Below are 58,848 nucleotides of genomic sequence, written 5' to 3' on the forward strand. Positions count from 1 at the left end.
ATTTGACGAGGAATTCGATCCTTACTGTAGTGACCCTGCATGGAATCACCTACTAACTGGCAACTAATAGCATGCATTAAACTTAATACAGCAAAATACTTAACAGAGTAAAACGTGCGAAAACATAATCCATAATTTACATATCAGCTTAGTAATATAATCCAGACTTAAATCTGTAGTGATACAACCAAATTGAAATCTTAAACAGTAAACATTATACAGTTATATCGAATCCTGCTGTATAATAAAATCCTCAAGGCTCCTGCTCCCTAGTCCTGCCTTGAACTACCAGCTCCGTCCATCCTGTGACCTGCTCCATGGAATAGGGTGTCCAAGATAACAACTAGGACGTGAGCGCTACGCCCAGTACATAGACATGAGTAAACATATGTATATAATGCATGCTACATGATGACTGGTAAAAGATCATCTGAAAAATCATGCTCAGAACCGGCGCCATATGAGTGCTGCCACCGCACGGATCAACCTCTGGGTGCAACCACACTCGTCTAGTACACCAGAGTAGACAGACATAAATGCCCCCGCCGTCGCGGTACTCTCAGTGACAGACTATCGAGTATAGAGCTGAGCGGCTCTATAATCAGGTATAACAAGGTATAGGCTCAACGTGTATATGCACATGACATATGAGTATAGAAAACGGTAAATCATACATCATGCCATATAATAATGCCAAATAAATGCAACATATAAACATGTATACTCGCTGGCAATCTCAGTCAATGTGTACGTACCTCTAGGCTAGTTCAAGTAAAGTAGATCCTAGGTTCCAAGCCTATATTCAAAAGTTCACCATATCACTACATAAATTCTATAAGCCTTAACTAAGCTAATAAGTACTCCCAAAACTTAAATAGATTCCCGGACCATACCTTCGTCCGTCGATAGCCCTTTGAAGTCGCTAGTCCCAGATGACTATAACCACACCTTGGTTATTTCAGAACCTCTATTATAACCGATAGGGCCCTCAAGTGTATAACTCACACTATATAACTGAAGAAGGAAACGCGGGAATTCGTATTTCAAAACTGAAGCAAATGAGCCCTATTTATAGCCAAAATCTCGGCAACGATCGGAACCACCGATCTCGGGATCGGAGCTTCCGATTCCAGCTCATTCTGTGCATGTCCGACACGTCGGGATCGGAACCACCGTTCCGGGATCGGAACTTCCGATCGAACCCCCGATCAACACTTGTCAAAACTCACGGCTGAGTCATCGAGCATTGCTGGCTGGCTGAGATCGGAACCTCCGTTCCTGATCGGAACGTCCGATCTCCGTGCATCCGATCTGCTTTCGAAGTGGTCAGGATCGGAGCTTCCGAACTGGGATCGGAGCTTCCGATCTGGCCCAAAGTCAAAAGCCCAAATTCCTCTTCCAAAGTCCAATAACACTTCGAAATAGATCAATTACCAACCCTTAATCATGTTTAACATATTATTATCTTAAAATGGGTTCCGGGTTACTACATTCTCCCCACCTTTAGATATTTCGTCCGCGAAATAACATCTAAAGATAAATCAAGATAACAATATGAAACAACAAACCATGTCTTATTACAACAACGGTAATTACATCTTATATGGTAATCAAAAATACAAAGCAAACAACTCAGGATATTCTGCTCGCATACGACTCTCAGTTTCCCAAGTTGCTTCTTCAACGCCTCGGCGCTGCCACTGTACCATCACAAGTGGTATAGTCTTGTTCCGAAGAACTTTCTCCTTCCTGTCTAGGATACAGATTGGTCGTTCAACAAAAGACAGATCTGGCTCTAGCCGAATATCAGTAGACTGAATCACATGAGATTCATCAGCTATGTACTGTCGAAGCAACGACACATGAAAAACATTGTGTATACTGGAAAGAGATGGCGGTAAAGCCAAACGATAAGCAACATCTCCGATCTTCTCCAGTATCTGGAAAGGCCCAACGTAACGAGGAGACAACTTGCCTTTCACACCAAATCTCATCACCTTCCTAAAAGGTGATACTCACAGAAAAACATATTCACCAGGCTCAAACTGAAGTGGCCTGCGGCGAATATTCGCATAACTGGCTTGTCTATCTTGAGCAACTTTGATCCTATGCTTGATCAAATCTACCTTGTCTACAATCTGCTGCACCAATTCAGGACCCTCGACTTGCCGTTCCCCGACTTCATTCCAGAATAACGGAGTACGACACCGTCGACCATACAATGCCTCGAAAGGTGCCATATCAATACTACGATGATAACTGTTATTGTAGGCAAATTCAATCAAAGGTAACTGATCCTGCCAAGATAAGCCAAAATCCATGACAGAAGAACGTAGCATATCCTCCAGCGTACGAATAGTGCGCTCTGACTGCCCGTCAGTCTCCGGATGATACGCCGTGCTCAAACTCAGATTGGTACCCAACGCTTGCTGAAAACTACCCCAAAAACGTGAAGTAAATCGCGGATCTCTATCACTGACAATACTCACTGGAATCCCATGTAATCGCACAATCTCCTGGATATATAAGTGTGCCATGCGATCATAAGAATACTCCCGGTTATAAGGAATAAAGTGTGCTGATTTTGTCAAACGGTCAACGACAACCCAGATAGCATCACACTGACGTGACGTCATAGGTAAGTGGGTGACAAAATCCATAGTCACGTGTTCCCACTTCCATTCGGGAATCTCAAGATTCTGCAGTAATCCACCTGGTCGTCGATGTTCAGCTTTGACCTGTTGACAAACCAAACATCTCGAAACAAATTGATACACACTTCGCTTCATTCCCTTCCACCAGAATCTAGTTCGCAAGTCCTTATACATTTTCATACTTCCAGGATGAACTGATAATCGACTCCTGTGAGCTTGAGATAGAATATCATTCCTGAGCTCCGCAACATTAGGTACAACCACTCTATTGGTTAGGCACAATAAACCATCTGCCTGAAAATGGAATCCAGATGTATTAACTCCATTGGCTAGACGTGCCAATCGCTGAGTCTTAACATCAGATATCTGAGCATCTCTGATTCGAGAATACAATGCTGGCTCAGATAGAATAGTATACAAACGAACCCCATTCCTCCCTTTCTTGTGCTTGAGCGTAAAACTCAATGAACAACACTCTTGAATCATATGAGATATTTCATTAGTCTGAAGTGCAGACAGTCTCACCTGCCGACTCAAGGCATCAGCAGTAAGATTAGCAGAACCTGGATGATATTTGATTTCACAATCATAATCCTTCAGGAGATCCATCCAGCGTCTCTGTCGCATATTCAACTCTGCCTGAGTGAATAAATACTTCAAACTCTTGTGATCCGTAAATATCTCAAATTTCTCGCCATAAAGATAATGTCTCCAAATCTTGAGCGCAAATACAATGGCGGCTAACTCGAGATCATGCACTGGATAATTACTCTCATGCAACTTCAATTGTCGAGAAGCATAGGCAATAACATGTCCATGCTGTGTCAACACACATCCCAACCCCTGACCAGAGGCATCAGTATAGACAACATAACCTCCTGATCCAGAAGGTAGAGCTAACACAGGTGCAGTAGTAAGACGTCTACGCAGCTCGTGAAATGACTCCTCATAATCCGAGGACCAAATGAAGGCAACATCTTTCCGTGTAAGCTGAGTCAAAGGCCTGGCCAACTGTGAAAAATTCTCGATGAACCGACGGTAATATCCCGCTAGACCCAAAAAACTACGAATCTCAGCAACCGTTGTCGGACGAGACCAGTTCAGCACTGCCTGTATCTTACTAGGATCAACAGATATCCCTTCTTTAGAAATCACATGACCGAGAAACACTACCCGATCAAGCCAGAATTCACACTTGCTCAATTTCGCATATAGCTGCTTATCTCGTAACGTCTGTAGAACAATCCTCAAATGTTGTGCATGCTCATCTTTGTCATGAGAATAAACAAGAATATCATCTATAAAGACGATGACAAATCTATCCAGATAATCTCGAAATACCTGATTCATCAGATTCATAAAGACTGCCGGTGCATTCGTCAAACCGAATGGCATCACCAGAAATTCATAATGCCCGTATCTGGTCCTGAAAGCAGTCGTAGATATATCTGAGTCTCGTACCCGCATCTGATGGTATCCAGATCTCAGATCTATCTTTGAATAAACAGAAGTACCCTGTAGTTGATCGAACAGATCATCAATTCGCGGCAAAGGATACTTATTCTTGATGGTGACACGATTCAACTGCCTGTAATCAATACATAATCGCATCGATCCATCCTTCTTCTTGACAAACAAAACAGGTGCTCCCCACGGAGAAACACTCGGACGAATATATCCCTTATCAAGTAGATCTTGCAACTGCTGTTTCAATTCCCTCATCTCTGACGGTGCCAGACGATAAGGTGCTCGGGATATAGGCGTAGTTCCTGGTACTAGATCAATACCAAATTCAACCTCTCGAACCGGAGGAAAACCAGGAATCTCATCAGGGAATACGTCAGGAAACTCGCTGACAACCGGTAGCTGATCAATACCCGTACTACTCATGGACATATCAACTGCATAGATGAGGTAGCCCTCCCCACCTGACTCCAAGACATGACATGCCTTCAGAGCCAAAACAAGTGGCATCGGAGGTCGTGCACCCTCACCATAAAAGTACCAACTATCACCCTCAACAGGATGAAACTGTACCAGACGCTGATAACAATCCACAGTAGCGTGATACAAAGTCAGCATATCTATTCCCAAGATACAATCAAAATCCGTCATCGCTAATATCATCAAATTAGCCGATAACACATTACCCTCAAATTCCAGAAGGCAACCCATCACTAGACGCTTAGTTACTACCTCCTGCTCCAACGGAGTAGATACAACTAAATCCATATCTAATGATACGTAAGGTAATCTATGTCTCTTAACGAAGCGACTAGAAATAAAGGAATGTGATGCTCCAGTATCAATTAATACAAGTGCAGGAATACCACATAACAAGAAGTTACCTGCCAACATGCGATCGCTTCCCTCAGTAGCCTGCTCCTGAGACAGAGCAAACACTTGCCCTTGAGTCTGGGGACGAAAACCAGAAGAACTCTGTGGTGCTGGCTGCTGACGTGGAAAAGTAGAAGCCTGAGATCTAACCTGGGATCCCGATCCACTAGCAGAACCCATGCGCTGAGGACAATCTCTCCGCAGATGTCCCTGCTGACCACAAATATAACAAGCCCCAGTAGCTCTCTGACATGAAGCTGCAGGATGCTTCCCACCACAGTGGCTACAAAACTCCTCCTTCTTCTTCTTCTTCCCAAAACGGAACATACCTCGTGAACCACGAGATCCAGATGAAGTAGTAGGAGTAGAAGAAGACGTAGGTCCAGATGGCACAACAGATTGAGCTCGAGGCTCAAAAGATCCACTAGGCTGTGCTGGCATCATCAATTATGCACGCCTGTTGCTAGTCTCCACAAGACGGCAACGGTTTACCAAAGTCTCATAAGATACCGGGTCATCACAGACGACAACCTGAGAGTAGATATCTTGGTTCAGGCCTTGCAAAAAGATATCATATTTCGACGCATCACTCTCATTGATATGGGGACTGAAAGGTAGCAGATCAAGAAATCGTTGCTGATACTGATCAATAGTCATTGATCCTTGCCTCAAAGTAAGCAACTCCATAGATCGTGCTTGGCGAACAGCCGGAGGAAAATACAATTTCTGAAACTCCCGACAGAAATCCCCCCAAGTCACCTGTCCTCTCTCAGTACGTGCCTGAGCAACCTTGGCATCCCACCAAAAACGCGCTCTATCCTCTAGAACGAATTCTAGAACTTCCAATTTCTGCTCATCAGTACACTCAAAAGCTCGGAACGTGCTCTCAAGTTTAGACATCCAGCTTCTAGCTTGTTCAGGATTCTCGCCTCCCACTAAGGGTTTCGGTCCTACCTGCATAAACTTATTAATAGTATAGCGACGTCGACCCTCATGAGGACGATGTTGATCATCCTGATGATGATGGCGACGATGATGATGAACACCTCCCTGGCCAACACTACCGTGACTCTCGTCAGCCATATCCTGAAAAGAATTGCACATTAAAATCCCAAATGCGCAAGAATTTACTCAAGACTAAACTAAATCCCAAGTACTAATCCCAAAATCTATGCATGCTCTGATACCAAAAATGTAGTGACCCTGCATGGAATCACCTACTAACTGGCAACTAATAGCATGCATTAAACTTAATACAGCAAAATACTTAACAGAGTAAAACGTGCGGAAACATAATCCATAATTTACATATCAGCTTAGTAATATAATCCAGACTTAAATCTGTAGTGATACAACCAAATTGAAATCTTAAACAGTAAACATTATACAGCTATATCGAATCCTGCTGTATAATAAAATCCTCAAGGCTCCTGCTCCCTAGTCCTGCCTTGAACTACCAGCTCCGTCCATCCTGTGACCTGCCCCATGGAATAGGGTGTCCAAGATAACAACTAGGACGTGAGCGCTACGCCCAGTACATAGACATGAGTAAACATATGTATATAATGCATGCTACATGATGACTGGTAAAAGATCATCTGAAAAATCATGCTCAGAACCGGCGCCATATGAGTGCTGCCACCGCACGGATCAACCTCTGGGTGCAACCACACTCGTCTAGTACACCAGAGTAGACAGACATAAATGCCCCCGCCGTCGCGGTACTCTCAGTGACAGACTATCGAGTATAGAGCTGAGCGGCTCTATAATCAGGTATAACAAGGTATAGGCTCAACGTGTATATGCACATGACATATGAGTATAGAAAACGGTAAATCATACATCATGCCATATAATAATGCCAAATAAATGCAACATATAAACATGTATACTCGCTGGCAATCTCAGTCAATGTGTACGTACCTCTAGGCTAGTTCAAGTAAAGTAGATCCTAGGTTCCAAGCCTATATTCAAAAGTTCACCATATCACTACATAAATTCTATAAGCCTTAACTAAGCTAATAAGTACTCCCAAAACTTAAATAGATTCCCGGACCATACCTTCGTCCGTCGATAGCCCTTTGAAGTCGCTAGTCCCAGATGACTATAACCACACCTTGGTTATTCCAGAACCTCTATTATAACCGATAGGGCCCTCAAGTGTATAACTCACACTATATAACTGAAGAAGGAAACGCGGGAATTCGTATTTCAAAACTGAAGCAAATGAGCCCTATTTATAGCCAAAATCTCGGCAACGATCGGAACCACCGATCTCGGGATCGGAGCTTCCGATTCCAGCTCATTCTGTGCATGTCCGACACGTCGGGATCGGAACCACCGTTCCGGGATCGGAACTTCCGATCGAACCCCCGATCAACACTTGTCAAAACTCACGGCTGAGTCATCGAGCATTGCTGGCTGGCTGAGATCGGAACCTCCGTTCCTGATCGGAACGTCCGATCTCCGTGCATCCGATCTGCTTTCGAAGTGGTCAGGATCGGAGCTTCCGAACTGGGATCGGAGCTTCCGATCTGGCCCAAAGTCAAAAGCCCAAATTCCTCTTCCAAAGTCCAATAACACTTCGAAATAGATCAATTACCAACCCTTAATCATGTTTAACATATTATTATCTTAAAATGGGTTCCGGGTTACTACATTCTCCCCACCTTTAGATATTTCGTCCGCGAAATAACATCTAAAGATAAATCAAGATAACAATATGAAACAACAAACCATGTCTTATTACAACAACGGTAATTACATCTTATATGGTAATCAAAAATACAAAGCAAACAACTCAGGATATTCTGCTCGCATACGACTCTCAGTTTCCCAAGTTGCTTCTTCAACGCCTCGGCGCTGCCACTGTACCATCACAAGTGGTATAGTCTTGTTCCGAAGAACTTTCTCCTTCCTGTCTAGGATACAGATTGGTCGTTCAACAAAAGACAGATCTGGCTCTAGCCGAATATCAGTAGACTGAATCACATGAGATTCATCAGCTATGTACTGTCGAAGCAACGACACATGAAAAACATTGTGTATACTGGAAAGAGATGGCGGTAAAGCCAAACGATAAGCAACATCTCCGATCTTCTCCAGTATCTGGAAAGGCCCAACGTAACGAGGAGACAACTTGCCTTTCACACCAAATCTCATCACCTTCCTAAAAGGTGATACTCACAGAAAAACATATTCACCAGGCTCAAACTGAAGTGGCCTGCGGCGAATATTCGCATAACTGGCTTGTCTATCTTGAGCAACTTTGATCCTATGCTTGATCAAATCTACCTTGTCTACAATCTGCTGCACCAATTCAGGACCCTCGACTTGCCGTTCCCCGACTTCATTCCAGAATAACGGAGTACGACACCGTCGACCATACAATGCCTCGAAAGGTGCCATATCAATACTACGATGATAACTGTTATTGTAGGCAAATTCAATCAAAGGTAACTGATCCTGCCAAGATAAGCCAAAATCCATGACAGAAGAACGTAGCATATCCTCCAGCGTACGAATAGTGCGCTCTGACTGCCCGTCAGTCTCCGGATGATACGCCGTGCTCAAACTCAGATTGGTACCCAACGCTTGCTGAAAACTACCCCAAAAACGTGAAGTAAATCGCGGATCTCTATCACTGACAATACTCACTGGAATCCCATGTAATCGCACAATCTCCTGGATATATAAGTGTGCCATGCGATCATAAGAATACTCCCGGTTATAAGGAATAAAGTGTGCTGATTTTGTCAAACGGTCAACGACAACCCAGATAGCATCACACTGACGTGACGTCATAGGTAAGTGGGTGACAAAATCCATAGTCACGTGTTCCCACTTCCATTCGGGAATCTCAAGATTCTGCAGTAATCCACCTGGTCGTCGATGTTCAGCTTTGACCTGTTGACAAACCAAACATCTCGAAACAAATTGATACACACTTCGCTTCATTCCCTTCCACCAGAATCTAGTTCGCAAGTCCTTATACATTTTCATACTTCCAGGATGAACTGATAATCGACTCCTGTGAGCTTGAGATAGAATATCATTCCTGAGCTCCGCAACATTAGGTACAACCACTCTATTGGTTAGGCACAATAAACCATCTGCCTGAAAATGGAATCCAGATGTATTAACTCCATTGGCTAGACGTGCCAATCGCTGAGTCTTAACATCAGATATCTGAGCATCTCTGATTCGAGAATACAATGCTGGCTCAGATAGAATAGTATACAAACGAACCCCATTCCTCCCTTTCTTGTGCTTGAGCGTAAAACTCAATGAACAACACTCTTGAATCATATGAGATATTTCATTAGTCTGAAGTGCAGACAGTCTCACCTGCCGACTCAAGGCATCAGCAGTAAGATTAGCAGAACCTGGATGATATTTGATTTCACAATCATAATCCTTCAGGAGATCCATCCAGCGTCTCTGTCGCATATTCAACTCTGCCTGAGTGAATAAATACTTCAAACTCTTGTGATCCGTAAATATCTCAAATTTCTCGCCATAAAGATAATGTCTCCAAATCTTGAGCGCAAATACAATGGCGGCTAACTCGAGATCATGCACTGGATAATTACTCTCATGCAACTTCAATTGTCGAGAAGCATAGGCAATAACATGTCCATGCTGTGTCAACACACATCCCAACCCCTGACCAGAGGCATCAGTATAGACAACATAACCTCCTGATCCAGAAGGTAGAGCTAACACAGGTGCAGTAGTAAGACGTCTACGCAGCTCGTGAAATGACTCCTCATAATCCGAGGACCAAATGAAGGCAACATCTTTCCGTGTAAGCTGAGTCAAAGGCCTGGCCAACTGTGAAAAATTCTCGATGAACCGACGGTAATATCCCGCTAGACCCAAAAAACTACGAATCTCAGCAACCGTTGTCGGACGAGACCAGTTCAGCACTGCCTGTATCTTACTAGGATCAACAGATATCCCTTCTTTAGAAATCACATGACCGAGAAACACTACCCGATCAAGCCAGAATTCACACTTGCTCAATTTCGCATATAGCTGCTTATCTCGTAACGTCTGTAGAACAATCCTCAAATGTTGTGCATGCTCATCTTTGTCATGAGAATAAACAAGAATATCATCTATAAAGACGATGACAAATCTATCCAGATAATCTCGAAATACCTGATTCATCAGATTCATAAAGACTGCCGGTGCATTCGTCAAACCGAATGGCATCACCAGAAATTCATAATGCCCGTATCTGGTCCTGAAAGCAGTCGTAGATATATCTGAGTCTCGTACCCGCATCTGATGGTATCCAGATCTCAGATCTATCTTTGAATAAACAGAAGTACCCTGTAGTTGATCGAACAGATCATCAATTCGCGGCAAAGGATACTTATTCTTGATGGTGACACGATTCAACTGCCTGTAATCAATACATAATCGCATCGATCCATCCTTCTTCTTGACAAACAAAACAGGTGCTCCCCACGGAGAAACACTCGGACGAATATATCCCTTATCAAGTAGATCTTGCAACTGCTGTTTCAATTCCCTCATCTCTGACGGTGCCAGACGATAAGGTGCTCGGGATATAGGCGTAGTTCCTGGTACTAGATCAATACCAAATTCAACCTCTCGAACCGGAGGAAAACCAGGAATCTCATCAGGGAATACGTCAGGAAACTCGCTGACAACCGGTAGCTGATCAATACCCGTACTACTCATGGACATATCAACTGCATAGATGAGGTAGCCCTCCCCACCTGACTCCAAGACATGACATGCCTTCAGAGCCAAAACAAGTGGCATCGGAGGTCGTGCACCCTCACCATAAAAGTACCAACTATCACCCTCAACAGGATGAAACTGTACCAGACGCTGATAACAATCCACAGTAGCGTGATACAAAGTCAGCATATCTATTCCCAAGATACAATCAAAATCCGTCATCGCTAATATCATCAAATTAGCCGATAACACATTACCCTCAAATTCCAGAAGGCAACCCATCACTAGACGCTTAGTTACTACCTCCTGCTCCAACGGAGTAGATACAACTAAATCCATATCTAATGATACGTAAGGTAATCTATGTCTCTTAACGAAGCGACTAGAAATAAAGGAATGTGATGCTCCAGTATCAATTAATACAAGTGCAGGAATACCACATAACAAGAAGTTACCTGCCAACATGCGATCGCTTCCCTCAGTAGCCTGCTCCTGAGACAGAGCAAACACTTGCCCTTGAGTCTGGGGACGAAAACCAGAAGAACTCTGTGGTGCTGGCTGCTGACGTGGAAAAGTAGAAGCCTGAGATCTAACCTGGGATCCCGATCCACTAGCAGAACCCATGCGCTGAGGACAATCTCTCCGCAGATGTCCCTGCTGACCACAAATATAACAAGCCCCAGTAGCTCTCTGACATGAAGCTGCAGGATGCTTCCCACCACAGTGGCTACAAAACTCCTCCTTCTTCTTCTTCTTCCCAAAACGGAACATACCTCGTGAACCACGAGATCCAGATGAAGTAGTAGGAGTAGAAGAAGACGTAGGTCCAGATGGCACAACAGATTGAGCTCGAGGCTCAAAAGATCCACTAGGCTGTGCTGGCATCATCAATTATGCACGCCTGTTGCTAGTCTCCACAAGACGGCAACGGTTTACCAAAGTCTCATAAGATACCGGGTCATCACAGACGACAACCTGAGAGTAGATATCTTGGTTCAGGCCTTGCAAAAAGATATCATATTTCGACGCATCACTCTCATTGATATGGGGACTGAAAGGTAGCAGATCAAGAAATCGTTGCTGATACTGATCAATAGTCATTGATCCTTGCCTCAAAGTAAGCAACTCCATAGATCGTGCTTGGCGAACAGCCGGAGGAAAATACAATTTCTGAAACTCCCGACAGAAATCCCCCAAGTCACCTGTCCTCTCTCAGTACGTGCCTGAGCAACCTTGGCATCCCACCAAAAACGCGCTCTATCCTCTAGAACGAATTCTAGAACTTCCAATTTCTGCTCATCAGTACACTCAAAAGCTCGGAACGTGCTCTCAAGTTTAGACATCCAGCTTCTAGCTTGTTCAGGATTCTCGCCTCCCACTAAGGGTTTCGGTCCTACCTGCATAAACTTATTAATAGTATAGCGACGTCGACCCTCATGAGGACGATGTTGATCATCCTGATGATGATGGCGACGATGATGATGAACACCTCCCTGGCCAACACTACCGTGACTCTCGTCAGCCATATCCTGAAAAGAATTGCACATTAAAATCCCAAATGCGCAAGAATTTACTCAAGACTAAACTAAATCCCAAGTACTAATCCCAAAATCTATGCATGCTCTGATACCAAAAATGTAGTGACCCTGCATGGAATCACCTACTAACTGGCAACTAATAGCATGCATTAAACTTAATACAGCAAAATACTTAACAGAGTAAAACGTGCGGAAACATAATCCATAATTTACATATCAGCTTAGTAATATAATCCAGACTTAAATCTGTAGTGATACAACCAAATTGAAATCTTAAACAGTAAACATTATACAGCTATATCGAATCCTGCTGTATAATAAAATCCTCAAGGCTCCTGCTCCCTAGTCCTGCCTTGAACTACCAGCTCCGTCCATCCTGTGACCTGCCCCATGGAATAGGGTGTCCAAGATAACAACTAGGACGTGAGCGCTACGCCCAGTACATAGACATGAGTAAACATATGTATATAATGCATGCTACATGATGACTGGTAAAGATCATCTGAAAAATCATGCTCAGAACCGGCGCCATATGAGTGCTGCCACCGCACGGATCAACCTCTGGGTGCAACCACACTCGTCTAGTACACCAGAGTAGACAGACATAAATGCCCCCGCCGTCGCGGTACTCTCAGTGACAGACTATCGAGTATAGAGCTGAGCGGCTCTATAATCAGGTATAACAAGGTATAGGCTCAACGTGTATATGCACATGACATATGAGTATAGAAAACGGTAAATCATACATCATGCCATATAATAATGCCAAATAAATGCAACATATAAACATGTATACTCGCTGGCAATCTCAGTCAATGTGTACGTACCTCTAGGCTAGTTCAAGTAAAGTAGATCCTAGGTTCCAAGCCTATATTCAAAAGTTCACCATATCACTACATAAATTCTATAAGCCTTAACTAAGCTAATAAGTACTCCAAAACTTAAATAGATTCCCGGACCATACCTTCGTCCGTCGATAGCCCTTTGAAGTCGCTAGTCCCAGATGACTATAACCACACCTTGGTTATTCCAGAACCTCTATTATAACCGATAGGGCCCTCAAGTGTATAACTCACACTATATAACTGAAGAAGGAAACGCGGGAATTCGTATTTCAAAACTGAAGCAAATGAGCCCTATTTATAGCCAAAATCTCGGCAACGATCGGAACCACCGATCTCGGGATCGGAGCTTCCGATTCCAGCTCATTCTGTGCATGTCCGACACGTCGGGATCGGAACCACCGTTCCGGGATCGGAACTTCCGATCGAACCCCCGATCAACACTTGTCAAAACTCACGGCTGAGTCATCGAGCATTGCTGGCTGGCTGAGATCGGAACCTCCGTTCCTGATCGGAACGTCCGATCTCCGTGCATCCGATCTGCTTCCGAAGTGGTCAGGATCGGAGCTTCCGAACTGGGATCGGAGCTTCCGATCTGGCCCAAAGTCAAAAGCCCAAATTCCTCTTCCAAAGTCCAATAACACTTCGAAATAGATCAATTACCAACCCTTAATCATGTTTAACATATTATTATCTTAAAATGGGTTCCGGGTTACTACATTCTCCCCACCTTTAGATATTTCGTCCGCGAAATAACATCTAAAGATAAATCAAGATAACAATATGAAACAACAAACCATGTCTTATTACAACAACGGTAATTACATCTTATATGGTAATCAAAAATACAAAGCAAACAACTCAGGATATTCTGCTCGCATACGACTCTCAGTTTCCCAAGTTGCTTCTTCAACGCCTCGGCGCTGCCACTGTACCATCACAAGTGGTATAGTCTTGTTCCGAAGAACTTTCTCCTTCCTGTCTAGGATACAGATTGGTCGTTCAACAAAAGACAGATCTGGCTCTAGCCGAATATCAGTAGACTGAATCACATGAGATTCATCAGCTATGTACTGTCGAAGCAACGACACATGAAAAACATTGTGTATACTGGAAAGAGATGGCGGTAAAGCCAAACGATAAGCAACATCTCCGATCTTCTCCAGTATCTGGAAAGGCCCAACGTAACGAGGAGACAACTTGCCTTTCACACCAAATCTCATCACCTTCCTAAAAGGTGATACTCACAGAAAAACATATTCACCAGGCTCAAACTGAAGTGGCCTGCGGCGAATATTCGCATAACTGGCTTGTCTATCTTGAGCAACTTTGATCCTATGCTTGATCAAATCTACCTTGTCTACAATCTGCTGCACCAATTCAGGACCCTCGACTTGCCGTTCCCCGACTTCATTCCAGAATAACGGAGTACGACACCGTCGACCATACAATGCCTCGAAAGGTGCCATATCAATACTACGATGATAACTGTTATTGTAGGCAAATTCAATCAAAGGTAACTGATCCTGCCAAGATAAGCCAAAATCCATGACAGAAGAACGTAGCATATCCTCCAGCGTACGAATAGTGCGCTCTGACTGCCCGTCAGTCTCCGGATGATACGCCGTGCTCAAACTCAGATTGGTACCCAACGCTTGCTGAAAACTACCCCAAAAACGTGAAGTAAATCGCGGATCTCTATCACTGACAATACTCACTGGAATCCCATGTAATCGCACAATCTCCTGGATATATAAGCGTGCCATGCGATCATAAGAATACTCCCGGTTATAAGGAATAAAGTGTGCTGATTTTGTCAAACGGTCAACGACAACCCAGATAGCATCACACTGACGTGACGTCATAGGTAAGTGGGTGACAAAATCCATAGTCACGTGTTCCCACTTCCATTCGGGAATCTCAAGATTCTGCAGTAATCCACCTGGTCGTCGATGTTCAGCTTTGACCTGTTGACAAACCAAACATCTCGAAACAAATTGATACACACTTCGCTTCATTCCCTTCCACCAGAATCTAGTTCGCAAGTCCTTATACATTTTCATACTTCCAGGATGAACTGATAATCGACTCCTGTGAGCTTGAGATAGAATATCATTCCTGAGCTCCGCAACATTAGGTACAACCACTCTATTGGTTAGGCACAATAAACCATCTGCCTGAAAATGGAATCCAGATGTATTAACTCCATTGGCTAGACGTGCCAATCGCTGAGTCTTAACATCAGATATCTGAGCATCTCTGATTCGAGAATACAATGCTGGCTCAGATAGAATAGTATACAAACGAACCCCATTCCTCCCTTTCTTGTGCTTGAGCGTAAAACTCAATGAACAACACTCTTGAATCATATGAGATATTTCATTAGTCTGAAGTGCAGACAGTCTCACCTGCCGACTCAAGGCATCAGCAGTAAGATTAGCAGAACCTGGATGATATTTGATTTCACAATCATAATCCTTCAGGAGATCCATCCAGCGTCTCTGTCGCATATTCAACTCTGCCTGAGTGAATAAATACTTCAAACTCTTGTGATCCGTAAATATCTCAAATTTCTCGCCATAAAGATAATGTCTCCAAATCTTGAGCGCAAATACAATGGCGGCTAACTCGAGATCATGCACTGGATAATTACTCTCATGCAACTTCAATTGTCGAGAAGCATAGGCAATAACATGTCCATGCTGTGTCAACACACATCCCAACCCCTGACCAGAGGCATCAGTATAGACAACATAACCTCCTGATCCAGAAGGTAGAGCTAACACAGGTGCAGTAGTAAGACGTCTACGCAGCTCGTGAAATGACTCCTCATAATCCGAGGACCAAATGAAGGCAACATCTTTCCGTGTAAGCTGAGTCAAAGGCCTGGCCAACTGTGAAAAATTCTCGATGAACCGACGGTAATATCCCGCTAGACCCAAAAAACTACGAATCTCAGCAACCGTTGTCGGACGAGACCAGTTCAGCACTGCCTGTATCTTACTAGGATCAACAGATATCCCTTCTTTAGAAATCACATGACCGAGAAACACTACCCGATCAAGCCAGAATTCACACTTGCTCAATTTCGCATATAGCTGCTTATCTCGTAACGTCTGTAGAACAATCCTCAAATGTTGTGCATGCTCATCTTTGTCATGAGAATAAACAAGAATATCATCTATAAAGACGATGACAAATCTATCCAGATAATCTCGAAATACCTGATTCATCAGATTCATAAAGACTGCCGGTGCATTCGTCAAACCGAATGGCATCACCAGAAATTCATAATGCCCGTATCTGGTCCTGAAAGCAGTCGTAGATATATCTGAGTCTCGTACCCGCATCTGATGGTATCCAGATCTCAGATCTATCTTTGAATAAACAGAAGTACCCTGTAGTTGATCGAACAGATCATCAATTCGCGGCAAAGGATACTTATTCTTGATGGTGACACGATTCAACTGCCTGTAATCAATACATAATCGCATCGATCCATCCTTCTTCTTGACAAACAAAACAGGTGCTCCCCACGGAGAAACACTCGGACGAATATATCCCTTATCAAGTAGATCTTGCAACTGCTGTTTCAATTCCCTCATCTCTGACGGTGCCAGACGATAAGGTGCTCGGGATATAGGCGTAGTTCCTGGTACTAGATCAATACCAAATTCAACCTCTCGAACCGGAGGAAAACCAGGAATCTCATCAGGGAATACGTCAGGAAACTCGCTGACAACCGGTAGCTGATCAATACCCGTACTACTCATGGACATATCAACTGCATAGATGAGGTAGCCCTCCCCACCTGACTCCAAGACATGACATGCCTTCAGAGCCAAAACAAGTGGCATCGGAGGTCGTGCACCCTCACCATAAAAGTACCAACTATCACCCTCAACAGGATGAAACTGTACCAGACGCTGATAACAATCCACAGTAGCGTGATACAAAGTCAGCATATCTATTCCCAAGATACAATCAAAATCCGTCATCGCTAATATCATCAAATTAGCCGATAACACATTACCCTCAAATTCCAGAAGGCAACCCATCACTAGACGCTTAGTTACTACCTCCTGCTCCAACGGAGTAGATACAACTAAATCCATATCTAATGATACGTAAGGTAATCTATGTCTCTTAACGAAGCGACTAGAAATAAAGGAATGTGATGCTCCAGTATCAATTAATACAAGTGCAGGAATACCACATAACAAGAAGTTACCTGCCAACATGCGATCGCTTCCCTCAGTAGCCTGCTCCTGAGACAGAGCAAACACTTGCCCTTGAGTCTGGGGACGAAAACCAGAAGAACTCTGTGGTGCTGGCTGCTGACGTGGAAAAGTAGAAGCCTGAGATCTAACCTGGGATCCCGATCCACTAGCAGAACCCATGCGCTGAGGACAATCTCTCCGCAGATGTCCCTGCTGACCACAAATATAACAAGCCCCAGTAGCTCTCTGACATGAAGCTGCAGGATGCTTCCCACCACAGTGGCTACAAAACTCCTCCTTCTTCTTCTTCTTCCCAAAACGGAACATACCTCGTGAACCACGAGATCCAGATGAAGTAGTAGGAGTAGAAGAAGACGTAGGTCCAGATGGCACAACAGATTGAGCTCGAGGCTCAAAAGATCCACTAGGCTGTGCTGGCATCATCAATTATGCACGCCTGTTGCTAGTCTCCACAAGACGGCAACGGTTTACCAAAGTCTCATAAGATACCGGGTCATCACAGACGACAACCTGAGAGTAGATATCTTGGTTCAGGCCTTGCAAAAAGATATCATATTTCGACGCATCACTCTCATTGATATGGGGACTGAAAGGTAGCAGATCAAGAAATCGTTGCTGATACTGATCAATAGTCATTGATCCTTGCCTCAAAGTAAGCAACTCCATAGATCGTGCTTGGCGAACAGCCGGAGGAAAATACAATTTCTGAAACTCCCGACAGAAATCCCCCCAAGTCACCTGTCCTCTCTCAGTACGTGCCTGAGCAACCTTGGCATCCCACCAAAAACGCGCTCTATCCTCTAGAACGAATTCTAGAACTTCCAATTTCTGCTCATCAGTACACTCAAAAGCTCGGAACGTGCTCTCAAGTTTAGACATCCAGCTTCTAGCTTGTTCAGGATTCTCGCCTCCCACTAAGGGTTTCGGTCCTACCTGCATAAACTTATTAATAGTATAGCGACGTCGACCCTCATGAGGACGATGTTGATCATCCTGATGATGATGGCGACGATGATGATGAACACCTCCCTGGCCAACACTACCGTGACTCTCGTCAGCCATATCCTGAAAAGAATTGCACATTAAAATCCCAAATGCGCAAGAATTTACTCAAGACTAAACTAAATCCCAAGTACTAATCCCAAAATCTATGCATGCTCTGATACCAAAAATGTAGTGACCCTGCATGGAATCACCTACTAACTGGCAACTAATAGCATGCATTAAACTTAATACAGCAAAATACTTAACAGAGTAAAACGTGCGGAAACATAATCCATAATTTACATATCAGCTTAGTAATATAATCCAGACTTAAATCTGTAGTGATACAACCAAATTGAAATCTTAAACAGTAAACATTATACAGCTATATCGAATCCTGCTGTATAATAAAATCCTCAAGGCTCCTGCTCCCTAGTCCTGCCTTGAACTACCAGCTCCGTCCATCCTGTGACCTGCCCCATGGAATAGGGTGTCCAAGATAACAACTAGGACGTGAGCGCTACGCCCAGTACATAGACATGAGTAAACATATGTATATAATGCATGCTACATGATGACTGGTAAAAGATCATCTGAAAAATCATGCTCAGAACCGGCGCCATATGAGTGCTGCCACCGCACGGATCAACCTCTGGGTGCAACCACACTCGTCTAGTACACCAGAGTAGACAGACATAAATGCCCCCGCCGTCGCGGTACTCTCAGTGACAGACTATCGAGTATAGAGCTGAGCGGCTCTATAATCAGGTATAACAAGGTATAGGCTCAACGTGTATATGCACATGACATATGAGTATAGAAAACGGTAAATCATACATCATGCCATATAATAATGCCAAATAAATGCAACATATAAACATGTATACTCGCTGGCAATCTCAGTCAATGTGTACGTACCTCTAGGCTAGTTCAAGTAAAGTAGATCCTAGGTTCCAAGCCTATATTCAAAAGTTCACCATATCACTACATAAATTCTATAAGCCTTAACTAAGCTAATAAGTACTCCCAAAACTTAAATAGATTCCCGGACCATACCTTCGTCCGTCGATAGCCCTTTGAAGTCGCTAGTCCCAGATGACTATAACCACACCTTGGTTATTCCAGAACCTCTATTATAACCGATAGGGCCCTCAAGTGTATAACTCACACTATATAACTGAAGAAGGAAACGCGGGAATTCGTATTTCAAAACTGAAGCAAATGAGCCCTATTTATAGCCAAAATCTCGGCAACGATCGGAACCACCGATCTCGGGATCGGAGCTTCCGATTCCAGCTCATTCTGTGCATGTCCGACACGTCGGGATCGGAACCACCGTTCCGGGATCGGAACTTCCGATCGAACCCCCGATCAACACTTGTCAAAACTCACGGCTGAGTCATCGAGCATTGCTGGCTGGCTGAGATCGGAACCTCCGTTCCTGATCGAAACGTCCGATCTCCGTGCATCCGATCTGCTTCCGAAGTGGTCAGGATCGGAGCTTCCGAACTGGGATCGGAGCTTCCGATCTGGCCCAAAGTCAAAAGCCCAAATTCCTCTTCCAAAGTCCAATAACACTTCGAAATAGATCAATTACCAACCCTTAATCATGTTTAACATATTATTATCTTAAAATGGGTTTCGGGTTACTACACTTACCCTAGTAGGATGAAGGTTTATGTAAACCCTCCATAGAAATGGGAAAAAAACAGATCACGATTTTCCTCTATAGTTGGGGTATCACCCTTACCCAAATTGTAAGGTCGAAGTTCCCGACTTCAACAACCTAAAAAAAGCACAGAAAATGTCAAGAAAGTCCATTAAACAAAATAAATGTCCAATATAGAGACTAAAATATTTTAAAATTCACAATTCAAAATATGGTTTATAGATAGAATTTAAATAGATGGTTTTTAATTTTTAATCAACTCACCCAACAATTTATCCACCAACCCTACATTTACACATTTATGCATCTAATAATAATTATAATAATAATAATTACAAATTTGGGGTTTTGAAGAAATATTTTCATCGTTTTTTTTATTAAATATCATTAATTATTCACCGATAAGTAGATATACATTTACTACAAATAGGAGGACATCATTAATTGGAAAAAAGTTATAATTGCTAACATCCATCTAAAACTCACAATTCAGACAGTAAGAGGTAGACACACCTTTCATCCCAATTTTGCTTATCACCTTCTTTTCTTTTCTTTTCTTTTTTTAATTTTTAATTTTTAATCTCAAATATATAGACATACCTCCATTATTTATTTTATTATTTTCTCGATATATACCTGTTTAATTTGGGAATTTCTAGTTAACTAACTATTGGAAATATAACAAACCGTTCAAGTAAAAAAAAATAAATACACAAATTTGTCAGGAGAGCTGTATATAATTTAAGGTTGCGCTTACTTGTCTTGATAAATGAAATATTACATAATTAATACCGATTAATCATATGTTTACTTGTAAAATTGAAAATGAGTATAAACAGGGATGTAACTAGGATTTGTTTTCTTCAAGGGGAGCTAAATTTTAAGTACAAAAAAATTATAGACATTGAATATTCTAATTTATATATATATATATATATATATATATATATATTTAATAATCTAATTAACTCTGTAAATTTATATATCATTTAGTTTTTCATAAGTTTTTAATTTTATTAAATATCAATATCATAATAATGATATAAAAAGTGCAAATTGCTCAAAAATCCCCAATGCAAACATGTTTTGCTCTGTACTCCCTAGCCACTTTTTTGTATCACATTTTTTGTTAATTTGTACCACATCTTGTATGGTTTTGTACCACATCTTATATTTTTTTGTACCACATTATGACTAAGGTTCCCAAAGCAAAACATGTTTGCATTTGGGGATTTTTTAGCAAATTGCCCATATAAAAATCTAACTTTTATTATATTAGCTCCCCTAAACTTAATAGAGAATATTATATTATATCATTACACAATTTTTTTTTTAAATAAAGCATTTTCCATTTGAAATCTAATATACGGATGATACTTGTCTAATTTTTTTAATTAATTATCTTTATAATATAATTTATTATAAGGATAATATAATTGAAATTTCTCAAACTCCATTTAAAAATTTAGTTAGTCCAAATCAAAGTTAAAATAGCCCAAAACAGAAAAAATATGTTTGATAGAACCCAAAACAAAAAATATTATTAGTCTATATCAAACATTGAAAGAGCCCAAAATAAAAAGTTTTTTTGAAAGAGCCCAAAAAAAAAAAAACATACATTATATTGGACTTTAAAAATATAAACATAATATACACATATATATTAATATATGGGCTATTGTTGGTCCGTCCCTGAGTATAAATCTTTCGATCCATAGGATTCATAGATGATTTTTACACCTAAATTTTTTATAAGATTATAAATTTTTACAACATATTATTATTTATCCATAACCTCTCTATATCCTATCAAATTATTTTAATAATTATTTAAATTTTTTTTCTGAAATGACATATATATATATATCCAAATTTTTGGGTTGATGAAGGGAGGGGGCGGCAAGAGTGCATTTAATGGAGTCCTGGCATTAAAATCAATCACACATGTTCTGTTCTGTTGAGTTGTTGCCATGGAAGGACTGCAACTCAGCTTAGCGGAGCTTCACCAAACTTTCCGCGGCGGGAAGACGAGGGGAGTGGAGTGGCGTAAATCCCAGCTCCAGGCCATCATCAACCTCATCACTGAAAATGAAGCCCAGATTTTTGAAGCCCTCCATCAAGATCTTGGAAAGCACCCCGTCGAAGCTTATCGCGACGAGGTACATCTCTTATCTTGCTCTTTCTTTTCAGAACCCCTCCATCGTTTTATTTGATCTTCTTGTTCTAATTGCCCGTAGTTCCATTTCATCATCAAGTGTTTTTTTTTTGTTCCACTTCCGTTTGCCTTCTGTTAAATCCAAAAAGGTTGTTGGGTATGCGTTGTTTGTTTATGTTCTATTTTTCATGTGAGTTTGGAATCATAAAATTACCAAGCATCGTTCATTTACTTTATAGACTGGAGGTGCCCACATGTTCAAGAAGTACTGCCGGGATAGAGTAGGAAAACAAAAATCAGTGAATTCACAGTAGAATCTACGTTTAGTTATTGGTCTTTTTTTTTTTTTTTTTTAATCGTGAGCCTCAGATCTTTGAGAATCATTTTTTCCCGTCTCATGTTGCAGATTGGAATTGTAAAGAAATCTGCCGACCACTCTTTGCTTCATATCGAGAAATGGATGGCTCAGAAAAAGGTTGGTCTTGTTTCCCGCGGATCCGGTAACTTCATCACTTTCGATCTTTCAATATGTTGTCTAAGGAGTAAGGACTAGAGGCCGTGACTCCGAAACATGGATCGAGAATTCTTTTATAAATAACAAAAAAGAAGGAATACCGTGGCTCATGCGGGGACTGAAACTTAATCATACTAGTCATGCTTAGAAGTGACATTGTTTTAATACTGTCTATAATAGCAAGCAAAAGATGTAACTATATGGATTTTTTTAATTCTATTCCGCTTGGTTGGCACCACTTATTTAAGCAAAGAAACCTTGTGTGGAAGATATGGTTGGTGTATTAATTGTGTCCCACATCGGTTGAGTAAATATCCTGGGAGTCCTTTATATAAACAAGGGCAATCCTCACCTCTTGAGCTAGCTTTTGAGGTGAGTTAGGTCCTAGTCTCAATTTTTAACATGGTATCAAAGCCCCGGTTCCACCGTTATGTGTTGGACGGCCCATAGTTGGCCTCACCCGTCCCATAGTTGGCCACCCGTTAATATCTCCACGCTCCAGTTGTTTCATTCATTCTAGAGTTAGGTCATACTCTCAATTTTTAACATGGTATCAAAGCCCTATTCCACCGTTATGTGTTGAACGGCCCATAGTTGGCCACCCGTTAATATCTCCACGCTCCAGTCGTTTCATTCATTCTTGAGTTAGGTTTTAGTCTCAATTTTTAACATGGTATGGCCCATAGTTGGCCTCACACGTCCCAAAGTTGGCCACCCGTTAATATCTCCACGCTCCAGTCGTTTCATTCATTCCTGGGCGTGAGAGGGGTGTGTTGGTGTATTAATTGTGTCCCACATCGGTTGAGTAAATATCCTGGGAGCCCTTTACATAAACAAGGGCAATCAATTTTTGACAGATATGATGTGTTATATATTACTATGGATGATGCAGGGGTGGCTACCATTGCTATTGTTCCCAGCAAGCGGACAAGTGCTACCAGAACCATTTGGCACGGTTCTCATAATTGGATCATGGAATTTCCCCATCAGTAAGTAAACAAACGTTTTTTTTTTTTTAAACCTTTTTCGTTTTAACCAGTAGAAATAAAAGTTAACTTGCTCTTCAGATTGCAATTTATCCTTGTCATCATTATTAACCTGAGTATTATCGATGTATCGCAAGCTTACAACCTCTTTTTCTGTTATAAATTTTGTTTGAAAGTAAGCGTACAACTTAACCCCTTCATGTCATCTTCATTTAGGCCTAGCTTTGGATCCTGTTATTGGGGCAATATCTGCAGGAAATACAGTTGTCCTAAAACCTTCGGAGCTAGCCCCGGCATGCTCCTCTTTTCTTCATCGTAAAGTTCCTCTTTACTTGGATAACGAGGCCATCAAAGTCATTCCAGGTGGAAGTGAAGTAGCTGAACAACTATTGCAGCATCGATGGGATAAAATATTCTTTACAGGTTTCTTATTAATATGTAGCAGTTATATTCTCATTCAGATGTTGGGATTATGATTATTCACAAGGAACATACAATATCATATTTCAAGTGGATGAAGTGGAGATTTAATTCAACTATTGCTTACTACTACGATAGGTAGTCCACGTGTAGCACGTATCATCATGTCCGCGGCTGCAAAGCATTTGACTCCTGTGACTCTAGAGCTTGGTGGAAAATGCCCTGTCATTCTTGACTCCTTCTCTGGCTCAGACTTGCAGGTTTGCAGTTACAAGGCTTTGTGACTTTATTAGTAGGCTTACTAATTGTAAAGAAGTATACAATCTCATTGTGGTCGGAGAATTAAATTCTTTTCGTTATGCTTCAGGAAATGTTGTTTAAAAATTTAAAACTACTTCGATGTTGCTCTTTCCGGAGAAATATGCTGAGAGATGTCAAGTCTTCAAAAGTCTTAGTTAATTTTATGGTGATTTTGTTTGTGGTGTTGAATTGAAGGTGGCTGTGAAGAGAATAGTTGGTGGGAAGTGGGGACCTTGTGCCGGACAAGCATGCATAGGAGTAGATTATGTTCTAGTGCAACAAAAAGATGCTCCAGTCTTGGTATTACAACTCTCCGTCCTGTATTTATTAATCTATGTACAGAAAATGATCTTTGGTTTGATTTTTTGTATTTATTTCTTTCAGGTTGAATTATTGAAGAATTGTATCAAAAAATTTTACGGTGACGAGGTGGATAAGCTTCAGAATATCTGTAGGATAGTGAACAAGCATCACTTTGAGAGAGTGAGGAATCTTCTCAAGGACCCTTCTGTGTCAGCTTCCATTGTTTATGGCGGTTCAGTCGACTGCAAAAACCTGTTAGTTGTCTTCTTATCTTGTCTATTTTCTGTTGGCACAAGATTTAATGGATTACATGTTTCAACCATTTAATTTGCAGGATGATTGAGCCAACAATTTTAGTTGATCCTCCGCTGAACTCCGAGATTATGACAGAAGAAATATTTGGCCCATTGCTCCCCATAATCACTGTAAAATCGAATATACCGTGTCAGATCCATGTTCTACAAACCGTATGCCACAAAATATATAAGACATTGTCTTATTTTGCAGCTGGATAAAATTGAAGAAAGCATAGACTTCATCAACGAACGACCCAAACCTTTGGCCATTTATGCATTCACCAAATGCAAAAGGTTTAAGGAAAGAATTATGCAAGAAACATCGTCGGGAAGCTTGACATTCAACGATATAATGATTCAGGTATAGGCTGCTAATTTTTCTAGTTAAAAAAAAACAAAGAAAGAGAGACGATGATTAAGTTCTTGGATTGCAGTTTTTATGCGACGCATTGCCTTTTGGAGGCGTTGGTGAAAGCGGTTTTGGTCGGTATCACGGGAAGTACTCGTTTGATACATTCAGCCATGAAAAAGCAATTCTTCAACGAAGCTTCTTCCTGGAACTAGAGCCAAGGTATCCTCCTTGGAATGATTTTAAGCTCGATTTCATAAAGTTGGCTTACAACTTCAATTATTTCGGGCTGCTGCTGCTGCTGCTGAGGAGGATGATGGGTCGTAGTGATGCAAAATAAATTAAACTAGTGGTTATTTATCATTTGCTTGTCTACACAGGGAATAATAATATTTACCCTCTTTGTGTCGAGGGAGTGGATTTTGTCAAAAGGCTTTGTGACAATACTCATCCTAAATCTTCTTGAAAGTTACTCAAAATCATTTGCTTTCTAATGTCTCTCTTTATTTAAATGTAGAACCAGATTTCGTGAAAACATTTATAACAGGCATGTTTCTGTGTTTGTGTACGTGTTACCACCAGGGGTGTGGAAAGAGTAGGATCCATTGGCCGTTGTCTGTTTTTGGTTTATTTTTCCTTGGTTTCACTAAAGTTTGGGCATTTTCAAGTACTAGGAAAAAAACATATGCTACGCATGTGATATCAGGTTGTTTTTAGTCAATTCAATCAAATATCATATTAATTATTGAATATTTGCATTTCACAATTAATATTCAATTAAATTTACTTATACTTGGTTAAATATGAATAGAAAGTTATATTGATTAGTATTGGGTTTTCTGCAATATAATACGATGAAAAAATATTTTATTATAGAGAAATTTTATACAACTACACATACTTTATAATTAACTCTTTTTTTTTTTTTTATCAAACTTTATTAAATTATTGTAGTATATTTGTAAACAAACGAATACTAAAAAATAAATAATAAATTAAACCAAGTGAAACATTTAGAAGTAGTAATTTTATATATTTAACATTATTAACTTTTCAATAGTATTTTAATCTACGTCAATTGTTTTATTATATATAATACAACGAATGAGTGAATAAATCATAAAATCAAAAGACGAATGTTCTCTAATAATCAATTTATATGTAATATGGTGAGCAAGTATAGAAAATAATTTATACATTTAAATGATTGTTTAACCAGCTTAAATAATATATATCATTGTTTCAATTAATTGACTAAGTAATTATATACATAACATGGTAAGGAGATATGTGGAAAATTATTTTGGAAAAACTGTAATTCTGGTGCTGTATATTTGTCACTTTGCGATTTCGGTCCTCTATGTTTTCATATTTCAGTTTTAGTCATGCATATTCCTATTTTTAGCAATTTCAGTCATTTTTCTTCGAAAATACTTACGTGACACTATACAGTACGTCAGTTTTACATCAGCACTGACCACATCGGAAAAAAGACTAATATTGCCACAAAAAATAAAGATAGCGGACTAAAACTGGAATATGAAATATAGAGGACCAAAATCGCAAAGTGAAAAACTTACATGATCAAAAAATCTATTTTCCCATTTACACTAACTTTTTTAATCCAATTTAAATACTAATGATAATTTCAAGTTATGAACTTATAACCATATAGAAACATGAGTAATAATGAATCTCAATAACTTTAAAGTGATTATTAGTTTTCAGTATTACATTTGATACATAATTTTTTTAATTGGTAAAAAAATCAAACAAAACACTTTTTTAAAATGATAAAGTTTTGAATGAGGATATAATAAAAATTTAATATGATAATTAACATAATGTTGCATATTTGTAAACAAACTAACACTTAAAAAATAAATAATAAATTAAACAAAGTGAAATATTTATGAGTAGAACAATTATATATTTAACTCTATAAACTTTCAATACCACTTTAATCTACGTCATTGGTTTTATTATATATAATTTAACATATGAGTGAATAAATTATAAAAAGAAAAAATCAAATCTCTCTAAAAGTTAATTTATGTGTAATATGGTGAAGATATATTATAAGAAAAATCATTAATATAATTAAACTTTCATTCTTCTTAAATATTAATAATAATTTCAATCATTAATGACCATTTAATTATATACATAACATGTAACGACCCACTGTATCAAGATGGGTCTTTTCAGCGTGCTTATGTCCTCACTCACACGCACCTTGAGAATCTTCCCAGGGGGTCACCCATACTGTAATTGCCCCAAGTCAAGCACGCTTAACTTTAGAGTTCTTATGTGATGAGCTCCCGAAAAGAAGATGCACCTTCTTGATATGAGTAGTACATATGAAATCTTTTTAAACTCTCCTCAACTATGCAGTCACATACCTACACAGTCTCAGAATCCCTCTAATTCCGACAGGATCGGTTCATTCACGTCTCCCTCCGCCTAGAAGCCTACCAGGAGCCGCTTATTGTCCGTGCAACCTCTTGACACCGGCGTTCACTCCTCGCCTCCTCAGCCCCGGGCGTCACATAACATGACAAAGAGGTATGAGAAAAATTAAATCATTTTTACATTAACATTTTCCATCTACTTTAAATACTATCAATAATATCAAGTTATAGACTAATAATTATATAGATGTATGAGTAATAATGAAATTTTTATAAGTGTAAATATCATATTGCATTTATAAAGTTAGTCATATACTATTACAATATAAGTGCAATCAAGAAATAACTTATTTTCATATAGTTCTTTTGTTATTAAAATACATTGTGTCAATTCGCCTCTCATTTAATTATAAAAATTCACCTTCAATGAATTGTTTTGAATTCTTTTCTATGAATTTAAGGAAACAAAATTTAAAACACATGAGTATCAAAGTGGTTTTAAAAAAAAATTATAATAGAAAAATAAAATTTGGTTACGACAAACTTATAAGAAAATTTGAAAACAATGATACGTCAAAATTGAATAGATATTTGATAATAAAAATACATTAGAGATATAACATTTTATTAAAACATAATTCTTAGGAAAATATAAAAACAATTAACATAACAATGATTAGATGTTGGAAAATAAAAAATATGTATTCATTAAAATTATTAAAGATAATATATTTATTTTATTATAACTATAAAATTGTAAATAGAATGACTAAATTTCTCACTGTGGATTTTTTATTTTTCCCTTAAATTGTGTATTCTTTCGATTAATTGTATGATTTTCAACATAATACTTTAAAAATCTAAAAATTGATATATAAAGTGAATATATGTTTGACAAATAAAAAAATATGTTCACTGAAATTATTAAAAGAAAATCATGTATATTTAATAATATCTTTAAAAGTGTGAATAGAAAAAAAAAATTCATTAGAGAAGAAACTTTTTTCCGATAAATAATTGCATAAACATTTAGTGGAAAATAAGTGAAAAAAATAAGGAAAAATATAATATAAAATTTATGGATAATTTGGAATTAAAAAAATTAAATATTATAAATTACATTCATTAATATAAATAAATGAAATATAATTATGAAAAAATACAGAAAAAATTGCAATTTTGGTCCATTAATTTTTGCACATTATGATTTTGGCGCTATATTTTCATATGAGATAATTGCATACATATCCCTGTGAAATCCCAAGATTACTAAAAACTCTCTATGAAAAACGAATTATCTATTAACTCTTCATGTTTCAAATCTTGAGCACATGCATCCTCATGTTTTCAAATTTAAGCATTCATCCCCTTATCCGTATGTGTTGTTTTCATGTGTTGTTTTCAGCGATATCGAAATTTTATAATTAAATGTATTAATATAAATAAGACAATGATAATTATTGATCGAAAGAGCATCATCTTTAGTTATTATTAGAAATATAATACATCTCAAAATTATTGTGTAAAAATTATTGATCATTAATTAATTAACTAATTAGGACAAATAATGGAGGAAAAAAAACTCTTGTGATTGTGTTTTTGATTTTATAAACATCATATTGCATTTATAAATTTAACCCTATATATTATTAAGAATAAAGTTAACATTTAATATAATAATAAAAGCACACTATATTAGAAAAACATAAAAATACTATATTATTTTTTTTAACCCATCAAACACAATATTTTAATTTGTTTTAAAAAATATTGAATTTGTAAAGTTTTAATTTTTTTTTTTGATAAGAAAATTTGTAAAGTTAACTCTCTATACTATTGTAATATAAGTACAACCAATGAATAAACTATATAGATAGAGAGTATCACCATATATATATGTATATTATGTCTATATATATATTAAGAATAAGTTTCACATTTAATATATATAATAATAAAAGAACACTATATTAGAAAGAAAAAAATATTATGCTATTTTTTTAACCCATCAAACACAATATTTTAATTTATTTTCAAAACATCACATTGAATTTGTAAAGCTAACTCTCTATACTATTGTAATATAAGTGCAATCAATTAATAAACTATTTTGATATAGTCTCTTTATTATTATTAAAATTATTAACTATATTTCTCACTATCACAATAAAAATAACTAATATTTTTTAACAATATTTACACTTATAAAAAATTTGTGTCAAACATATACACAATATTTTAATTTGTTTTAAAAAATATTGAATTTGTAAATTTTAAATTTTTTTTTATAAGAAAATTTGTAAAGTTAACTCTCTATACTATTATAATATAAGTACAATCAATGAATAAACTATATAGATAGAGAGTATCACCATATATATATGGGGAAGGATTATCCATTTGCATTGATTGGGAAATTTTCGGGTGGCATGCCTTCTAGGGCACAAACTCTACAAGCGTTCTCGGCAGTAGGGTTTACAGGCCCTTATGATATCAAATTTCTTCGGCCGGGATATTTGTTCATTGACTTTAAGCTAGAAGAGGACATGGCCAGATTCTGGGGTAAGGGGAGATGGTTCCTGCAAGGTCATCTATTGCGGGTTTTCAAATGGACTCCTAAATTCGATTATCAGAAGGAAAGCTCGATCGTCCCTGTTTGGGTAAGGTTCCCAGATTTGCCTATTTCATTATTTGATAAGAAACGGTTATATTCGGTTGCGAGTTTGATTGGGAAACCGTTGAAAATGGATGAGTTGACGTCGAAATCGGAAAGATTGACGATGGCCCGGGTTTGCGTGGAAGTTGACTTGTTAAAACCTCTGCATGAAGATGTCTATATTGGGTTGGGAGATAAAGTAAGTCTGCAGAGAGTTATTTATGAGAATATCCCAAAATATTGTTCGGATTGTTGTCATGTTGGGCACGGGGTAGACGAGTGCTTTGTGAATGGTCGTGCTCCACGCCCACCTCCAAAAGGCAGAAAACCAGCTACAACAAAAATTAAGCAGGTTGTCATGCAGGAGAATCAGGCGTCGGGAAAAGATTTTGTGGTGCAGGAAATTTTGACTAATACGGAGGGCGAGGGGAAGAAGTCTGATGCACCAAGGTTTGAATGGAAACAAGTGGCCTCAAAGAAGGGGAAGGAGAAAGTGATGGATGTTTTAGCGGTTCGAAGTCCAGGCATGGTTAATGGTGGAGAAACTTCAAACAGATTTGATCCTCTTGTTTTGGATTTAGAAGAGGAGCCGCTGCTGGTTCGGGAACCTACCCAACTCCAGCAGGGTGATTCTTCAAATAACTTTGATCCTATGGTGGATAATCTAGCTAGTGATCCAGTGCTTGCTAGGGACGTGCCTATTAATGATAATATATTAATGTCCAATAAATTTGATGGATTATGGCATGGTTCGTGGGTTGAAGGGGTGTTTGTTCAGGATGATTTGAATGGTTCTATAGAGGGTAATCGGACTAACCATGGGGTCTCAGAGCCGACTTTGGATTTCAATATTGAGTGCTCAGGTTCTGTGGATAGGGCTGGTGAGGGGCTTCAGGTGGGACGTGCAGCTGGAGAAGTTCAACCAGAGGTTTTGAATGTGATTAGTGAGCAAGGAGTTGAGCTCTAGAGCATTTAAAGGGAGGGAATGATAACCCAGAGGCAAATTTGGATTCTAATGTTGAATTGGGGGTAGATCATAGCATTTCTTTCACTCTGTCGGGGGAGGATCAACCAATTACCATGGAAATCTCTCAGAAGCGCGGATGGGGCAGGCCTCCTAAAAGAAATAAATCTGTTCCACCTTTGGGGTCGAGGATAGAGGCTTCTAAGCAGTCCACTGGTTCCGCATCCAATATTTCTCAATGAACGGTTTCATTTGGAATGTCAGGGGTATTGGAAATAAAGCAGTATATCGACGGATTAAATTCCTCAAAGATACTAATCATCTTCTCTTTATGGCTATTAGTGAACCGAAAAGGCAATTTAATCAGGAATGGCAGAATAAGAAGTTTGGTTTTGATTCGGTAATATCAAACTTGAGTAATAAAATTTGGATTTATTATTCCCATGATGTTTCGATAACTATGGTTAAGGATCATGAGCAATTCTTACATCTTAAGCTTGCTTCTGGTCTATTCTCGAGAGATATTTATTTGTCGGTGGTTTATGCGAAATGTGATAGGAGCACAAGGTGTTTGCTTTGGGAGGGTTTGTTAGATTGCCAACCACAGGATGGGAGTCCTTGGGTGGTTGGAGGAGACTTTAATATTATTACGGGGCTAATGAACATTCTCTTGGTACTGTTCGTAGTCCTGGAGCCATGCAGGATTTCTCTACGTTTATTATAGATGCTGGTTTGGTTGATGCAGGTTTCATTGGGTCCAAATTTACTTGGACGAATAATTCTATTTGGAAACGTCTTGATAGAGTGCTCATCTCTCCTTCATGTTCGGATCATGTTGAAGCTTTTAAGGTGGAGCATCTACACAGGGGCACTTCGGACCATTGTCCTTTACTCATTTCTGCTCCTACTAAGCCTCGGCCGAAGAGTTCTTTTCGATTCCAAAATATGTGGCGGCTTCATCCGTGGTTCCTTTAGACTGTTAGATTGAATTGAAATAATCCCTGTTGTGCAAGCGGTTTGTCCCGCTTGGTGATTAAATTGAAACAACTTAAGGCTCATCTTAAATGGTGGAATACTGAGGTTTTTGGTAACATTCACGACAAAGTTAAGCTTTTGGAGGCAACAGCTTCTCATGCAGAAATGACATTTGATTTGGTGGCTTCAGATCATAATAAAGTGGCGCTTTCTTTAGCACAGGCAAACCTATCTCTTGGGTTAGCCATGGAGGAATCTTTTTGGAAATAGAAAGCGGCTGCCAGGTGGATTGTAGATGGAGAAAGAAATACCAGCTTTTTTCATAATACGGTTAACAGGAGGAGAGCTAAAAATAAAATTTTTCGTATTTGGGAGGATGGAGTAGCTTTGGAGCAGCAAGATATTATTCAAGAATCTGGGGTTCGATTCTTTGAAAACTTGTTAACCGGTGAACATGCTCCTCTTAACAGAGCAGATTTTGGTCATGTTCCTTCACTGGTTACTGTAGAGGAAAATGATAATCTTTTGCGTCCTATTACTGAGGAAGAAGTGCGCGAGAGTGTATTTTCTATTCATGAAGATAGTGCAGCCGGGCCAGATGGGTTTTCTGCAGGTTTTTTTAGATAGTGTTGGGAGATTATTAAAGGAGATGTTATTGAAGCAGTTCAGGATTTTTGGAATGGTTCTTGTCTTCCGAAGAGCATCACCGCCACTACTATTATCTTGATTCCTAAAAGTGTGGATGCCCAGACATGGTCTGATTTTAGACCGATTAGCCTCTGCAATGTTAGTAATAAAATCATCACCAAAATCATCACTTTGCGGATGCGGACGATTTTGTTTAGGATTATTTCTCCTTCTCAGAGTGGTTTTATTTCTGGGAGATTAATTTTTGACAATATTTTGATGGCTCAGGAAATGGTTAATCATCTAAATTATGCGACCCGGGGAGGGAATTTGATCGTGAAGATTGATATGGCTAAAGCTTATGATCGAGTTCAGTGGAGTTTTTTGTTACAGATGATTCAGGCTTTGGGGTTTTCTGATGTTATTGGCAGTAGGATTTCTCGGTGCATTAGTAACTGTTGGTTCTCGGTTAATATTAATGGGAATCTGTCTGGATTTTTTGCATCCAAGAGAGGTCTCTGGCAGGGAGATCCTTTATCTCCTTTGTTATTTGTTCTTGCGGCAGAATATCTTTCTAGGGGGCTGGACTTTATTTTCAATCGGTTTAAGAGCATGATGTTTAACACAGGTCACTCTTTTATTTATCTCATCTGGCGTATGCTGATGATCTGATCATCTTTTTGAATGGAGCTATTTCGAGTGTTAATAGGGTTAGGAATTTCCTTTATCACTAGTATTTGTCTATTACTGGATTTAGCGAAGGGGATTTACCTCTTCGATATCTTGGTGCTCCGCTGTATCTGGGGCCTCGTAAAAGTCTTTATTTTGATCATATTATTGCAAGTGCAAACAGGAGACTGCAAGGATGGGAAACAAAATTGTTATCTTTCGGTAGTAGGCTGGTTCTTATTAAAAGTGTGCTTTGCTCCATGCCTATTTACTTATTCCAGGTCTTACAGCCCCCGGGAACTGTGATTCATCGGCTGGAAATGATTTGTGCTAATTTTCTGTGGGGATCAAAGAATGGGGATCATAAAATTCATTGGATTTCTTGGAAGAAAGTGTGCCTCCCATTTTTGGAAGGGGGTCTTGGTATTCGGAGATTGAAGGATACAGTCACGACCTTTTCAATTAAATTATGGGTTCGGTTCAGAACAGTGAAATCCATCTGGAGTGATTTTTTGCATATCAGATATTGTAAGAGGTATCCTCCGGCTGATTTTTGGATTTTACAACGTGTTTCTCTGACTTGGAGAAGAATGATGAAGATCAGGCAGCGAGCAGAGAAGGAGATTGGTTGGGCGATTGGCGCAGGTGAGTTGAGTTTCTGGTTTGATTCCTGGTCTCTGGATGGTCCTTTGGCTTCAAGGTGTCCGGTACATGGGCTGCCTAACAGATTGGTTAAATGGTTCTATGATGAGAGAGAGTGGAATTTGGAGAAGCTCCTTTCGGTTGTAACTCAGGAAGTGGCTGATCAGATTATGGAGGTTCCTATTAATCTTACAGATGTAGATAGGGCTATCTGGCTTCCTTCACATAATGGTAGATTTTCGGTTAAATCTGCTTGGGATCTTGTGAGGAGCAAAGCACAGCCGAATGGGTGGTTCTCCGGCTGCTGGTCCAAACTTTTGAAGCCATCCATGTCGATTTTTTGTTGGCGTTGGTTTTTTTCGCAGATTGCCAGTTGATGATATTTTGCAGGCTAGAGGGCTTTCTTTGGCATCGTTATGTCAATGTTGTCAGGGGCAGGAAACATTTGGACACATTTTTTATGATAGTGTTCCGGCGTTTTTTTGTCTGGAATCATTATGCTCGAATCTTCGGTGTCCAGAATCCTTATCTTTTTAATCAGTGGAGAGTGGGGTTGAGTTGGCGGAAGGAGGGACATATTAGGGAACTTTTTCCATATCTCATTATTTGGTTTCTCTGGAAAGCCAGGAATGAACATAAGCATAGAGGAGTTTGTATCCTAGCCAGCAGGATTATTCGTAAAATTGATGATTATATTGGCTCGATTGATCATGCAGGTTTACTGAAGGCAGTGCACTGGAGCGGGTTTGGTCAGGTGGCAAACCAGTGGGGCTTGACTCCGCGTTTCTTTCGGAAAATTACTATTCGAATGGTGCGTTGGATTCCACCTGCAGTTGGTTGTTTTAAACTTAATACAGATGGATGCTCGAAATTGGGAGGAGATTCGAGTATTGGGGGCATAGTTAGAAATCATTGGAGGCATCCTATTGTTGCGTTTCACGATTCTATAGGACAGGGGACGAATAATCGGGCGGAGTTGTTGGCGGTCCTGAAGGGGCTGCAGATTTGTCGGTTGTTCAATTTATTCCCTCTATGGCTGGAGGTTGATTCTATGATTTCTCTAAACATTATTGAGGCTAAGGTTACTAGTTGGGAATTAAGTCATATTCTCACTCGCATTCTTCATATTCTGAATGTTTCCAACGTGCGAAAATCTCATGTCTATCGGGAAGCTAATGCAATTGCTGATGAGTTAGCGAATATGGGAATTATGGGGTCGGCGGTGCTCTATCAAAGTGATATTCAAGGGAAGCTGAAAGGGATCTGCAGGCTTGATAGGATTGGTCTTCCTTATATTAGGATAAGTTCTTGTCTTTCTTAATTCCTTTGGTTAATTGATTTTTCGTAGCTTTTGTAATTTCTCGAGAGGTTTTGGTCTTGTCCCCCTCTCTTGTCTCTCCTTTTTTTTCAGCTAATAAACTGGTAGGGGTTTGCCTAACCCCCCGCCACAACAGGCGGCGGCTTTTGGGAAAAAAAAAAAAACTATCACAATAAAATAACTAATATTTTTTAGCAATATTTACACTTATAAAAAATTTGTGTCAAACATATAATAATGAGAAAGTAAAATATTTGACAATATAAAAAAATTGTGGCCAAATATTGTTTGTGAAATTTTATATTTTATATTATACATTGTCTATCAATAATTAATTTTGAGATGATAATTGATTATAAATGAAAAATTTAATACACCTTCATTACTCATGATGCAATAAATTTTTTTCTTAAAGTTTGATTAAAATTCTAATCCTTTTTCTGCCCTTATTTTTTACATCATTTTTTCATAATTGCCCATACATGTTTTTTAATCCAAAGACAATTTGAGGACAAATTTATAAATTCACAATGAAAAAACTTTGTCCATCATTCATACTTTTATAATAGAAATATAAATAGATTAGAATACTTGATGTTGGGTTCTATCCGATCTTTAACACTTAATCCACATACACAATCTACCACAAGATCCCTGAATACCCTCAAGAACTCCAAGACTCTCACAACCGAATTCAAAAAATAAACCAGCTCACGATAATCACTTCAACCGATCATACAATTCCTTCACAGGACAGTAAATCAACTCAAACCAAAACCAACTCAAGAATTACGTGGTTCGTCTGGTCATCCAAGCCTACTCCACTAAAGAAATTAAAACCATCTTCATTAATCACAAGAATGGAGATACATCTCGGTTTAATACAATACAATAATTTTATCAAGCAACAACCCAAATACTGATTTACAATCAAGTTTGTAAACTTACTTGATTTCTCTCTTCTAACTGCATCTCTGTTTCTAAATTTACTTGATTTCTCTCTTAATATTGCATCTCTGTTTCTCCTTGTATTTCAGTGCTGAGTCGAGCTCTCAGATTCAGTTTAGCTTACACACACTACTGTATTTCAGTTGAAGTCACCTAGCCCCTTTAAAGAAGACCAATCCTTACTTTCTTGGCCCAACACCGTCTGGTCCAACTGTTAGCCAAAACTGAGAAAATCGAATCACAAAAATTAATTTTATGTGATTTCAATAATCTCATAAAACATGATCATGATTGTTTTACGTATTTAACACGAATTAATTAATTCAACACACAAAGGAATTAAGATTACCCTTGAAGCGTGCTTTACGTTGTCTTGTCTGCAACAGATCTGCAACTCAACGCTTCAAACCTTCAAGCCTTCTCCGGTTTTCTCTCAAACTCAAGCGTAGGATTATTGTTAGTGGTGACAACTTTCTACCAGACTACGTTATTTCAAGTAGTCTAGAAAGATACGATAATTTCAAAAATAAAATTATCTCTTTTCCATAAATTAAAAGATTATCAAAACGTATCAAATCTTATCGTATCGGTAAAGTTTTAATTCAAACTTTTCAAAGATAAAGATACTATAATCATATTAATTATTCCTACGAATTCCATAAATTATAACTCATATAATTTATTTGAGTTTATATTTGAGCCACCAAAGGGACCTGATCGGATCCAATTAAATTAAGTTCCAATAAATTAATTTGATCTAATCAACTTATGATTAATCAAGATAATTTATTAATCTTATTCTACTCCACTAAAAGAACAAGATTGCACTCTTAATTTAATTGAAATTACTGAAGCATAAAATCAATAATTACATTCTCAGATTGATCGACCCAACATATCACCTCTGTCGTTCAACTAGAACATCTAAAATAAGATACCATGACCATGTTGCATATATTAGATATTCATAACCACTCAGACCTCATCTTCTATTTGACAGTCACATGTGATCGCATCACATAATTAATTCAATAAATAATATTGAATTACTGAGCTTAGATTTTATTGTCTTTTAGAAGAACTCGTGAGTTCATGATCATGTAAGTGACGGATTCCATCTTGTGAATATATGTTCTTTGTTATTTCACTTTGGTTCCCAAAACATCGAGATATTGACCAATGGTCTGGTCTCACTCATTGATGTCTCAAAGAACTTCAAGTTAGTAATCAAAGTTCATTACCCGCTCAGGATTAAGGTGCTATGTACGATAACCTAGTGGATTTGAATTAATATGGTCAATTCAAATTCAAATCTCACGTGGTCCAGTCCAATACATTAAAATGTATCTCCAATTTTATTACCAAGCCAAAGATAGACTTCAATAAAATTGAAACGATCTTGTCAAAATAATTTGTCCCTATTTATTTTTCAATCGTGGACATTAAAAATATAAATTGAATTATAAATTGAATCTTTCTGTGTTTAACAACATAAACACTCAATTTATAATAATACAACAATTCAATGGACATATGCATTGCTCAAAACAATTTATTTAAGAATAAATAAATAAAACATTATTATAACTTTAAAATGTCATAATACATGAGAAATTACTTGATGGGCAAATACTATTAAACATTCTTCTCCCACTTGCCCTAGAGTAAATGAGACATGTCCAACACACCCATATTTCGAATATGTTCCTCAAAAGCTCTAGCAGGTAAGCTTTTAGTAAACAGATCAGCAAGATTTTCAGCAGATGCTATCTTGCACACTGTCACATCCCCTCGTTGAACGATATCTCTCACTAGGTGATACTTTCGTTCAATGTGTTTTCCACGTTGATGGTTTCTGGGTTCTTTTGCATTTGCCACTGCACCATTGTTTTTACAGTATAAAGTAATGGCATTTGATGCAGAAGGAACAACCTCGAGGCTGAGCAAAAACTTTTTCAGCCAAACGGCTTCTTTTGCTGCTTCACAAGCCGCCACATACTCCGCTTCCATAGTGGAATCAGCAATGCAAGATTGCTTGATACTCCTCCAAATAACGGCACCGCCACCCAATGTGAACACAGATCCTGATGTAGACTTACGAGAGTCTCTATCAGCTTGAAAGTCAGAATCAATATATCCCACAGGTGCCAACTCAGAAGCTGTATAAACAAGCATATTCCCTCTAGTTCGACGAAGATACTTGAGAATATGCTTTACAGCAATCCAATGCTTTGGTCCTGGGTTTGACTGATATCTACTAACAATCCCAACAGCATAACAAATATCTGGTCGAGTGAATAGAATAGCATACATGAGACTTCCTACAGCCGAAGCATATGGAACTCGTTTCATGTATTCTATTTCACTTTGAGTCTTAGGATTGTGCTCCTTGGACAAGTGAATTCCATGTCTAAAAGGTGTTTGACCTTTCTTGGAATTTTTCATTGCATATCTCACCAATATTTTATCAATGTATGAAGCTTGAGATAAGACAATCCGTCTGTTCTTCCTATCCCGAAGAATCTGGATACCTAGAACAAAATTTGCTTCTCCCAAGTCCTTCATATCAAAATGTTGAGCCAACCATTTCTTAGCAGATGTCATCACCCCCACATCATTTCCAATCAGTAGGATGTCATCCACATCACGAGAAAAATCACCTTGTCATCTAAAACTTTCTTATAGACACAAGGCTCATCATGATTTTGATCGAAACCATAATCCTTCACAGTTTGATCAAATCTGATGTTCCAAGATCTAGACGCTTGCTTAAGTCCATAAATAGACATTTTAAGTTTGCATACTTTATGCTCTTGACCGTTTTGGATAAAACCATCTGGTTGCATCATATAAATGCTTTCGTCAAGATTTCCATTGAGAAATGCTGTCTTGACGTCCATTTGCCACACCTCATAATCAAAATGAGCTGCAATGGATAAGAGAATCCGAATAGACTTTACCATAGCGACATGTGAAAAGGTTTCATCATAATCGATTCCTTCTCGTTGGCTAAAACCTTTAGCTACTAATCTAGCCTTAAAGGTTTCTACTTTTCCATCTATTCCTCTCTTTCTCTTGTAGACCCATTTACACCCAATAGGTTTTACCCCTTCAGGCATATCTACAAGATCCCAGACAGAGTTAGTGTACATGGATCGCATTTCTGAGTCCATAGCACTCCTCCATTGGTCAGCGTCTATATCCTCCATAGCTTCTTTGTAAGTAATGAGATCCTCCTCTGTTCAATAGAGACTGCCTCTAAAGACTCTCCATAGAGCAAGTATCTAGAAGGTGGTCGGATGACCCTCCCACTACGTCTAAGTTGTGGAGGTTCTTGGTTGATTGGATTAGATTGTTGGTTACTTGAGTTTCCTTCTTCACCATGTGCCTCACTCTCCATTTCGGTATGGCGAGGTGAATGAACAATAGGAACACTATCTTCCACCATTTCAGTTGTTCTAAAACCAGTGATTAACGGTGGTATACATGTGAAGTCAAACTGAGTAGGTTCAGTGCGGATCTCTGGATTACATGAATTTTCAATCTCTTCCAAAAGAACCTTACTCTTTAATTCACGATCTTCTATGTATCTGTCCTCTAAGAAGGTTGCATTTTTACTCAAAAATACCTTCTTATCCTGAGGACTATAGAAGTAGTATCCTCTCATTCACTTAGGATATAATAAACACACATGCTTCTGATCTAGATTCCATTTTATCCATCTTTCTCTTGAGCACATACGCAGGACATCCCATATCCGAATATGTCTTAGATTAGGTATACGCCCATTCTACAATTCTAGGGGTGTCTTAGAGACAGACTTAGAAGGAACCATGTTCAATAAGTATATTGCAGTTTGAATAGCATATCCCCAAAAGGATGTAATGAGCGTAGAGAAACCTAACATGGATCTAACCATTTCCAACAAAGTCTTATTTATCCTTTCCGAGACACCATTTTGTTGAGGAGTATATGGTGCGCTCAATTGGGATAAAATTCCATTATCTGATAAGTATGCTCTAAAGTCACTGGATAGATACTCACCACCTCGATCTGATCGAAGTGTTTTTATGCCCTTACCTAATTGTTTTTTCACTTCATTTCTGAATTCTTTGAACTTTTCAAAAGCTTTAGATTTGTGGGACATTAGGTAAACATAATCGTATCTAGAGTAGTCATCAGTGAAGGTGATGAAGTACTGAAATCCGCCTCTAGCTTGAACACTAATTGGTCCATATACATCAGTGTGCACTAATTCCAAAACTTCATTGGCTCTATGTCCTTTAGATTTAAAGGACCTCTTAGTCATTTTACCCTCCAAACAAGATTTGCATACATGCAAGGATTCCACCTTTAAATCACTTAAAGGACCATCCTTAACCAATTTTTGAATCCTATTAAGGTTGATATGACCAAGCCTCAAATGCCACAAGTAAGTTTCATTAGTGGGAGATAATTTTATTCGTTTGTTGGATTGAGCGTGATACAAAGAGTTGTCAACGAGTTTTAAGACATACAAATCATTATTCAAATGTCCTTTGCATATAGGAGCTTTATTCAAGGAAATATCAACCATCATTTGTGAAAAATGGACAAAATATCCTTGTCTAAACAATAAAGCAACAGAAATCAAATTTCTAGTAATGTCAGGAACATAATAACAATTTCTCAAAACCAAATGTTTATTATTCTGAAAATAAAGATAAAAGACTCCAACAGCTCTTGCAGATACCACAGCTCCTGTGCCAACTCTAAGTGTATGTTCCCCTTCATTGAGCTCCTTGGTTACTTGGAACCCCTGCAATGAATTGCATATATGATTAGTGGCTCCAGAATCTACAATCCAAGTATCAGCAGAATCAACCACTAAACAAGACTCAATAAATGATAACTCACCACCACCTTGCTTTTTGGAAGCTAGGTATCCTTGGCAGTTCCTCTTCCAATGACCCTTCTCTCCACAATGGAAACATTTTCCTTTGGGTTTGCCATCTATTTTGACTTTCTTTGCCTTTTGCTGTGGACCCTTCTTGTTGGGATTCTTTCTCTTATTATTTCCAATTTTACCTTTCGGTTTGGAATATGATGGTCCAAAAGAAGCAACAGCAAGTGCACCACCACTTTGAGTTTTAAGAACACTTTCAGCATTTTGGAGTTCCTTCATCAACTCAGTCAGGGACATGTTTAGCTTGTTCATATTCTCGGATCTCTATCGTATCCAAAACGCAGCGGAATTTTAAAAATTAATTTTGACGTTCAAAATGCTTGGACACTCGTATAGTTTAAATAAATGTACGTAGGGTGTTAAAAGATTTATACCTATCAATCTTAAAAGATTGACGATGGCTCCAATATTTTGAAACAATTTCGAAAATAGCTCTTGTTGTAAATCCCTACGAACGATCAACTGGAGTTTCACATTTTTTCAATCTTCGAATCAGGTCCACGACCGGATTTCCTGTTCCTCTTCTAAATTTCACTTAAAAGAAGAAGAAATTTTTCCGTTGAAAAATTAACAAAGAAGAAGACTGGAGAAGAGAGCTTCGAGCTGCGAAGAAACCATTTCTTCTGCTAACCATAAATTGTGAGAACATCTCAGGGAGAGTCTCAAGTGTCATGTCAACCTGAGTCTCTGATTTGATTTCAGCCCCTAAAACCTCAGCCACATTGAATTGACCGATCAATGCAAGCATATGATCCCTCACGGGCATCCCAGGTTTCATGCGCATGTTCATAATGCTCCTAATGGCCGCTTGACGTGCCTGGCGTCCTTGATGCTCAAACATTTCCTGAAGGCTTTCCATGATTTTTACCGCGGTTTCCATATTTTGATGTTTTTGTTGCAACACATTTGAGATGGATCCCAAAATGTAGCAACGAGCCATCTCATCAGATGGGACCCACTTATCATAAGCCTGCTTTTGTGCAGCAGTGAACTCTGCCGTAGGCACCGAGGGACATTGTTCAGTAAGCACATATTTATGTTTCTCCGCAGTTAAGACAATCATCAAATTGCATTTCCAATCAATGTAATTTTCCCCAACTAGTTGGTTGTTTGTTAAAAGCATGGACAGTGACAGTGAGTTTGAAGACATTTTTCTGAAATTAAAATAAATTAAATGAGCAACACATACAATAAATAAAATGACATGTGTTATGCATGAAAAAATTCATTAGTAGACCCAAAAACTACTACAACACAGCAATGACCTAAAACTCCAAAATCAAATTATACTTTTCTTTAGGAAAAGTAAACACGATTTATAGCTAGGCTGGGACCCTCCCACTAAATTCAATATATCTAGCATCTCATGCAATATTAATTTTGTATTGCTTGATTTTTTGCCATAAAAAAATACATTGTTTGACTATTCTATAGGAATTTCTCACAATGTCATTGACTTAAGTGTATACCCTTATATTGATTATTTTTCAAGTACTTAATTAATTATGTCACCTATAGGGAGACCATGGGCTCATATAAAATGCACCCCTCACACTTAATATTTTTTTTTTAAAAAAAATTTGGGTTTTATCCGATTAATAATATCCTAACTATTTTAACTCATAAAATAGTTCAATTATTAATCAAAAAATTTATTTTCTATAAAAAAATAGAAAATAAATAAAATTTTATTTTTTATGCATGACAATGTAGTACCTAAAGCGGTGTTTATGCAATCTACATGACATGATACATGAATGACATACAATACACATAATAATTAAAGCAATAAGCAATAATTAAACAAGAACAAATTTATGGCCCATCCTAGACACAAAAATACAAATAAATTAATTGGACCACAAACTGGCCCAATCTTTCAATTTAGATGTTTGTGTCCAACCCATTCTTCAATCCATCAAGCCAAATAAGACCTAGGGCCCAACACAAAATCCATGAATCACGACCCGATTCATGATCCATGACCCGAAAAACCATGGACCAAAAAACCCGTGACCCACGACCCGGATTTTTGCTTCAGCCCTAGCCACGCCGCCGCCGCCGCCTGGGGAATTCGCCGGAAACATCACACAGCTCGTCGCTGCGCCAAACACAGAGAAGATCACCATGAATTTTCTGCCGATTCGAAAACGAAAACATCAGCCAAAAAATTTTCTCCGAGCTTCTCTGTTCCAGCGACGTTGATGGCTACGCTGCCAAGTTTCAGCTCACGCCATCGATCGTATGCAGCAATGCGAAGGTTTCCCGAGTTTTAGCAACAGCTTGGCTTGCTTCTGCGATCAGATCTAGAGCTCCCATGGTGAATTTCGTAAATTGCAGAACAGGTCCTCGATTGTTGAAGAAGATGCAGTCTGGTCCCTGGTTACTTTGGACAAAATTGCAGATTGACCCTCCAAATGTTTGAAACAGTAGCAAAACAATCCAGTTTCGAAAATTACTATAAAAATTGCAATAAAATAAACAAGGGGAAACATGGAGTCGTAATCCACCCCCTTGGTTACAGACTCGATAATTACGAAATACAATTTCACCAAAATCTATGGCCATAAACTGTTCAAAAAATTATATTTATTCATCTAAACCATAATCACATAAATTTAACACCGTTTTAAACTAAAACATGCGTACAAAATTAATTAATTCGAAATACGCAAAACACTATCAAAACCTGTGGCTCTGATACCATATGTTAGCCAAGACTGAGAAAATCGAATCACAAAAATTAATTTTATGTGTTCCAATAATCTCATAAAACAGGATCATGATTGTTTTATGTATTTAACACGAATTAATTAATTCAATACACAAAGGAATTGAGATTACCCTTGAAGCGTGCTTTACGTTGTTTTGTCTGCAACAGATCTGCAACTCAATGCTTCAAACCTTCAAGCCTTCTCCGGTGTTCTCTCAAACTCAAGCGTAGGATTATTGTTAGTGGTGACAACTTTCTACCAGACTACGTTATTTCAAGTAGTCTAGAAAGATATGATAATTTCAAAAATAAAATTATCTCTTTTCCATAAATTAAAAGATTATCAAAACGTATCAAATCTTATCGTATCGGTAAAGTTTTAATTCAAACTTTCCATAGATAAAGATACTATAATCATATTATTCCTACGAATTCCATAAATTATAACTCATATAATTTATTTGAGTTTATATTTGAGCCACCAAAGGGACCTGATCGGACCCAATTAAATTAAGCTCCAATAAATTAATTTGATCTAATCAACTCATGATTAATCAAGATAATTTATTAATCTTATTCTACTCCACTAAAAGAACAAGATTGCACTCTTAATTTAATTGAAATTACTGAAGTATAAAATCAATAATTACATCCTCAGATTGATCGACCCAACACCAACTATTGTGTAATGTGCCGATTTCAAGCTTTTAGACCCAAACTGCTAAAAACACATTATAACATTCTCTACCTTGTTCCAACAGGTTGGTTGTTATCCACCTAGCTAACTTAGCTAATTTATCATCACTATATTCACCAAATCCAAGCAATACTTGAATTTAGCATAAGATAGTGTTTTTGTCATAACATTTCTGTTGGTATTTTCTCCAAGATCTTCTCCCTTGAATACATCCCTCACAAAGTTCATCTTTACATCTATATGCTTTGATATTTCATGATATACCTCGCTTGACAAATGGATGACAGTTTGATTGTCACAAACCACAACTACTTGTTTTTGCTTTATCCCAAGTTCGGCTAACATCCCTTTGAGCCACATAGCCTCCTTTATGGTCTCTGTTGCTGCTATGAATTCCGTCTCATTTGTGGAGAGTGCCACAACTGATTGAAGATTGAATTTCCAGGTTACAAAGATGGTGAATATGTACTTGTCAAAGACTTTCGAGTGTCTAGATTCCCAACATGATCTGAATCTACATAACCAACAAATTGATCCATTCCACTTTCTGTTTTTCAAACAGCAAGCCAAGTTCAGTGGTGTTTCTCAAATACCTTAAATTCAATTGAAACTTGGAACAGGTGACTTTTTTTTAATTGGATTGACTCTTCTCGCGGATTTAGCAGATCTAAATCCGCAAGACGGTCTCACGGGAGTTTTTGCCTTTCGTTTTTTATTGAGTCGTGTCAATATAGTATTTTTTCATTCGATTGGGATTTTTTGTTCTATTGATTTGAATCAGTGTATGACGTATTTTTTTTCCATTTTTAGTTTGTTTACAATGGATTTTTAAATTAAAGTTCTATTTATATATTAATGCAACCCTTAAAAAATCGTTCGATATATCGTTCTATGCATTTTAAATTTTTTTGTTGAATATTTAATTCAATAAAAGTTTATAGATGAAATATTTTTTTATGTTTTATTTTCCTAAAATAAACTTTTTTTTAAATCCACAATCTTATCTTCATTTATATTTTAAATCAAATCATAATTTTTTCTATATTTTAATTTTTAAAATTGAAGCTCGAAAATCTCAAACCCGAAATTGAAGTCATCAAATGACCCAACCGACTAAACTCATCCATTCAAATTCAACATTCCTGGAAACCCTAAATGGTCCCAATTCAAATTTAATAAACACAATTGAAAACATTGATCTTTAAACTTAGACACGTGCGACAGTACTTAGACCTTAACAAAGAAGTTAATTAGCCTAGAACACAAAAACAAAGAAACTTTGTATTGCTTAATACTTCTCAAAACTTGGATGGTTACAAAAGAAATAGGTAACCCTCTTTATACTATCAAGAACGACTAAGATCGATCTAATCATAGGGTAGAGATTGAGTCTCTAGAACCATTAATGAAAAAATATTCATTGATATTTACATAGTATCATTCTAGATTTTGACTCTCCTACATTATTTTAGAGAATTCTATAAAATAAATATAATGAAGAGTGTACACGCGGTTTCTAAAATTAATTTCCAATAACTTCAAGTGTCAGCCTCTTGATACATTTTGTATTAAAAAAAAAAAAAAAACTTTGTACCGGAAATTATTTAAAATTTAATGAGAATAATTTATAAATTAATATTTACAATTAAGCATAACATTATGAGTATCATACCATACATTAGGTCTTCTGTTTTTTTATACATAATTTTCTAGTTACTCAATGCGTAACATCGAACACAAAATTCACATCCTTTTACTTTTGTAACAATTTAGACGTTTCAATCGTCATCTCAATATGTATAATTATTTTTCTCCAATTCTATGGCCCCGTTTGGATTTGGTAGACATTTTTTTAAAAAAACACTTTTTTAAGCTATTATTTTTTACTTTTAAAAAAACTCTAATTTTGACTTAAAAAAGTGCTTATTTAAGCACTTTTTTAGTCAACCAAACACATTATTAACTGAAAAGCACTTAAAAAAGTTCTTTTTTGACCTGACTTTTGAAACCAAACGAGACCTATATTTCAGCATCCTGATTATTTTCATTTTACTCTTTCAAGTAGTACAAAAAGTGAATTCGGCTAATTATTTTGTCGCGGACCTTTGAACCCATTGCATTTTGGACTTTGTTTTGTTACCGATGGAACCAACGCAATATTTTTATTTTTATTTTCTAAAAATACCCTATTACTTTTTTTTTTTGACTTTATAAAACCCTATTACTTTTACAAAAAGACAATACATGTATTTTTACTTGCAATTCAATTTTGAATGAGACAATTCAACATTAGTTCATGTTTAAATTACTTATCCATATCATTTCAGCACACCCAGAATTTACTCAAGTTACATTTCATATTCTATCAACTTTATATTTCTTAAAGCAAGTAGGAGTTGCATTCGAAAAAATATCTGTATGATAAAAAAAATACAAACAAATTAACAAAAATAACTTAAATCTTAATAAGGTATAATTTTTCTGTAAAAACATTATCAAAAAGATTTTTGCTCCCATCCATCCTCTTTACTGATAACATATATTTATAATATATATATTAAACTTGAGACGTTTAGTTATTCTAACTGATTTGGTTTGTCAATGTGACACCAACATAAAATTACATATCTAGCTTATAAAAAGAACCATTCATTTATATTGTTAAATCGCATTCGTTCCCATTGTAATTAATCATCCCGATATATCATAGCTCATCGTGATCTGTATCAAGATCCCTCCGACATGGGACACTCGGGAGGCAGAGGTATAATCCCATAAATCCAGGGGCGGAGGCACATAGTGTAGGACAAAACTATTACGTGAACTTTTCTTCAAATCAAGAATAACATAACCGAGGCCTGTAAAATTACAGTTTTCTTAAAACAGATTCGTCCCCTCCCGGATGTGCTCGGAGGATCACTACGGATTTCTGTTTTCCAGGATACAACGGACAAAATCCTATAGTCACCTAGCACGAAGGTACTACACCGGCGAACCAAATATGTATCTGAACAATATCACACAAGTTTTCAAAGAGCAGAGAACGAAGCTTTAGAAGCTGATGCAGTAGAACAAAAGAGCATAATTTTCATAAGCATGTAGAAGTATAAAAGTAACAGCTGAAAGCCGAAGATAAAACTGAAGTTCAGAGAGAGAGAGAGCAAAGTGAGATATTGTTTTGTTATATTTCAACTGAAAGCCTTGGAGGCTTGTACATATAATCACGCAGGCTACCGACTGTTTTGGTTGATGAAAAGTCACATCACTTCTGGCCAATCAAAGCATAGCAGCCGGACAAGGTTAATCAATTGGCTTGGCATAATAAATGTGAAGGGCAGCCGAGCACATGGAGGGAATTAAATGGAAATTTCATGCAAAACGTGGCCAATTAATATATACATGTAGACACTATATTTTTCAGAAGGTGGCCTACAACCCATAATGTCCATTCAATTATTCCAACAATCCCCCACATGAATGGAAATTAAAAGATAAACGAAGATATACGTGATAAAGTTCAACAGTTGAATCATGCATAGGATAGGTAGGTATTACCCCTTGAACCTTCCCTTGTGAAAACATAGTAATTCACTGGTTGATAGTAGACGCGATGTCTTTGAACTGCACAACCATTTTAGTAAATTAAGATATACTTCACACAGGACTCTCCTTGATACAATTCAGTTCTCATGATCGTGTTCATTTTTGGCCATGAACACTTGCCTGGTTCTGTGAGAAGGTCTAGAATTGTGCCTTGCAATTCCTTCGAAGCGGCCCCACTTCTCTCTCACATAGGTGATTCTATGTTTAATTCCATCAGAATCATTAAAATTCATATGCTAATCCTCAATATTCACTGTTTTATAATAGAAATAGACTAGGGATTACCCCCACAGTGATCTACCAAACCAGTGCAATTAGATTTTTCCATTGAACCTAGTTCTTGGGATCTCCAGTCATCCTAGGTTGGGTTTTCCTTCGCACCAATTTATTTTTTAGGCTTCAGTCTCATTCCTTTTGACAATTTTGCAACTAACTCTCTGTTTAACCCTTTGGTTAACGGATCCGCTATATTATCCTTTGATTTTACATAATCAATAGAGATAACTCCAGTTGAGAGTAGTTATCTAATGGTATTGTGTCTATGACGTATATGTCTAGACTTACCATTATACATATTGCTTTGTGCTCTTCCGATTGCAGATTGGCTATCACAATGAATGCAAATAGCCGGTACAGGTTTTAACCATCCTGGAACATCTTCTAAGAATAGACACAACCATTCAGCCTCTTCAACACACTTATCAAGTGCTATAAACTCAGATTTTATCATGGATCTGGCTATTACAGTTTGTTTAGAATATTTCGATGCAATTGTTGCACCTCCTAAAGTGAATACAAATCCACTTGTAGATTTTGAATCTTTCATATCAGATATCCAGTTTGCTTCACTGTATCCTTCAATAACAGCTGGATATCTAGTATAGTGTAGCCCATGGTCACGAGTGTATCTTAAATACCTTAGCAATCTGATAATTGCTTTCCAGTGGTCAGCTCTTGGATTACTCGTGAATCTGCTCACTTTTCTTACAGCATAGGCTATGTCTGGTCGTGTACAACTCATTAAGTACATCAGACTTTCAATGACTCGAGAGTATTCTAATTGGGAGATACTCTCACCCCGATTTTTCGATAGATGTTGACTTGTATCTATCGGAGTTATAGCCAATGCAGAGTCATTGTTACTGAAATTTTCAAGTATTTTGTGCACATAATGTGACTAACTTAGAACTATCCCTTCTGATGTTCTATGTATTTTAATTCCAAGGATGACTTCGGCTAATCCCAAATCTTTCATGTCGAATTTTGAGTTCAACAATTTCTTAGTGGATTGAATCATCTTATCATTACTTCCGATGATAAGCATGTCATCTACGTAAAGACATAAAATAACATATCCATTTTCAGTGTCCTTAACGTATACACATTTGTCACATTCATTGATTTTAAATCCACTTCCTAGCATGACTTTATCAAATTTTTCATGTCATTGTTTTGGTGCTTGTTTTAAGCCATACAAAGACTTCACCAATTTACAAACCTTATTTTCTTGCCCACGTGCAGAAAATCCCTCAGGTTGTTCCATGTAAATTTCTTATTCTAAATCTCCATTTAGAAAAATAGTATTTACATCAATTTGGTGTACTTCAAGATTCCGCAAAGCAGCAATTGCAAGTATCACCCGGATTGAAGTTATTCTTGTTACTGGAGAATAAGTGTCAAAGTAATCAAGCCCTTCACGTTGACGGTAACCTTTGATTACCAATCTGGCTTTATACTTATCTATTGTTCCATCTGATTTCATATTCCTTTTGAAAATCTATTTTGAACTTAGAGGTTTACTTCCTGGAGGAAGGTCCACTAGTTCCCATGTATGATTTTGCAAAATAGATTCTATTTCAGAATTTATAGCCTCTTTCCATTGAGGTCCTTCAGATGAATTCACAGCTTCATTGAAGCTTTGAGGTTCACTTTCCATCATGAAAGTGATGAAATCCGGACCAAAGGATTTCTCAATTCTAGCTCTCTTGCTACGTCTAGGTTCAACCTCATGGTTAACCTCTTGTTCCATTGTCACTTGAGATTTGGATGAACCTGGTTCTTCTTTAGATTTTCAAGGGAACACATTTTCAAAAAATGAAGCATTTATTGATTCCATTATTGTATTCTTATGAATGTCAGGTATTTGAGATTCATATACAATAAATCGATAAGCACTACTGTTGTGTGCATATCCAATGAAAATGCAGTCAACAGTTTTAGGTCCAATCTTTACCTTTTTCGGAGTAGGTACAACTACTTTAGCAATACATCCCACACTCGCAAATATTGATATGAAGGTGCTCTTCCTTTCCATAAATCATATGGACTTTTATCTTGCTTTTTTCGGGGTACCTTATTTAAAAGATAATTAGTTGTTAGTACAGCTTCCCCCCACATGTTCTGTGATAAACCAGAACTCAATAACAGTGCATTCATCATTTCTTTCAAAGTGCGATTTTTCCTCTCTGCAACACCATTTTGCTGAGGAGAATAAGGTGCAGTTCTTTCGTGTCTAATACCATGTTGAGAACAAAACTCAGCAAAAGGTTATTCATACGCACCTCCACGATCGCTTCTTAGCACCTTAATTTTCTTATCAAGTTGGTTTTCAACTTCACTTTTATAGTAAACAAATTTTTCAATAGCTTCATCTTTACTTTTAAGAAGATACAAATAACAATATTTTGTGTTATCATCAATAAAAGTAATGAAGTATTTATTTCCACCACGTGTTTGCACTCCTTTTAAATAACTTATATCAGTGTGAATTAAATCAAAGGGTCCATTTTTTTTAATGGATTTAAAAGATGATCTTGTTGGTTTTGCCTCAACACAAATTTCACATTTGTGGTTTTTATCAATATGAAATATGGGTATGTTTTTCAAGTTAATTAATCTACGAAATGTATTATAATTAACATGTCCTAGTCTACCATGCCACAAATTGGAAGACTCGAGCAAATAAATAGAAACATTTACTTTATTTATTTTCGTCTTAATAGCCATTACATTGAGCTTAAACAAGCCATTACAAACATAACCCTTTCCAACAAACATTCCACATTTGGACAAAACAACCTTTTCTGACTCAAAAACATTACGAAAACCATGCTTATTCAAAGCGAACCAGACACCAAATTCTTTCGAATTTCTGGCACATATAATACATTGTTAAGAGTCAACTTTTTCCCGGATGTCATTTTCAAGACCACTTTCCCTTGTACTTTTATATCAGAGGTAGCAGAATTGCCCATAAACAATTTTTCACCATTCTCTGATTCATCAAGAGTAGCAAATATGTCCTTGTCATAACAAATATGACGGGTGGCACCAGTGTCGATCCACCATTCCCTTGGATTTGATCCAACCATATTTACTTCAGAAATGACAGCACAGAGGTCCATTCTTGAAACCTCTTTAGATATGTCCTTCAAGAGATTTGTCTCACGGTTTCTTCTCGGTTTCTTGCATTCAGAAGACTTGTGGCCCGGACCACCACAATTATAGCACTTACCAAGAAACTTTTTTTTGAACGTGTCTTTCTTTGAGCCCAACTTGGAGCCTCCACCAGCAAATCTCTTTGCCTTTGAATTTTTCTTCTGCTCAACAATATTAGCTTTAGCAGCACTTGAAGAATACAATCGTTTTTCAGAACTCTTGTTGTCTTCCTCAATACAAAGTCGAACAATGAGCTCTTCAACATTAATCTCCTTTCGTTTGTGCTTCAGATAATTTTTGAAATCATTCCAAGCCCGAGGAAACTTCTCAATAATGGCTGCCACTTGGAAAGTTTCACTAAGCACTATGCCCTCCGCGTGTATCTCATGCAAGAGCACTTGTAGTTCTTGAACTTGACTGATCACTGATTTAGAGTCAATCATCTTGTAGTCTAAGAATTTACCAACAATAAACTTTTTAGCCCCGACATCTTCGGTTTTATATTTCCGATCCAAAGATTCCCATAATTCCCGAGCCTTTTTTTTCTCACTATACACATTGTACAGTGAATCAGCCAAACCATTCATTATATAATTTCTACACAAAAAATCTGAATGGTGCCATGCATCAACTGCACTAGTAGTCTGCACATCTCCCTCAACAAATCCTCAGAGAGGAACTTTGATAGATTCAAAGTCGTTAGGTAGAACAACATCTTTTGTTGCCACCTCTTGAAATTCAAGCCTTCGAATTTCTTCGGCCTGTCAGCATGGCTTAGAGGCACCGTAGCAGCAGCAGGAAGAGTCATCTTTGTAGAATTTGAGTGAGAAGAATAAGCTTCCATATATGAACTTGATTCACGTAACCGAACCACGAAGGTAAATAATCTGTTTTAAGTTTGTAGGAAAAAATATTACGTGAACTTTTCTTCAAATCAAGAATAACATAACCGAGGCCTGTGAAATTACAGTTTCCTTAAAACAGATTTGTCCCCTCCCGGATGTGTTCGGAGGATCAGTACAGACGTCTGTTTCCCAGGATACAATGGACAAAATCCTGTAGTCACCTAGCACGAAGGTACTACACCGGCGAACCAAATATGTATCCGAACAATATCACACAAGTTTTCGAAGAGCAAAGAACGAAACTTTAGAAGCTGATGCAGCAGAACAAAATAGCATAATTTTCATAAGCATGTAGAAGTATAAAAGTAACAGCTGAAAGCCGAAGATAAAACTGAAGTTCAGAGAGAGAGCAAAGTGAGAGATTGTTTTGTTATATTTCAACTGAAAGCCTTGGAGGCTTGTACATATAATCACGCAGGCTACCGACTATTTTGGTTGATGAAAACTCACATCACTTCTGGTCAATCAAAGCATAGCAGCCGGACAAGGTTAATCAATTGGCTTGACATAATAAATGTGAAGGGCAGCCGAGCACATGGAGGGAATTAAATGGAAATTCCATGCAAAACGTGGCCAATTAATATATACATATAGACACTATATTTTTCAGAAGGTGGCCTACAACCCATAATGTCCATTCAATTATTCCAACACATAGTGCCTTGGGCCCCCCCCCAAAAAAAATTTAGTATATATATATATATAAATTGTTTTTGTTTGGTACTCTTTTTAATGGTTTTTAATGGGTCGTGCCCCATTTTCTTTAATATATAATACATTGACTTCCCAAATAAAATAAGATAATTTATTTTAAGTGGCGATTAAACTCTCTTTTTTATGGGATATTTGATTCATTTCTTCTCTTCGACTCTTCCGAGTGGCCGACCAACATAGTGACACACAACACCCAATTAAGTTTTAAGGTCGTTTTGCCTTAAAAAAAAGATTTTAGGGCATTTCGTAAATGATTTATGATTTTTTTTTTGTGTATTTTTTCTTCATATCATGTATTTTAAATCATTTTTTCTCAAAAAATTAGGTTTTGGTTTCTTGAGAGCATATATTTCTTAATTCTTTTCTTTATTTTTTTTTCTTGTTTTAAATCTTTGTTTCATTTAATTATGAGACAACACATTTGATATCAATATTAGAAATACTAAAATTTATTGTAAAAAATGAAATTAGCATTGTTAATTTTTGCGTCTTTGATTATTTTTGTTTGACTATTTATATATGTTGAATAATTGGTCGAAAATATTTGTGGATATCAATGTATTTTTACTATATTCGTGAATCATAATGTAATTTAATTGATAAGGATAGAGTAGACAGTGTTAAATAAACTAGCAGAAAATTGAATGCAATGAGTCTCGTTTCATCTACTAAGTTTTATCCAAAAAAACTTGCAGAACATGAGATGCTGCAATTAAGAATCCAATTTGAGCATTTTGATCATGTTCGACAACTTTCTTATATCAGAACTCACTCGAAACTAATTTAATTGTTTAGATCTTGAGAGAGGTTTTGGCCTAGTTTTCCTCTTTTGTTTTTTTTTTCTTTTCTAATAATATCTCTCTTTTTTAAAAAATCAAAAATAAAAAATCTATCCGTCTGTGTTTACACTTCCAGTTTCTTCTTTGTTGGTCCCCCCTCTTGCGTGATCCTGGCTCCGCCCCTGCATGTCTCTTTTGTAGGATTGAAAGCTAGCACTTCTCTTGAGGATGTTTCTCAGTAGGAACTTTCTTCGCGTACAACCCGCGATCTCTTTATATCAAATCTTCCTCCAGCTCAAAACAGATTATATCTGAACTTATCCTGGATGTTATTATACAGGAGTACATTTCAAAGCAAACTTTGGACTGCTACCTTTCATCCATGTTCAGTGCAGATGGTTCAAGGTCAAGGACAATTGGCTTGAACACCAAAATAATTAGACAAAAACTCCTATGAGACGATCTCAAGGGTCATTTTTTTTAGACGAATCTCTTATATGAGTTATTCATTAAAAATTATTACATTTTATGCCAAAATTATTACTTATTATTATAAATATGGGTAGGATTGACCCGTCTCACGGATGAGACCATCTCACAAAATATATAATAATATGGAAGAATAACACTCATGTGAGACGATCTCATCTGTGAGACGGGTCAACCATACCCATATTTAAAATAATAACTAATAAGTAATACTTTTGGCATAAAATATAATATTTTTTTATGGATAACCCATATAAAAAACCCATCTAAAAAAAATGACCCTTGAGACCGTCTCATAGGAGTTTTTGCCAATATGAAATATGCTAATAAAGTTTCGATAAAACCAATTACTTAAAAGAAACCACACACATCAAGGACAACTCTCTTGTGAAACGGACAAATATATATCCGTGAGACATGTCGACTCGACCCATATTTTCAATGAAAAACGATACTTTTGACATAAAAAATAATATTTTTTACATGAGTCAAATCGAATAAGAGATCTCACAAAATTAACCGTCTCATAAGAGTTTTCGCACGGTAATTACAGTATCTTATGACTTATAATATTGTAGAAACTCTCATTATTAATCTTATGTTTTCATTCTCAATCATTTTTAGATTAAAAAGCATCATTTACATTGTGAATGATTGCTAATTAGTAATATGAATTTAATTATTACTATTATTATTAAATATTAATAATAATGCCAAGGTAATAGTGAGACTCTGTATGTAAATTCAAATTTATATCTGTTCAAGTATGTAAAAGATCGAATGTAACATCTTGAAATATACACTGAACTATATAAATGGGGAACAAAGAATTGAAGTGCAAGACTTGCTTTCAAAATTGCAGCTGAAAATTTTCGCCACTCACATGATGAATGAGCATGCACAAATGCTAAGCCTGAATGTTTAAAAGAACCATTAAATTCATGTGTCAAATTATCATCCTTACTTCAAGGAGCTCTATCAAACGGCTTCGTATCATTGTAGCAAACATCCCAAACAGCTTCCATGGCATCCTTAGCCGCAGCTTCTGAGCAGTAGGGGTTCGCAGTAACTGACTGCATTACTCTTCGCCTCACACAGTCCTTCAAACAACATTTCACATGAAGTTGACACAAAGATGTGGAATTTCTACCAACAGATAATCTTTGAAAGTTTTCTGGAATACCCTTGATACCGTCACACAAGTTTTGCTTTACATGCTTTCAATTATTTTGTCAGGTATTGATGTCAATCAGATTCGAATCATTCGATCATAATGACATAAAACACCGTTTCATCACGAATACATAAGAAACGTTAAATATATTAGACAACTAGTAAGATAAGAAACTCACTTGTTCATGGCCACGAAGTTTCATGTGACCACGCAACAATTCCCTTTTGTAATGGCAATCACCACTGAGATGACCAGCTCGAATCTGTTTTCAGAGTCACATAGATCAGAAAGAATAAAAACACGATGAAGAACCACTCTTGTACCCTAACCAGCTCCCCTTCTCCCCAAAAAGAAAAATAAGAAAGAAATATGTGAAACACAAATCGAGTAGATTTTAACCTCACTGCAAGCATGATGTGCGCAGTTAGTCCAATCCAAATTTTCAGCACGGCAATCATCATATGCATGAATGAGCTCGTGAATCACAACTTGGTTCACCTCATCTTGAATTTGCATTTGATTACTACATACGACTATCTATGACAAAGAAAGTTTACAAGCAAACAAAAAAATGAATAACAATATATGCTGGGTATATTTGGCAAAAAAAATTTTTTGCAAGCTTTAGGAAAAAACTAGCATTCCAAACTTATATAACATCACATTCAAAGTTTCTGCCACTGCTCATAGTATATGACATCGGAAGAATGAAATGCCCTCAGCCTCTTGAATAAAACCAACAACACACTTCATGGAATGATGGGGAATTGAGAATAAGGTAAAAAACGGTGGATTCTAATAACTGCATACCCCTTCACCACGAACATAACCGCCACTGATCTGTTTATCACAATTGACAGCCTTAATGAAATTGCTTCCAATACTACATCCAGATTTCTCCAGATGCTCCATAAGAAACTTGACTGTTGGAGCTGCAAAGTTTACACATAATTGTTGCTGAGGTTCTAAAACCCTAAATCCCAACATTGGCATGACATAATAATTTAAGACGATTTTCATAAGAAGCATACTTCTGAAGCTTTTCTGGATCATTTTCTCGCACTGATCCACAGTCATGCCTCCACGCCCCCCAGAAGATGAGCCAACAGAGGTTGCATTTCCACTAAGCTCATCAGCCATCTAATTCCTTTTTGGTATGCAGCTACTTCAACAATTAAGTGTGTATATATAGTAATTAGATAAGATTCATATAATATTCTTTCCGTTGAATTTGTTGAATACAACTTAAATTAAGAAAAACGAGGATGGGCATTTGATATTGTTCGCCCAGATTAGCACACTTGAATCACATGCTATTTAATCAATTGCGTTGGAAAAATATTGTGGTCTTTCTCAATAAGCGCATTCAAATATATTGATTTTTGGATAAAATGTTTATTTAAAATACTAGACCAATTCCATCATTTTAAGCCAAAAAAATGGTTCAGTAAAATATTGTTTTACTTGAGAAAATATTCAACCAACATAACATTCAAGCAATTAACAAAAGAAATAGAATAACCACGAAATTATGAATGTTTCAAATAGTCCCAAGGACAAAATGTCCAAACTAAACCGAAGTATTTCAGTATGATAAAAACCCTCAAAATCCTAATGAGCCCAAAATAAAATAATCATATCCACATCACCTCCATGTATTCTATGCATTCACCACCTGAAAGTCAGAAAAATTCTCGCACCCCTAAAAGTCCGAAAACTAAGGATAACGACAGAAGCTATCATAACAACACACAATAAATGTCTATGTCGACAGAATACCATAATTCAGAAAAAAAATACAAAACATGTTACATATCAGAATTTCTATAATTGCTAATGTTAACCATAGGGAAACAAGAGGTGGCTCGCATGCACAATCGTTTAGGCAGCACGTTGACCTGCCAGAATCAAAAGGTGCCTCACATGACAGACACGAGAAAACAGAACATAGTAGAACACAACATATCGAAGCAAAGCAAAACAAAAGAAACATAGGAGAACATAACAGAGCAAATTCCAGAACACAGAATTCCAACATACACAGCTCAACAGAGTGCATAACTAAAACCTAATGTAATCCATGACTTATAAAGGGTGTTCAATTTTTTTCTAAGTGATTTCCACTACAAGGCCTACACAAACAAAAGCTCTTACCCCCTCTAAGGTAGTGTTTGGAATTGCTTAAAAAAAGCAAGTGTTTTGAGTTTTACTTCACAAAATTTGCACCTTTTTAAGCAAGCCCAAACACTACCTAAAAATAACTAGAGATTTTACCTTCTTCCATCTGCCCCATTTTATTCGAGATTTGGATCCCGACTTCCAAGGTTGTTCTTTGAATCATGATTCTTGAACCACCCATCTAATTCAAATTCAATGGCAGAGTACCTAATCTTTTCCTGAACTTATTTTCACTCACCACATCTTAACATGAAAACAAATTAAAACTCTCCTGTGCACCAACCATAATCTAAATCTAAATCTTGGAAAAATGTCAGAAAACTAACCTTAGTTTATGTTAATGCAGTTCTTCCTTGTTTCTTCTTCCTACGGCGCAGAGGGTTTTGGTTTTACAACTGTGGATCTTCCCAAGGCCAAGAAAAATATAAATATTGTAAGATAGAAAGCAGGTTCTTTTTATAATTCCCTTTTCTTCTTCGCTGTAGCAGGCGTACGTGATCCAAACAGGAGGCAAAACAATTGAATACGTAAATGCATAATAGGCCAAGAAGAAATTGGGCTGCTGTCCTGAACAAATAAGGATGAATGCTGAAGCCCATCTAACAAATGAATTAATTATTAATATATAAATAATACGCTCTCGTCAAATTTTCTTGAAACTTTTCTATTAACAAGCACCGATTTTATCCAAGTCTGGCTC

At 37.5% G+C, this 58,848-nt stretch overlaps 3 protein-coding genes across 6 annotated transcripts; 2 read left to right on the forward strand and 1 right to left on the reverse strand.

The window, feature by feature from the left end:
• Nucleotides 1–21,868: 21,868 nt before the first annotated feature.
• On the forward strand, nt 21,869–25,797 carry LOC140875015 (aldehyde dehydrogenase family 3 member F1). Its single transcript, XM_073278523.1, has 10 exons — nt 21,869–22,139; nt 22,542–22,610; nt 23,542–23,638; nt 23,852–24,058; nt 24,194–24,315; nt 24,551–24,655; nt 24,740–24,912; nt 24,993–25,083; nt 25,166–25,315; nt 25,389–25,797. Exons 1-10 carry the CDS (start codon nt 21,951–21,953, stop codon nt 25,641–25,643), a joined length of 1,458 nt encoding a protein of 485 aa, XP_073134624.1. The 5' UTR covers nt 21,869–21,950; the 3' UTR covers nt 25,644–25,797.
• A 5,997-nt stretch (nt 25,798–31,794) lies between these two features.
• On the forward strand, nt 31,795–35,568 carry LOC140864942 (uncharacterized). The gene is made up of 10 exons (XM_073269385.1): nt 31,795–32,007; nt 32,080–32,183; nt 32,348–32,548; nt 32,648–32,922; nt 32,974–33,095; nt 33,225–33,564; nt 33,694–33,746; nt 33,887–34,536; nt 34,613–34,665; nt 34,964–35,568. The coding sequence occupies exons 1-10, from the start codon at nt 31,795–31,797 to the stop codon at nt 35,566–35,568; spliced, it is 2,616 nt and encodes an 871-aa protein (XP_073125486.1).
• Nucleotides 35,569–55,533: 19,965 nt separating this feature from the next.
• LOC140874970 (mitochondrial inner membrane protease ATP23) lies at nt 55,534–58,556 on the reverse strand. 4 transcript variants are annotated; one of them, XM_073278477.1, is made up of 7 exons: nt 58,475–58,556; nt 57,815–57,868; nt 57,002–57,135; nt 56,781–56,902; nt 56,370–56,507; nt 56,149–56,232; nt 55,534–55,896 (listed from the first exon to the last, which is right to left on the reverse strand). In XM_073278477.1, exons 3-7 carry the CDS (start codon nt 57,108–57,110, stop codon nt 55,762–55,764), a joined length of 588 nt encoding a protein of 195 aa, XP_073134578.1. In that variant the 5' UTR covers nt 57,111–57,135; nt 57,815–57,868; nt 58,475–58,556; the 3' UTR covers nt 55,534–55,761. The 4 variants fall into 4 exon arrangements, with proteins under 4 accessions (XP_073134578.1, XP_073134579.1, XP_073134577.1 ...); XM_073278478.1 differs by lacking the exon at nt 57,815–57,868 and having other exon boundaries at nt 57,002–57,132; XM_073278476.1 differs by lacking the exon at nt 57,815–57,868.
• Between the last annotated feature and the right edge of the window lie 292 nt (nt 58,557–58,848).

This window comes from Henckelia pumila, chromosome 1 (assembly GCF_033568475.1).
Source record: "Henckelia pumila isolate YLH828 chromosome 1, ASM3356847v2, whole genome shotgun sequence".
Classification (NCBI taxonomy): domain Eukaryota; kingdom Viridiplantae; phylum Streptophyta; class Magnoliopsida; order Lamiales; family Gesneriaceae; genus Henckelia; species Henckelia pumila.

Bases quoted from the DNA above. Each gene is read 5' to 3' on its own strand.
- LOC140875015 (XM_073278523.1), top strand. From the start codon at position 21,951: ATGGAAGGACTGCAACTCAGCTTAGCGGAGCTTCACCAAACTTTCCGC. The intron at 24,316-24,550 runs GTTTGCAGTTAC...GTTGAATTGAAG, and splicing joins TCTCTGGCTCAGACTTGCAG to GTGGCTGTGAAGAGAATAGT. The intron at 25,316-25,388 runs GTATAGGCTGCT...CTTGGATTGCAG, and splicing joins TCAACGATATAATGATTCAG to TTTTTATGCGACGCATTGCC.
- LOC140864942 (XM_073269385.1), top strand. From the start codon at position 31,795: ATGGTTAAGGATCATGAGCAATTCTTACATCTTAAGCTTGCTTCTGGT. The intron at 32,008-32,079 runs GTACTGTTCGTA...TGGTTGATGCAG, and splicing joins GGCTAATGAACATTCTCTTG to GTTTCATTGGGTCCAAATTT. The intron at 33,096-33,224 runs GTTAGTAATAAA...TTGATGGCTCAG, and splicing joins GACCGATTAGCCTCTGCAAT to GAAATGGTTAATCATCTAAA.
- LOC140874970 (XM_073278478.1), bottom strand. From the start codon at position 57,110: ATGGCTGATGAGCTTAGTGGAAATGCAACCTCTGTTGGCTCATCTTCT. The intron at 56,508-56,780 runs GTATGCAGTTAT...TCTTTGTCATAG, and splicing joins GTTATGTTCGTGGTGAAGGG to ATAGTCGTATGTAGTAATCA. The intron at 56,233-56,369 runs GTTAAAATCTAC...CTCTGAAAACAG, and splicing joins CACATCATGCTTGCAGTGAG to ATTCGAGCTGGTCATCTCAG.